Source organism: Scyliorhinus canicula, chromosome 17 (genome assembly GCF_902713615.1).
Source record: "Scyliorhinus canicula chromosome 17, sScyCan1.1, whole genome shotgun sequence".
Classification (NCBI taxonomy): Eukaryota; Metazoa; Chordata; class Chondrichthyes; order Carcharhiniformes; family Scyliorhinidae; genus Scyliorhinus; species Scyliorhinus canicula.
This window is the reverse complement of record NC_052162.1, coordinates 43,951,669-44,023,757: the sequence shown is the minus strand read 5'-3', so window position 1 is coordinate 44,023,757 and position 72,089 is coordinate 43,951,669. Positions and strand designations below refer to the sequence as shown.

The window sequence follows — 72,089 nt, the reverse complement described above, 5'->3', positions numbered from 1 at the left end:
TTATTTTCCACTTGCTAGTTTAAAATCTGGTGCATCACAGCTACTGTTCACCACGTTCATCTGCCAAAATCTCAGCAGATCACAAGGATTTGTGATAAACCACTGCGTCTATTGTGACCCCAATAGTAGCTAGGATACTGAACTGAAACCCTAATATTTTAGTTTATTTTGTCAGACTGTGTCGAAAGAATACTTCGCTCCAGAAGAATGCAGAAAGAATACTTTGCTCCAGAAGAAATTAGGATTTTACATTTTAAAACAAAACTATTGACACAATACTAAATTAGTCAACATTACACCCAAAATTAGCAATTACCCCTTAAACAGTACTACTCAATACAGTAAACATATCCTCAATTAGTATTTCTATTCGCAATTAAACAACAAGAATAAAAACATACAGCTCTCAACCCATGCTACTTCCCAATGGCACTAATACTTGATTCTCAGAATAGATTTGGCTCCTGTTAGAACTCCTGCAGACTCTGGCTGAATATCTTCAAAAATCTGTTTCAAATTGTCTGTTTCAGCATCCCCCTGGTCCTCAGACTAGTCTGCACGGTTAATATTTTTTTCTCAAACTACCCTACCATGAGAGGGAGACTTTACTTGGTCTAAAAGGTAGCCAGGTCAGAACTGAACTCAAAAGCCTTCTCAAAATGTCAGAGTGCCTTAGCTCCACCCAGCAATGACATCATCTCCTCTCCCCAAGCTGAAAACACAAACCACCCCAGGGAACACCCCCCCCCCCCCCCCCCCCCCCCCCCCCCAATAGTCAAAAACAGTGCATTAGCTCAGGCTTTTCTGATGGTCAATTGCACCTCTGGCTTCTAAAAGCTTTCTGGTCTTGCAAATCAAGATATTTTTAAAAACAGGACTACTGCAGTCAAACACTAATCCAGGTTTTTAAACCCTTCCACCTAATGTCCAACTTCTAAATTCATTCATCTCACAGCCAAAATAAAAATGAATTTTCCATTCAATCCCTTGATGCAAATTTATCTAGAAAAGTAAAAGTACTTTTGAGGGCTCACCTAAAATATCACAGGTCCCATGTTCATTAACCAAGTTATACAGCTTGCTTACTATTCTCAAAGATCAATCAAGATTTAAATTTTACTTTCTCTAGTGAAATTAACTTAGTTGCCTGAGATTTTCTTCCTCGTCTCCCAAAGGAATCGTCACAGTAATTCAGTAATAAAAATGAATCATGTAGCAAGCACAACACTGGGACAGTACGATGGCACTGTTGCCTCACAGCACTAGGGACCACATTTCTTTCTGGCCTTGGGTGACTGGATTTTCTCTGGGTGCTGCAGTTTCCTCCCATAGTTCAAAGATGTGCAGGTTAGGTGAATTGACCATGGTCAATGTGCAAGAGTTTCAGGGATAGCACGGGCAAGTGGCCCTGGTAGAGTGCTCTCTCGGAAGGCTGGTACAGACTGGACGGGCTGAATGGCCTCCTTCTGCACTGTAGAAATTCTATGAACACTATCAAAGTAATGTATTGACTGTGAATTGCTTTGGGACATCAAAATAAGGCAATATATAAACACAAAACAAAGATAAAAAATCTCATTTCTTTGAGATGGAGGTAAACAAAACTGCAGTGTGGAGATAGATGCAATTACATTAAAATAGAAATACAGGAATGATCAGCAGCAGGCAAATTTTAAGACAGTGCCACCCAGTTCCTCTCACTTTTATTGTATCGCAAATGCATCCTAAAATTAGAGTACAAAGGGGTGGGTGACAAACTAATGAAAAGAAAAATGCAAGAAAAAGATTTTTTTTTTTAAATTACAGAGCCAAGCAACTGACTGGTGCCAGTGACTGCAGACAGCCACAAAAGCAAAATATCAGGAAACAATAGGTTCAAGCAAAGTCAGAGCCCATTCCACTGGTCCTTGCAGTACCATCTGTTATAGCCAGACAAGGGATACTCTCACAGACTGGAACACAATTATACATTGAGTGAAATAATGTCAGCAGCAATAAATGGAGAAACACAGCTAGCATTTTAATTAAATACCAACCCCCTCCTTCCATTACTCGTGCACACATACACCTAGCACATGACAAAGCTGCAATGGGATAGAACATGGTATTTTCTGCTTATGCCAGAGTCTAAACCCAGCCTAGACTTTACGGAAGCCCATTGTATACTCTTTGCTTGGGCAAAAGTCCCAACTGCAGATAGCTTTTACATTCTCAATCTAATTATTGATAGACAAAAATCAACGGTATGACTCTCACATTCATGTAGCATTGAAATGGAGATTGCCAAACTGAAAGATGACGACTTTGAATAGCTTCATAAAACATTCCAATCCAGCAGTACAATTTTGTTGTTGGCGTGCTGGGGACGAATGTATATTTTAGAGGGAAAAGATGAAGCCTTGATGATGCTCTGAATACAAGGAACAACATGACCACCTTTGAGTGATTAAAGCTCAACGTGATGGGAAGCTCAACCACTTAAGTAGTCTTGCCCAATTTAAAATAAGGTTCTTCAATTTTTCCCTATTCAGATGATTCTCAAAACCACTGGTGAGCTGTTTAAATAATTTAATTATAAAAACAATCCATATATATTCTAGTGATACATGGTTAACTTCCCCGTTGACAACTTTATTGGAATAATGCTTTGCCTGCGAATAATGCTAAATGTCAACGAGTACCTGCCAAAAATCAGTCTTCAGAAGAGGGTTGAGGGAAAGAGAAAATAAGCAAGTTGAAATGTAAAGAAAAAGGCCAAAGAAAGCCCCACTCCTAGTTTATTTAATGAAGAGGGAGGGAGGACTAAATAAGGTAGTTTGAAAGTCTCAGAAAGAAGAACAGGACTGACCTTTATTTGTCACAGACATCTAGACCAAATTCCATATTAATAAGTCCCAAAAACATCAATAAAATACACAAAATACTGAAATTGGAAAGAAACTTGGGTCAGTCATTGTGAACCAGTGTATAAATGGATTACATTCCAGAATGCAATCGTCAGAGTACCCGTAAATATTTCAAGCCAAGTCAAATTCAGCTCCCCCCAGACATCATAAAACAGTCGCCCTGCTTAGGAGTCAGACAACATCCCTTTGCATTACCATAGCAACATTTCCAGAAAACAGGATGGGAGAACTCATCGCCTGATTATTGAAGACATCTCCTTTACAACACAAGCATAATTTTGGTGCAGCTGCAACAGAACACCAATGGGGAAAAGGGCAAATGTATTTAAAATGTAACTTATCAGAATAAATGAGAGTGATACTGTAGCTTCCAACCGGCACAGTTAGATTACCCATTACATAGCATGTACAAATAAGACTTGCAATCTTACAATTTTTAAAAATTAGACACTTGGGAGAACATGCTGCTCATGAAGCCCCCTTAGAGCTGCACAGTCAACCGACTGGACGCAAAACAGAAATCTCATCACTCCAGCTTCATGTTTACAGCGCCGAAAATGCGCACTTCAATTCGCCGTTTTCCAAATCTATTTGTTTGCTAATTCTGTAGTCAGAAGCTGCTAATTCTAGGTATAAACAGGGTGTGCTTTTAATATATTGCTTATTATAGAATATAGGCAATGATTAAGGAAGGATTTTAAATCTGCATCAATTTATAAGATTTCACCACTTTTTTAAACTTTACCTTGCAAAATATTTTTTAGCTGCTAGAGAACATTCTGACAGCCCTTGCTACACAGAGTAATTCTTCCAGGTAGTGCTCAGCATGGAGGAGAACTAATTTGACAGAAGTCTTTGCCCACAATTGACTGATAACACAAGACTTGATAGAATTCAGAGTCAATGTTGAGAACTTCCAGACCTGACTGTGTATCATTATACCACCAAATACAGTGGGTTACCCTGTTGATACGGACAGGACAGGCAAGGAAGGAATGGTGGCAGAGGTGGCTGGTATATTGATTGAAGGATATGACTCTGAAAATACGACTATGTCAGGTTGTTGGGGCTGCTCTCCCAATTTTGGCACAAATCCCAGATATTAATGAAGATCTCTTTATAGGGTGAAATGGGCTGGGTATGCCTTTGTAGGGTCTGAATTCAATGCCTAGGTTCAGAAGAACATAAGAACTATGAGCAGGAGTAGGCCATCTGGCCCCTCGAGCCTGCTCCGCCATTCAATGAGATCATGGCTGATCTTTTGTGGACTCAGCTCCACTTTCCGGCCCGAACACCATAACCCTTAATCCCTTTATCCTTCAAAAAACTATCTATCCTTACCTTAAAAATATTTAATGCCATGGGATATGCTGTGTTTTATTTATTATCATGCTTCATTGTTGTAATGGTTTTGTATCCATTAGAGTAGCTTGCTGGACAATTTCAAATAGGCAAAATCAGAAGGAGATCATGTGTCTATGCTGGCTGAAAGAGCCATTCTCACTTTCCAGCCCCTGGTGTGTTGCCTTGTAGGTTACAGCACTTCATGTGCACATCCCACACAGTAAACAGAACTAGGATTTCTACCCCGACCAGTCTTTTCTTTAGTGAATTCCAGACTCTCATCATCTAGGTGAAATAAATTCTAATTCCACATTGCTGTGGATCTGTAGTCACATCTAAACCAGATCATAGAATTTACAGTGCAGAAGGAGGCCATTTGGTCCATCGAGTCTGCACCAGCAAAGAGCACCCCACTTAAACCCACACCTCCACCCCATCCCCGTAACCCAATAACCCCACCTAACCCTTTTGGACACCAAGGACACTTTAGCATGGTCAATCCACCTGACCTGCACATCTTTGGACTGTGGGAGGAAACCGGAGCACCAGGAGGAACCCCACACAGAGACGGGGAGAACATGCAGACTCCGCACAGACAGTGACCCAAGCTGGGAATCGAATCTGGGACCCTGGAGCGGTGAAGCAACAGTGCAACCACTGTGCCACCCCTACCAGATTGGATAAGGACAGCAAATTTCCTTCTCTTTTGAAAAAGGCGGCAATTCTTGAACCAAATAGATTTTTACAGCAATTGATAGTTGCGTGATCATTATTGATACTAGCTTTATATTCCAGATTTATTTAGCATTAGATTGACTGGGCATGTTTAGTGTTGAGTGTGCCAAGATTTCCAAGACTCTTTCATCCTTAGTATTTTCAACATTCTGCCAGTATACGTGCCATTTTGCTTTCCTCCAACACTTTACCCCTAATCTGCATTAAATCAGTTTTTAAACTGTTGTGCATGGAAATGCTGAGCAAGCAGAAAGGCATTCACTGCCAATCTAGCAATGGGTTTGAATAAAGTTTTGCACACTTCCAATACCAGAGTTTCTTTTTCTTTACTCATAGTTGATAGGTGACCCAAGTGAATGTTGCAATTTTAAATTAGCACCTTGGGAACGAATTAATCGGCATAAGATGAATTCTACCATTGCTGTAGGATGATGAACAACAACAATGCTGCAGCTTCACCCAATGCAGTGGAAAAGAACCACCTGCGATTATTTACAATGATATCTTGGGTCAAAATGATACCTCAGATTATGGGTTAAAAACCAAAGAGACATCATTTAACCCATCTACATTACTATGTAGGCCACTCCCAAGATTAATTTCCTGCCCCCTCCAGTCTTGCTATCAATCAATATTTTTCAAATTCACTACTGAACCAGGAATTTATGCATTTTGTTTTTAGCTGGCCAACTGAGCTGCGTCGACATTAATTATGTTAGGCAACAGAGCAACAGCTTTATGCTGGAATTACAAGTTTAGATAATAATCTGTTGGCTCCAAATAAACACAATCCTAATATTAATTTATCTTGGATCATATGTCATTGTTCTCTCCACTCCTACCCAGGCCAAGATACAGCTCACTGAGCTGCACTGATTTCCCCCCCCAAAAAATAGCTAGCATCTTTTTTCTCCTTTAATTTTAAATTAATTCTGGTTTTGCTGCTTTTCCAATTAGGTATCGGATTGAGACCCACAGTGGGCTGGCAGTGAAAGGGGTGCAGGGAAAGAGTTTCAGGATTTTAACCCAGTTGTTGTGAAGGGATAATGAGGATTTTGAGGTAACAAGGATGTTCCAAGTGGAGATGTGTATACCTGGGAAAGGAACTTGCAGGTGCTGGTATTCCCAGGCAACTGCTGCTATTGTTCCTCCAGGGTGATAGAAGTCACAAGTTTGGAAGGTGTATTTGGGAACCTTGGCAAGTTGCAACAGTGATACACATTGCTGCTATATCCGCACTGGTGTTGAGAGGGGCTGCTTAATTCTGGATGGTGTTGAACTTCTTGTAATTGTTAGGAGCTGCACTCATCCAGGCAAATGGATATATCCCATCGTGCTCTTTAACCTGTTATTTATAAGTAGTGGACAGGCTTTGGTGAAGCAGTTGGGAAGTTACAAGCTACAAAATTCCTAGCCTCCTATCCACTTTTGTAGCTATCGCATTTATGTGGCTGGACCAGTTCAGTTTCTGGTGAACGGAACCCCTAGGATGTTGACAGTGGATGTTCAGCAATTGTAATGCCATTGAATGTCAAAGGGGAGTGCAGGTGAGTTAGATTCTCTTTTGTTGGAGATGGTCTTTGCCTGGCCCGAATGGTAATTGCTATTTTTCAGCCCAAGTTTGAATGTTCTCCAGGTTTGCTGCCACAGATACAGACCTGAACAGTCAGAAATGATGCCGAACGCAAATAGTCAGCGAATATCCCCACCTCTGGCCCAATGAAGAAACTGAAAATGTTTGGGCCTATGTTAGGACACCACCTTAAGGAGCTCCTGAAGTGATGCCCTGGGGAAAGATAACTGACCAACAACAACAATCCTCCTTAGTGCCAGGTAGGACTCCAGCCAGTGGAGTTTTTACACCCAGATTTCTATTGACTTATTGCTAGGGCTTCTTGATGTCATACCCAAACCAATTTGTTTCTCTTTATTCTTCAGTGGGAGGGGTCACTGGCAAGGCCAGTATTGGTTGTCCATCCCCAATTGCCCTTGAACCGAGTGGCTTGCAAGGCCATTTGAGGGCAGTTAAAGATCTAGAGTCATATGTAGGTCAAACCAGGTAACTGAATAGCTTTGTATTCCAGCATTATTAATTGAATTTAAACTCAATCAGCTGCCATGGTGAGATTTGAACCCCTGTCACCAAAGCATTAGCCTGTGTCTTTGTATAACCAAGTATCAGCATCTCCCCAAAGGCTGCCTTAAAGGTAGTAACTCTCACCTCTTGAATTCAGCTCTTCAGTATATGCTTGGGCCAAGGACATAAATGAGGTCTGAAGTTAAGTAGCCCTGTGGTACTGAGCAAGTGCTGTCTGAAAAGACACCTTCCATTGCTACTGATGATCGAAGTTGATAGTTGGCAGGAATAGATTTGTCCTGCTTTGTGGACAAGACATACATGGACAATTGGGCAGATGCCAATGTTGTAGCTATACGCACAAGCTACAACTTTGTTGGGGGCACAGCTAGATCTGGAACACTCAGTTTGACAGCTAGGACCTTAGCTAAATCCAATGCCTTCAACAGTTTCCTGATATCACACGCAGTGTCATCTGATGCTGGAACTTTCAAAAAGGTCAAGATGGATCGTTAGTTCAGCATCTCTGGCTGATAACTACAAATGCCTCATCCTTTGCTAATGTGCTGGACTCGCTTCCCCATTATTGTGAATAAGGATTTAGTTTGTGGAGTCTTTTCCTCCAGTTAACTTTTTCCAATTGTACCCCACCATTCATGACTGGATGTGACAGGACTGCAGAGCTTCAACGTGATCCATTGGATGTGGAATTGCTTAGCTTTGTCTATTGAAATGCTGTTACGACCATTTAGGAAGTATGTAATCTTGCAGTGTGGCTTCATCAGGTTGACACCTATTTTTAGACATACCTGCCATACCTCCTGGCACACTTTCCTCAGTTGATCTTCAGACTTGATGGTAATGGCAGAGTGAGGGATTTACTAGACCATAAGATTACAGATTGAGATGCAGTACTGCTGATGACCCACAATGCCTCAAACACTCAGCTGAAGTGCCAGATCTGTTCTGAATTCATCCTATTTAGCACAGTAACCGTGTTACACAATATAATGCAGCATGTCCTCAATGTGAAGACAGGACTTCCAATTCCACAGTCACTCGTACCAACAATATCATGGACAGATGCATCTGAAACAGGTAGATTGGTAAGCACAAGGTCAAGTAGGTTTTTCCTTCTTGACTTTCTCATTCCCTGCCATAGGGTCAAGCTGGCAGATATGTTCTCCATAACTTGGTTACCTCGGTCAGTGGTAATATGACCAAGTCCACTCTTGCTGATGGATATTATAGTCCTTGCTACCCTCAATGCTTTTTCCAAGTGGTGTTCAGCATGTAAGAGTGCTTTTTCCAAGTGGTAACTTGGAGGACTACCATCTCATCACTTGAGTTAAGGTGGTAAGTGGTAATCAGTAAGAGATTTCCTAGACCATGTTTGACCGAATGCAATTACTCTTCATGGGGTCGGAATCAATGTTCAGGACTCGCAATGGCACCCCCTCCCTCCTGTTAAGACGTTTAGCTGCTGTTGTATAAAGAGTCAAAGGTTCTGCTCGTTTTCTCAAACACCTTTATTTCACTTTAACAGACTCTGCACAAAACTCTTATCATCACATCACCTCACACAAAGGCCACCTGAAGTCCCTTTACATATCCGTGTCAATTATTAGATACTTAACATAAATGAGACAACTAACTGGAATGTCTCTTAACCCATTACTTAACACCCCCGACTGTATACCACTGGTGGCCCACTTGTGGTATACAGTCAGTGGGTTCGCTGGGACATACACAAGGATGGCGATGATCTGAGAGATTGGCTTTTAGGTATGATTCAATGAGATGCAAGGAGTGTTACTGTAACATACTGCTTGACTAGTATGTGCGAGAACTCTCCCAATTTTGGCACAAGCCCCCAGATGTTAACGAGGGAAGTTTAAGCAGGGTATGCCTTTATCATTTCCAGTGCCCAAGATGATATCAGGTGGTCCATCCAATTTATTCCTATTCTGTTATTATTCAAGGTTTGACACAACTAACTGGCCTGCTTAGCTATTTCAGAGGGCAGTCAAGAGTCAACCACACGCTGAACTACAAGGGATAAACAGACTCCAGTTTATTGTTGAAGCCATGTGGAGGAGCAGACAGCATCTTAACAGAGATCTTACTATTTCAGATGGGCACCAGCTAATTTTTGTATTAAAAAAAAATCACACTCAGCAACTCCTTCCTGATTTTGAAATATTTGTCTGCAAAGTGCAGCAATTTTTCTTTTAAATGCTCCCCACACAGCTATATTTTGGAAGTGCAATGAGTACAGAACAAAATGGAGCTCCAACCCTCCTCTTCATACCCTCCAAAAGCTTGTGCAGATCGCAGAAGTATTTTAAAAACAAAACCTACCAACAATTAATTACACAGAAGCCAACATTCGAGAAAGCTTTTTTTAAAAAATGTTGCTCGTCTTAACTTGGCATTCTCTTGAAGTTATAAAGTGAAGCAAACTGAAAACCTATTGTAAAGAATCTTTGTTTTTACACTCTGTAGGGGGGGTAGCATTCAAAGCTAAAGGCCATAAATTGTTTGTTGCCTCTGTTTACACAACATCAATGTGTGATCCCTCTGTTGCCATAGCATCACTATTGGTGACTGGTCAGCTTAGGATTTCTCTTAACCTTTTCAGAAACTGAATTCCTTGCTCATAAAAGTCCCATACGTCTGCCCACAACCAGTAGATATCTCGATGCCCACAGGTTAAGTAAAATTAATAAACAGCTGACAGCACTGGATATAAAAGCTATGGGTCCTAATCAAAATCCCAGAAGTAGTACTAAAGACTTGTGCGCCAGGACTAGCCATGCTGTTCCAATAAAGTTATACCTGACAAATACGAAAAATTGTCCAGGTACGACATTTCCGCAAAAAGCAGCGCAGATTCAATCTGGCCAATTGGCACTCCATCAGACTCCTCTCAATCAAGTGGTGGTTGGTTTCAATAACAGTACTATCAAGTGGCACTTACTCAGCAATACCCTACTCACCAATGTTCAGTTAGGGTACAAAAGGGCTACTTTACTCCATTACAGCCATGGTCCAAGCATGAAAACTGAACTCGCGAGATGTATGAACTAATTTGCAAAAAAATCAGCAACTATGGAGAATGTTTTATTTTTGCGTGCATGCAGATAGATAGAACAATGCCATCCTCTTTCCTTTATTGTGCTACAAGACATAAATTGTAAAACATCCAAAGATTCTAATCGTTCAGTTGGTAATTCTGGAATAATTAATTACAATTACATAATTAATTCAGAAACTTGGATAGGTGTATGAAATGCTGTATCCCACCAAGAGGTGGGAAATTATAGCTGCATAGACAATTTGTCAAACGGCCTCCTTCTCCAACTAGATTATGTAGATAGAGGAAATTAGATTCCGAATGTGAATTTTCCATGTTTCACCAACCCACTGGTACCAACACTGCAAACCAGAATGATGTTGTGTTCAATCTGCACCTTCCCCAAGTTAGTAAAACAGCAGAAGAGCTTCTACAATTGCCCGGTGCCAAAACCTGGGAAGAGGGACAAAAAAAGGTAATGGTTCTGGCCCATGATCACTATCCATAGAGTACTGCGTCGATATCAGAGTCAAGTTGCTTATCAACAAATCTGGGTAATGTGGAATTGCAATTCAGCACACACGCCAGTGCCCTTCGGAACTGAGTGAAAATTGGGCAATCATTTCAAGTTCGTACTACATAGAAAGCACGTTCACATCACCCAAGGGGCATTTCCAAAGGTGAATTGAGGAGCCATGACAGGTTCTTAAATTCTTAGGGAGCAACAGAGTCGTCATTCTACTTCCTACTCGAGTCTTTTCTTCATAATACAGCAGAAGTAAAACAATTGACATTGAGGACATTATATGGCACAAGTCATTTTCTGAGATACTGCAAATAACCAATACAGTAAACATTCACTAGCCAACAATGAACATCTCAGGCAGAGTAATAATCAGAAAGCTGAATAATACAATTGTTAACTTCAATGATCTGAAGCTTCTCCCATTACATGCTCATCTATTGCTTGAAGTGGACAACTCAACAATGACGTCCTTTTCAATATCTCGCTCCCACCTACATAATCTAGTTAGAGAAATAGCACAGCGCGTGCACCTAAGCCAATATACCCAAGTCCTCCAAGAATGAACTGGGTGATCTAAATCCAGTTACAGGGAGACCAGTGATTGTAAATAGGAGTGTTTCAGAGATAATAATGTTGGACCATTTCAGACTAGGCTCTTTGGCCCGTCCAGCCTGCTCCACATTCAACGAGATCATGGCCAATCTACTACTTCAATGAAATTTTCCTGCACCACCCACATATGTGCACCACCCACATATGCCTTGATGTACTGTAAATTACTTCTGCACTGTATATTCTATGATTCTATGTTTTTAATATCTGGAAACCTATCCATCTCCATCTTGTACATGCTGAATGACTGAGCCTCCACAACCTCTGGGGTAGAGAATTTCAAAGATTGACTGAGTGGAGAAATTCCTCATCTCAGTCCTAAATGGTTGACCACTTATTCTGAGACTGTCCTTTGGTTTCCACCCCAACCAGCCAGAAAAACATCCTTCCTTCATCCACCCTTTCGAGCTCTTAAGAATGTTGTACACTTGAATTTGATTACCTCCCATTCTTCTAAACAACAGGCCCAGTCTCCTCTATGACAATCCTGTCATCCCAGGAATCAGTCTGGTCAACCTTTGCTGTACTCCCTCGACAGCAAGTATATCCTTCCTTAGGTAAAGGGATGGGCACAGTACTTGGCCACCAGGGATGTTCAAGGAGTGCAGATATTTTGGGAGGATTGTGGGACTAGTGAATATTGCAAGGATAGGAAGGGGCAAAGTAATGAAGCTATTTGAATACAAGGCCGTGAATTTCAAAATTGCAGCATTGCTTAACAGTTAGTGAGGACAGGGTGATGGATGAACAAGGTGATGAGAGTTCTCCAATTACCTTAAGTTCATGGGGATAGATCCCCAGAGGGCAACCAGGAATCTGTTGGACTAGTCAGGCATAGAAATAACAAAGGCACCAATGAGGGCTTCAGAGCAGATGGGCTATGGTAGTGGCAGAGTCGCCGACATTGTGGAAGTGGAATAGGTAATTCTAGCAACTGCATGGATGACTGGTTGGAAGTTCATCATGAGATCAAGCATAACAGAGGTTGCAAATGTTTCAGTTCTGCCTCAGGCAATGACTTAAGAAAATTAATGGAATCGATAGTGAAGGAACAGAATTTGCAGTGGGGACTGAAGATTATGGCTTCAGTCTTACCAATATATAATGCTTTCCAGTACTTGACAAGCAATCCGATAGAGGGTAGTGGTGAGATAGAGCTGGGTTCACCTCGTCTTTTGACTACAAAGGCAACATTTTGGTCCAAACTGATGCCACTCCCATATGCCGACCTGAATCCATTAACGCTATATTCCTTTCCATCCCTACCTCATTAGGTTTTTCGCCTGTTGGCATTAACTGATCCACACGTTTGCAATCCAGCCAACTGATCCAACTGCGTGACCACAACTCCCCATCTCAATCAAAACCCATGCTGTTGGCATTAACCGATCTACACCTTAACTACCTAACTAACTGAGCACAACCCCCCCCCCCAGTCCACGCTCACTCAATTTCCAGGAATAAAGGCTGAAATTCATCCAGTGTACAACTGGTTTAGCTATCCATGTCCAGACTGACAGATCAAATTAAACTCATACCTTAACCAAAATGAAATGTAACTTCTTTTCATCACCATCGGCCACTACCTTGACCATTTTCCCCTCAAGCAAGTGCAAGGAGTTCACTTGAGCAATCAGCAGCATCTACTGCTTCCCTCCCCACCAAGCCACAACTCCATTAGTTGCCACACCACACTGAAATTCTATTACTCCAGATTCTCTTCCATCACCTCAGAGTTATTCTCTTTCATTGGATCACCCCTTACTCCAGACTCCTCCCCCACCCCCGCACCACCCAAAGAGCATCCAACTTCCCACATTCGTTCATTTTTACAGACTGCCTCTGCTCAGGAAATCTCTTCCACCCTTTCAAACCTACATCCCCCTCAACCCTTTTAAGAAACACCATCCTGTATCCTCCATCTAAACAGTGGTTAGCACAGTTGCTTCACAATACCAGGGACCCAGGTTCGATTCCCAGCTTGGGTCACTGTGTGAGAGTCTGCACGTTCTCCCAATGCCTGCATGGGTTTTCTCCAGGGCTCCACACAGTCCAAAGATGTGCAGGTTAGGTGGATTGGTCATAGTAAATTGCCCCAGTGTCCAAAAGTTCAGCTGGGTTGTGGGGATGGGGTGGAGGTGTGCGCTTAGGTAGGGTGCTCTTTCAAGGGCTGGTGCAGACTCGATAGGCCGAATAGCCTCCTTCTGCATTGTAAAAGTCTATGATCTCCCACGTCCCTACCCTCATCATTCAGTTCTACATTATCGCCACCTCTCTTTAACCCAACTGCTGGCCCTGTAGTACCAGGCTGCTTGTTCGGGTCCAGTTTCAGATGGACAGCGCGATTTCAAACATTTCGTGGCTGAACAGCGGCACGGCCAAAACTATTGTGTTCAGCTCCGGTCACAAGCTTCACGTCCTTGTCACTAAATCCACCATCCTCTCCAGCCACAGTCGCAGGCTGGACCAAAGTGCTCCCAATTCAAACATGCACAGCATACCCTCCCAACAGCTGCTGAACAACTCCAACAGCGATACCTACCGCCTGCGGGGCAAAGTTTGGGGCTGTTATTAGTCCAACAAATCAGAACTGTGAGCAGAAACGCCTACCTTATCGATGGATGCCGAAGTCATCTTGGGAGACGTTTGCAAACTAAATGCAGCACTCAGTACAGACAGGAGGAGAAGACAATGGGTCTATCTGCGGTATTAAAGGCCAGAGGAGGGTTGTGGGGTGGGGGGAGACAAGCCTGCGCCTTTAATGGGATTTGCCAGGATCCCCGCGATGTGAGAAGCCGCTGGCCGGCCGCACAGCCTCTCACTGAGAGGCGGCTTTATGGGCAGCTGCTCTGCATTGACATTGGAAACTACCCCGCCACCGCAAATGTCCCGGGGTGGATTCTGATGTCTTTTTTAAGAGTTCCGGCGTTTTCTGGGTGAATTCCGGATGATACCCGATGGTGTGGGGTTTATAATGAAAGCGCTGCTCCTCTGGCCGATCTTCCCACTGCCCAGAATGGGACAAGCCGGCTAACTGCCTCTCACCAGCTCATTTCCCCCACACCAAACCCCGTCACCGGCTGATTGCTTCTTCCCCCCACCCCTCATCCCACTTCATTTCAATTTCAATACACCCCGTCTAAACAGCGAGCGACATACTGCCCAAGGCCACAACTTCCCCTCCTCTCCTGTTTATAACCGGCACCCGGCAACATGGCGGCCGGCCGACAGGTCCGGGAACCCCTGCGCCATTTCCTGCCTTTCCCCCTCCCCCGGCATTCTGGGAGTTGTAGTCCGTCTCTTTTTACTCCTGAACAGCATCAGATGAGGAACCATTCAAAAATATTATAATGTTCATTATCTTCATTGTAATCTCATTATAATGAACTGGTTGGATGGCAAGGAAACATCATCAATTGAGGTACTGTTCATTGACATTATGTCTGCATCCATCAGGAAGGTGGTGACAACGGGCAGCACAGTGGCGCAGTGGGTTAGCCCCGCAGCCTCACGGCGCCGAGGTCCCAGGTTTGATCCCGCCTCTGGGTCACTGTCCGTATGGAGTTTACACATTCTCCCCGTATTTGCTTGGGTTTCGCCCCCACAACCCAAAAATGTGCAGGATAGGTGGATTGGCCACGCTAAATTTCCCCTTAATTGGGAAAAATGAATTGGGTACACTAAATTTTTTTTAAAAGGAAGGTGGTGACAATGTACTCATACATTTTAAGGTGCGTTGTCCCACTCCTGAGATGTTTCTGGTGTCTGTGTCCACCGAGCAAGCATCAGACCTGCTGTCTAATGAATGACTAAGTACAATCTTGCTTGGCATCAATTTGCAATGCAGTTAGCTTCAAGGTGATATGCCTGATGGTGTGACATCAGAATCAACTTATACTTCCTTAGTAAATTTGGTAATCTGATAAATAAACCAGGCATGTTGGCAGCATTCCAGGCTATAATTGACCAACCTGCCTGACTCATCGAGGGGCCTCAAGTTCTTTAGCAACTAGAACTCAACCCATGACTCCACATAACAATGGAAACAAAAATACTAATCGCTGAGCAAACAATTTGCCTGTGATTTGCAGAACAAAGGAAATAAGCCAGCCATTCAACACATTGAACCTCTTCCACTATTCAATTAGATCATGGCTGATCTGTACCTCAACCCCATACCTTTGAGACCATTACCTAAGAAACATTTCATCAATTATGTTGGTAGGGTGTGTGTTATAATTAGTTAAACTTCAACAGTATGACGTGGATATTTGAGAATGAATAAACTTTGGATCTTTCCACATTATGCCTTGGTTATTTGGAACATGTCCCTATGAGAAGAGAGGCTACCGGGTCAACTGCAACGGCCTCCACCCAATGGCTGACAAAGTGCAAGCTGATAATCAGGCTCTGACACCGACAAATGCAATGAAGTCCATTTATTTTTGGGCCTAATTAACTATTTTGGGCACTTCCTGCTGAGTCTGGACATGGGGCGCAGTGCAAGACTTGGCTTTCCATCAGTGAAGAGAGCATTGGTCTCCTCCAAAGTTCTTATGCATTTTGACGCCACCAGGCAACACCTCGCCTATGGGATTGGTTAGTGCTCTCAATCCATATGCGTGATGGCCTCGATTGACCCAACGCTTATGCCTCTAGAACACTGATGGCAGTGGAGCATATTGAAAAAGGGGGCTTGGAGGTCAACTTCTGGGTCACATGTTTTCACCAGTATGTGTATGGTTGTCACCTTTTTATTATAACGGACCACAAACTACTGCTGGGCCTGTTTCGAGAAGACAAAGTGGGGTCCCTGATTGCCTCGGCCCGCACACAAAGTTGAGCCCTTCTTTTTGCGGCCTATCATTGGCTTTTGAGTACCACCCCAGAACTTTGATTGCGCACGCGGATGCCTTGAGTCGCCTCCCGTTGCTGGAACAAGCGGTCGACCATCCCAAGGCTGAGGAAGTTGTGTCGATTATTAATTTCATGGACTCTCTGCCAGCAATGGCTATGTGCAACCGCAACTGTATGCAGGATGATCTCATTCTATCCAAAGTCCGACATTTGTTTCTGACCAGTGGCCCACATCAACAACTCCCAGTGGAGCTGAAGGTTTTTTCAACAAAGATGGAAGAGTTGATTATGGAGGATCCGTTCTTCCTCTGGGGCACCAGAGTTGTTGTTCCTGAAAAAGGGTGGTTTCTGAGACCCCTGGGGTCTCGACCTAGATGTCATTGCCCGGCCAACACCTGCAGGTTCTCCTCCCCAGCGTTCCAGCTAAAAGCATTGTTCCTGGCCCGCAATAGTCTGGCTACTCCAGTTCCGCTGCAGGGGTGCAAAGTGCTTCGGCCAAAGGGCCTGAGCCACCCACAGCCCATGGGGGCGAGAACTGGATTCTTCTCTTCCTTCAGCTCATCTTTTCCTGGTCTCAAATCCATCTCTCTACCTGTTCCCCATACCCCTTTAACCTGTTTTTAATTAGAAATATATCTATCTCTTTCTTGAAACCATCTAGTGACTCAGATTCCACCGCACTATGGGCAGCAAGTTACCAAAATTCATCACCCTCTGCAAGAAGTAGTTCCTCCTCCATAGAGTTTTTCACTCAATACTGTGTCATTTGTCACGCCCATCAAAAGCTCCCAGCGGCAGTGCTTCTACATCTATGGAAATGACCTGGCTGTCACAGAGATTTCACTGGACCGTTTGTGGGCTCTATGTTACTGGTGGTAGTGGAGGCAAATTCAAAATGGTTGGGGGTAGATTGCATGTCATCTATCACCTCCCACGCCACCGTCGACCGGTTATGTGCCTCTTTTGTATACATACACAGTTTGCCGGAGGCCCTAGTTACGGATAACGGGGCCTTGTTCACTAACGAGGAGTTCGCTGCCTTCATGAAGTTCAATGGTATTCGACTTGTCCGATCACCCCACACCGAATGGATTGACGGAACCTGTTGTCCAGACTGTCAAATAGGACCTAACAAAACAGTCTCCGGGATTGATGGACACCAAGCTGGCTCGATTTCTTTTCTCATACCGTACCACTCACCATGCAGTCACTGGAGTTGCCCTGGCCGGGTTATTGCTGGATTGTTCCCCGACATCGGTGATAAAGGTGCGTCACTCGCAAGAAATACAAGGGCGTTGTCCCACTGGGCGTCACCCACTATGCCGTTTCACGCCTGACCAGCAGATCTCAGTTTGCAACTTTGGTGAGGATCCCGGTGGCTTCCAGGGGTCATCGTTCGACAGACCGGTCCCACCTCAGAAGAGGTCCGTATGCGCGACCATCTAATGAAAAGGCGCCTTGACCACCTTTGTGCCAGTTCATCTGTTCCTCCACCATACTCTCGGTGGTCTACGCCTATGATCCAACTGACCATTGGGACATATCTTTGTGATTGATCCACCTGCTATTGCCAACTGCATTGCCTCCGCTGCCTGCTGTACTACGACTGTCTTTTTGTGTTCAAGATACCGATGTGCCAGATGTATGGTCCTCGGATTCTGATATGGATACGTAGATCCCTGAGGTCTCCAACCTAGATGTCATTGCCCGGCTAACACCTGCAGGTTCTCCACCCCAGCGTTCCAGCTGAAAGCATCGTTCGCTGGCTCGCATATACTCCGGCTACTCCAGTTCCGCCACAGGGATGCAAAGTGCCTCAGCCAAAGGGTCTGAGCCACCCACAGCCCATGGGGCCAGAGTCGGATTCTTCTGTTCCTTTGGCATCATCAGTCTACCTGACCTCTTCGACTTCCCATCGTCTTTATCGTCCTCATCTTCCCCAGAGACATTATTACAGCACGGTGATCAACTTACCTCGATGGGGAAGGAGATGTGGAAGGTGATGGAGATTAACAAGGACCTGGGAGGAAAAATGGAAGACCTGGAAAACAGGTCCAGGCGATAGCATTTGAGGATTGTGGGGCTTCCCGAAGGAGTTGAAGGACCGAGGCTGACTGAGTATTTTGCCACGATGCTGGTGAAACTATTGGGAGATGGGGAGGATCCTTCCCGATATGAACTGGATCGGGCTCATCGGTCGTGGAGGCCTGTACCAAAGGCGAGTGAGTCACCAAGGGTAGTGACTCTGTGCTTCCATAGGTACAATGTGAAGAAGGTCCTGTGCTGGGCCAAGCAGAAGCGGGTGGTGCAGTGGGCTGGAGCTGGTATACGTGTATACCAGGACTTTACGGTGGAACTGGCGAGGAGGCGGGCTGCATTCAACCGGGTGTAGAGGGCACTGTACATTAGCAAGGTGCAGTGCGGCATGAAAATGAAAATCGCTTATTGTCACGAGTAGGCTTCAACGAAGTTACTGTGAAAAGCCCCTAGTCGCCTGTCCGGGGAGGCTGGTACGGGAATCGAACCGTGCTGCTGGCCTGCTTGGTCTGCTTTAAAAGCCAGCGATTTAGCTGAGTGAGCTAAACCAGCCCCTAATATTGTATATCCAGCAAAGCTGAGGGTGACTTACAAGCTCAAGGACTTTCATTTTGGAACAGCGGAAGCAGCGGAGGAGTTTGCGAAGGCAGAAGGATTGTGGCAGAACTGAGAAATTGAGAAATGGCCAGGTGCCGATGTAACCTCATGACTGTATTTTCTTCTTTTTTGTTTCACTGTGTGCGGGTGTATGGGCTAAAGGAGCCGGTGTTGTATATATTTGGACAAGGGAAATGATGGGACTTTCACTCGAAGTGAAGGCTCTTTGGGGTGTAGGTGGATATGCGAGGTTTGTGTGCTAAAAGGGGATTTCTGGGTTTTCCTAGGGCCGGGCAAGGGGGAAAGGGACGCGGGCGGGGGCCTCCACGCTGGCCGGTTTAAGCTGGCCAGTGAATGGGGTGAGGTGGGGGGGGGTGGGGCTGCGGCCATCGGAGCCTGGCAGAACAGGGTCCGAGGGGTCTAGCCGGGGTGGAAAGTTGGGGGGAAGGAACCGAGGTTGGGGGGAGGAGTTTTACAAGAGGCAGTGGCGGGGAGGAGTTGGGGGGGGGTTTACAACTCTTGGGTATCATGTACGGTACTCTTTCAGAGGTTGGATGGCATTGAGTGTAGGGCAGGGGGGAGGGAGTGGACTCTATAGGTTAATGGTGACCATGGGCGGTCCCGGGCTCCTTTTTCGTTTTCTCCTTTGTTTTTTGTTTCCACCGTGGGAGGGTTTGTTTTATTGGATGCATATATTGACAGGTGGGCCGTTGTTTGGGGTGGTGGGAAGATGGGATCGTTGTTATTGTTAAGGGGATTGATTTTGTATTTGTTACTGTTTACTGTCTGTGGGTGGGGTGTAAAATTTGAAGTAAAATGTGAAAATGGAGAATAAAAACATTTTTAAAAAAACTAGAGAACATTAATTTACTATGCACTATCTGGCATATATCAGAACTTCAATGTACCTATATAATATTGCCACTTCTTGAAGAGAAAATTACTTAAGATCTTGACTCACTGAACTCATTAAATTATTGTATACAGTATTATTTATTACAAATTATAATATTATCAAGTTTCTCACCAGAATATAAACCATTTTATCCCCATTGCAGATGGAGCAGTAATGAATTGAATTACATGCTATTAAATCAAATGCATGACAACTCACAAAGAAAGAACAAAAGGGTTGAATATATTTAAATTACATAAGTAATATGATTTGTACCGTAAAAGTGATTGAACAAAAATGATCCTGTGTACTTAAGTATTGTTCATTCATAATATTTTGGACAGAGACGTCATTTATCCAACACAACACAGATAAATAAATCATTCATTGTTATAAACAATGCCCATTAATTCTGTCTACATAATACATGAAAGTGAACTTTCAATGACATATATGCTAATATGTTACAATTTATATTCTCATTTTATAAATTATGGAAGTTTTAAAAAACATTTTTCTCTCACTTTATCCCCACCTCTTCTGAAAGTTTTGAGTGTTTTGGGGGTTTTGTTTTAACAGCAACTCTTGAGTAGACAAGAATCACCATTCTTCATTTGTGAGCTGAGACAGTGATTGCAGTTTTGAACAGTAGGGGACACAGTATCATAGAATTTTACACTAAAAAGGAGGTCATTAAGTCTTTGATGCCCTTACTGACCATTTAAAAGTGTTGTCTCCTCATTTTAAACCTACCCTTTCACAACACTCTTTTTTAAAATAAATTTAGAGTCACATCATTGGGTTGTGGGGGTGAAACCCATGCAGACACGGGGAGAATGTGCAAACTGCACATGGACAGTGACCCAGGGCCAGGATTCAAACCTGAGTCCTCAGCATCGTAGTCCCAGTGCTAACCACTGCACCGTGCTGCCCTCGTTAACAACTCTTTAAATTTTTTCTTCTTCAAATATTTATGTATTTACTTTTTAAAAGCTAGACTGGATCTGATTCCACCACTATTTCTTGTTGGACATTCTAGATTTCCAATCACACCCCTTCACGATTGGGTGCTTTTGAAGATCTGATCTGGAAATTGACAGCACTTAGCTCTTTTTGATGTGGTTAATGTTTGTAAACATTATGGTTTCAGCACTTAGACTTACTCATCCATGGAGAAGATGAATGAAGCAAGGCTGACAGCTAGTTTTGTGGAAGTTGTCAATCATAGCCACTACTTGAAATTAATGAATGGCTTGCAGCTAAGGGGCCTGAGAGGTTTAGCACGGGTCACAACGGTTCTCTTTCCAGAAATTGACACATGGTTCTTCCAGGTAAGTGTTACTAGTGTAATTTGTTTCACTGCCCCTGTGTGGACTGCTCTCTAGCTTCCAGCTTGATATGGAGGCAGTTTTAGACAGCATTTTAGGCTGGGGCCTGGGTCAGAGGGCATGCCGATTATGGGTTTGGGCCGGGGAGGATGGATGCAAGGTTTCAGGGATGGGATTAAGGAAATGAAGGATCTGTTTCTGGGAGGGTGATTTGCGGGTTGTAGGACTTGGGTGAGAAGCTTTAGCTGGCGCGGGGTGAAAGCTTCAGGTATATGCAGGTGCAGGATTTTGCAAGGAAGGTCTTTCCGACCTTCCCGATAGTGCCTGCCTCCTCGTTGTTGGAGGCGGTGCTGTCAGTGGGGCGGTGGGGGGCTGGAGCGGTTGGCGAGGGAGGTTGTCTCGGCGATTTAAGGGAGGATTTAAAAAAAAAATTTTAGATTACCCAATTATTTTTTCCAATTAAGGGGCAATTTAGTGTGGTCAATCCAACAATTTGCTGTTATAGGTTAGGGTTCTGGAGGCGTCAGTGGGAAACATTATGGGGATCTTGCAGCGCTTTGGGGCCTTTTCTGGCTACAGGAAAGAGTGAATATTTGGTGGTTGGGACACCGGGGCGGAGAGGAGAGCTTGGTGGGTTGCTTTTCCGGCTAGCAAGAAGTTATTTTTGATATTTGGAAGTTCAAATGGCAAGGGACTGGTGGAAACTCTGGAGGTGGAACTACATGAATCTAGTAGGAAAGACCTGCAAAGGTAGGATGGTCTCCCACTATCCCTGGTGGGCCAAGTGCAATCGGTTAAGATGAATATCTTGCCGAGATTTTTAGCTTTATTTCAGTGCCTCTTGATCTTCCTGCCAAATTCTTCAGAGAGATCGACCAGCTTGTGACTGGGTTTATTTGGGCGGGTAAGGGCCCAAGGATCAGGAAGACAATACCTCAGAGGGAGAGACAAGAAAGGGGCTGGGCCTTTCCAAACTTTCAATATTACTATTGGGCGGCCAATGCTAAAAATGTGCTCGAGTGGTGCGGAGTGAAGCAGAGTCTGTGAGGGGGGGTAAGCCTGGGGGTGTTGGTAACAACTACAGTTCCGGTGGTGCCGAAGCAACATTCAACTAACCCGGTAGTAGTAGCCACGTTAACAATTTGGGGGCAATTCCGTCAACATTTTAATTGGCAAGCTCTAATCTGTGCAAACAGAGCCTGCTAGGTTGGATGTGAAGTTTAGGGGGAGGAAGGAAAAGGGGATGGAGAAGGTGGGAGATTTGTTTTTAAGAGTGCTAGCCTGTGCGAACTGAAGGAGAAATATGAGAAATATACAGGTGCTGATAGGTTCAGGTATCTCCAGGTGCATCGTTGGGTCAAAGGCACTTTCCAGCCTTCCCAGTGAAGAAACTTTCTAACTTGCTCGAAAAGATTTTATCCTGCTCAGGGTTGGAGGTGACCAATACATCGGGCATATGTCAATGGATAGTGGCACTAAAACTGCACCACTAGCACCAAAACAATAGGTACTACAGAACCTAATTTTGCAACTATGGTATTTCACTGTGTTAGAAATTTTTTCCTGTCATGCTTTACATAAAATCTACAGCATGGAAACAGGCCATTTGACCATATTCGTCTGTGTTGGCACTTATGCTCCTGTTGTCTGTAAAACTTCAGATGCTTAAACCACTTCACTTTATTACTCAAACATTTTACCCAGATGCCCTTACTTGCAAGATAAACAAAGGACAAATACAAGTTTTTGGATTCAAAAACTATAGAGGGAGTCCTTTAAGAGAATTAGCTAAAATATACTAGAAAATAAAATGATTCTTGAAAATTAAGGAATCTGCAGAAATATGATCAAGTTATAAAAATTGGCTGAATTATTGAATCCTGACCATGACTGGCTACACATGTTGCAAAAGTTGTACTGTACAAATCGATATAAGGGTACTTTCAACAAATTTGCAACAATCTTGACCTGACTAAACCAGATGTGACATAGGGAGTTTGACCGTGGGACAGGAGGCATGAGAATCATACGACATCAAAGAAAGGATAATTAACTAGAGTAATTGATTAGTGTCTAATTAACCAATCACCTGTTAAGTGACTGACACTTTCCTGAAAGAATCAAGGAGGTGTCTCAGCTGAGGATTAAAACCAATGAAAGTTAGTAAGGGGCTAAACCATAGATAAGGAGTCCCTCAAGAATGTGATCCATATGACTGACTAGGAGAAGAACTTTAGCCTTCCAAGATTTTTGATGCATTCGTGAAAATTACTTTAAAAAAAGCCTTTTGTTGAAATGACTTCTAGTTTGTAAATCTGGAGTTACTTTTATCTTGAAGCTTTTTGTTTTCTCTCTCCAGTATCACAAGGACTTTTCAATGTACTGTCAAAAGTTTTTCGATTTGGGCAGTACGGTGGTGCAGTGGGTTAGCCCTGCTACCTCACGGCGCTGAGGTCCCAGGTTCGATCCAAGCTCTGGGTCATTGTCCGTGTGGAGTTTGCACATTCTCCCCATGTTTGTGTGGGTTTCGCACCCACAATCCAAAGATATGCAGGCTAGGTGGATTGGCCACACTAAATTGCCCCTTAATTGGAAGAAATTAATTAGGTACTCTAAATTTATTTTAAAAAAGTTTTTCAATTTAATTTTGTGCAAATGTACCAAGTGAATGATTGAAAATCAAGAGTGCTTTGTACACATCTCCAACCGGACTAAGTACCTTATCCTGAGTAAGAGATGAGGATCTTTCACAAGCTTATGATTCAACCAAATTTATCATTAATCACAGGAAAACAGTCACTGTGTTATCCCCTTAAGTTATCCCAAACAATAATAATAATCTCAAGATCCTTAATACTCCCCGTGTCAATAAACTCAGTCGAGCTGCGGGTTCAATTCTGAGTCTCGATGGCTCAGTGCCTTTGTCTGCGAGGTATGGTCTCACACGCTGCTTTCTTCCATCTCTGGTTGGTCATTCAATTTTCCCTTCTACCTCTGCGCCGAGTCTTCGCTGGAGCGGGTCTGGGGTGATCAATGATTATACCCCTCTTCATGCCTTTCCAGAAAGTTCTCTGGCCCTCAGCCAATGAGGTCTCAGGGTGGGGATCACAGCACCCAATGGAGTTGCCGATTGCAACTCTGAAGCTCACCAGGAACCCACCCTTAGGGGTCTATATCTAGGTGTACTGTTCTCACATAACCTTACTCCTTATATGGTAACTGAGTGCCAGAAAGTCTAGCTTTATATGGGCAATCCAAAATAATCGATTCATATGAATAGAACCAATTATCTCCTGATGTGTTGACAGGGCAGGCCCAGGCATGTCCTGGCAGTCTGTGTTCAGTGTATTCAAATTTCAGAGTATTCGAAGATCAGGGGGGCGATGTTGTTTATATATCCCTAACTGCATACACATGTCCCGAAAGACGTGTTTGTTAGGTGAATTGGACATTCTGAACTCTCCCTCTGTGTACTCCGAACAGGAGTGTGGCGACTAAGGGATTTTCACAGTAACTTAATTACAGTGTTGATGTAAGCCTACCTATGACAATGATAAAGATTATTATTACTTGGCCAAGTTCAAATTCTCATTCGGCCTGCCTGGAGCTGATTGTGGTTTAATTTAAAATGTCTGATTCTTAATTTAGAGTGCCTAATTTTATATTGGGCCTAAAATTCAGGCCGCTGTTAATTTATCACAGTCCATTCAAGCTTCCTCCCACTGGAACTTCTTCTGCTCTATTCCCTTCTTTTTTATGTATGCAGGTCTCACCTTCAATAGATCAGTGTTATCGGTTTCATGTGACAGCCAATTTCTCATTCTGGCCAGTGTGCATGTGTTTGTTTTATCTTTCTCACTCAGTCTGTTTCTTTCTATGGCTGTATCTATCTGTGTAATTCCCATTCCCTGTATTGTACTGTGTGGTCTATGCTAATTTTTTTCTTCTGGATGAAACAAGTAGCATAAACGATAAGACAGAGCTTACAAGGTAGCGGCATATGTATAAGATCAGAGAGGTGATGTTGTTTATACCTCCCTAACTGCATACACATGTAAAGGAACTAAAATGATTTTGGCACTCCTGAGGAACATTTTTCTCTAGGGGTTTCCTTTTAATAAGCTGGGCAAATGTTCATTTTTAAACATAATTTATTCATTTTCACACTGATGCACAATCAATTGACACGAAACGTAGATAAAGTCCGAACGATAGGCTTAATACACAAGAAGTGACCCGGCAGCAGATGTACAGAAGAATGGCAGACTGCCGGGAACACAGACTCTTATACCCCGCCTCGTAGGTGGAGCTACCTACCTCTCAGCCAATCGGCTGAGAGGCACATGACATACCTGGGTCAATGGGCAGCGAGTCCTCTGCACCAATGGCAGCTCACACTTCCAGGTACCGTAATACTACCATACACACATAAATCGCAGTTTAAACAATATGCAATCAACCAGTCTGTTAATGGTGTCTACATCCTTTTCGAGGTGGTCGAACTATCAATTACAATTGATTTCCCTTCTAGCCACTTCACGGAGGAAGCTGCAGACTGTTTTTGCAAAATAATGTGTTTAATGGGGGGGAAGGGGGGGGGGGGGGGGACAACAGGAGCTATAATTTCACATATGTATCTACCATTGAATGAGGTCATCTGAATCTGACAGTCACCTACTATTTTTGTTGGGGGCTGGTTTAGCTCAGTTGGCTGGACAGCGGGTTTGTCATGCAGAGCAAGGCCAATAGCGCGGGTTCAATTCCTGTACCAGCTGAGGTTATTCATGAAGGCCCTGCCTTCTCAATCTTGCCCCTCGCCTGAGGTGTGGTGATCCTCAGGTTAAATCACCACCAGTCAGCTCTCCCCCTCAAAGGGGAAAGCAGCCTATGGTCATCTGGGACTATGACGACTTTATTTTACTTTTACAACCTTCTTATCTGCTTAGCTTTGTTTTCGACTCCAGATCAGCATCAGTTAGGGAGTATGGGTGAAAAGTTTTAGTTCGGGACAAAGGAAAAAAAGAGTAATTGCAATTTACTATAAGGAATGTATGCTGCGCCGGCTAACTGTAACTGAGTAGTCAAGCTCTGATGCTGAAGACTGCTCGAGAGTCTCTTGTCCAATCCATGATGTCATTCAAACACCTGTTTCTTCCACATTTCAATTTTCTACCTCCATTTCTAAAAGCAGTTATTCACAGAATCAGAATCACAGAATTGTCACATTGCAGAAGAAGACTATTTGGCTCAGCATATCTTCACTGGCTCTGTCTGAGCAACTTACCTAGTACCACGTCTTCTCCCTGTAACCCCGCACATTCTTCCTTTTCAGATAACAGTCTAATTTCCTTTGAATGCTTCAGTTGACACTGCCTCCTCCACACTCTCAGGCAGTGCATTCTACACCCTAACCACTTGCTGCAAGAAAAGTTTATCCTCATATCACTTTTGCCCCTTTCACTAATTACTTTAAATCTGTGCCCTCTCGATCTTGATCCTTTCACAAATGGGGGCAAATTTCTTCTTTGCTATTCTGTCCAGACCTTGCTTGACTTTGAATACCTCTTTCAAATCTCCTCTTTTCTCAACCTTCTTTTCTCTAAGGAAAGCAGTTCTAACTTGTGCAATTCGTGCCAGTATAGAATTTCACAGGCATCAGCTTACCTCGGGCAGCTTATCCAAATACTCTGTCGTCCTGTTCAAGTATCAGCAGACAATTCAACCATGTCAATTGTTATATTCTATCTTTGTCTGTTGTTCATTTTTACACCATGTTCTGAGCTCATTGGATAGTGAATAAGATTGGGAATTCTGACTGATCTTTCCATATGTAACCCAAGGATATTGAGGTTATATGCAGCTATTGTCCTGGCTGTAATCAGCTAAATCAGCAAGTACGAACCATCACAATAGGCAGTCAGAACCTTGTTTTCATCTGAAGGATGTTTTCTCTGACAATACAGCATACCCTTAGTTATCAAGATGCATTCCCAATAGGAGTTGAGTTAACTAGAGTGATAGTGAGTGGCTACGGAAGAAAAAAATTAACCAGTGAACTCCTATTCACGGTTGATAAATGCCTGTGTGTTGACATTAAGTAAGGTCATGATTCACCCCAAGTCAAATAGCTGGCAAGTACTCACTGTTTAACCTCGTACATAGAATCATAGAATTTACAGTGCAGAAGGAGGCCACTCGCCCCATCAAGCCTGCACTAGCCCTTGGAGAGCACCCTACTGAAGCCCAGGCTCCCACCCTATCCCTGTAATCCAACCTAACGTTTTGGACACTGAATGGCCAATCCATCTAACATGCAGATCTTTAGACTGTGCGAGGAAACCCACGTAGACACGGGGAGAAAGTGCAAAGTCCACACAGACAGTCACGCGAGACAGGAATTGAACCTGCGACCCTGGAGCTGTGAGGCAGCAGTGCTAACCACTGTGCCACCGTGTCGCCGCACATGAAAAGTTGTGAGTGGTGACTGGCTACACTTCCTTCATAGGAAGGCTGTGGAAGCATTGGAAAGGGTACAGAGGAGATTTACCAGAATGTTGCCTGTATGAAGGGAAGATCTTATGAGGGAAGGCTGAGGGACTTGAGGCTGTTTTCGTTAGAGAGAAGAAGGTTAAGAGTTGACTTAATTGAGGCATACAAGATGATCAGAGGATTAGATAGGGTGGACAGTGAGAGCCTTTTTCCTCGGATGGTGATGTCTAGCACGAGGGGACATAGCTTTAAATTGAGGGGAGATAGATACAGGACAGATGTCAGAGGTAGGTTCTTTACTCAGAGAGTAGTAAGGGCGTGGAATGCCCTGCCTGCAACAGTAGTGGACTTGCCAACACTAAGGGCATTCAAATGGTCATTGGATAGACATATGGACGATAAGGGAATAGTGTAGATGGGCTTGAGAGTGGTTTCACAGGTTAGCGCAATATCGAGGGCCGAAGGGCCTGTACTGTGCAGTAATGTTCTATATGTTCTAAAGTACTTAATTGGCTGTAAAGTGCTTTGGGACGTTCTGAGGTCATGAAAGATACTATATAAAGGGAACACAGAAAACTTCTTTTTATATTTCAGAAAAGGAGGAGGATCTGATTAGCAGGAGTTTAAAAATCATCCTACGTTCGTTTTAAGAAATATGAGAAGTGGACTGAATGGGACAATATTTGTAGACACAAGGGCATCATCAGCAAATTCATAGACACTTTCAGTTCCCTACATCTGAAGTAAAACAGAAAATGCTGGCAACATGTGGAGAGTTAATCAGGTCGATGAAAGGTCATCTCTACAGGAGTTGCCAAACTTGCGGAGTATTTCCAGTATTTTATGTTGTTATTTCATATTTCCAGCATCTACAGTGTTTTGCTTCCCTAAATTTGGCATTGCCAACAGCGTCCCACAATTGTAATATCCTTTCTAAATTTTTACAACTCCCCAAAAATGCGGCCAAGTCTATTATGCAATTGGAGAGAGTGTAGTTGTGCCAAATCTGATGACAAGTGAATAGACTAACTGTACCAGGTGTGTAAGATCCCTTTGACATCACTCTGACTGAAAATGGGGACCGTACAGGGGAATGGCAGAAAGAAACGTTCTTCAGTTAGCCAACTCAACCAAGGCAAACGTGTATATTCATACAGGCCCCGTGTGTATTAATCGTTACATATGTCAGCGAGGCAGGGTCCAGCTCCAACTGTAGGTAAGCGTGACTCATATCTAATTTTGTGAACGAGTGTCCGCCTGCAAGCTTCGCGTAGAGATCCTCTATGCGAGGCATTGGGTATCTGTCGAGTCGGGAAGCCGTAGTCACTGTAGGTTTATAGTCGCCGCACAAGCGAACTGTGGCATCTGGCTTCATTACAGGTACAATTGGTGCTGCCCAGTCAGCGAAACGGACGGGCCTGATGATACCCAAAGTCTCCAAACGAGTGAGCTCGCCTTCTACCTTCTCGAGCAAGGTGTAAGGCACCAGGCGTGCCCGGAAATAGCGCGGCATGGCTCCTGGTTCGGCTTGGATACGGGCTACAGCCCCTTTTATTTTCCCCAAACCGGGCTGGAATACATCTGGATATCATCCTAGCACCTCAGTCAACCCTCCAGAAACTGTTTGGAGGATGTGCTGCCACTGCAACCGCAACTGGCGCAACCAGTCCCGACCCAACAGGCTGGGCCCATGGCCGCGCACCACGATAAGTGGGAAACGCCCCTCCTGGCGTCCATAAACAACAGGGGTCATCGTAGTTCCTGCAATGTCCAATGGTTCCCCCGTGTAGGTGGCCAACCTAGCCTGTGTGTCGGTTAAGGTAAGGGTCTGTATACCCTGCTTGATGCGGTCGAATGCCCTCTGGGCAATCACGGAGACCGCTGCGCCAGTGTCCAACTCCATCTCAAGCGGGTGACCATTGACCCGTACTGTCACTTTAATGGGGGCCACACGGGGAGCTGCCACACAATGCAGCTGCAGGCAGTCATCCTCCATCTCCACGTCCTCGGGAGTAGTCGCCGCAGGTTCATCCAAATTAAAGGTACGGCCCCTGGGCTGGCCCGTTTCGGTCAGAACGACGGCACCTCTGGCGCCCCCAGAACCGGCGTCCGCGACGGGGTCGGCGCCTACAAGTCTGGCACTGACATGGCTCCTCATTCATTGGTTCTGGAGAAGGCTCCCTTCGGGGAGGAATGTCCGACGGCCACTGGCGCGATCCGGACGTCGCCTCGCCCAAGGTACCGCAGGGGTGCAGGGGGACGCTTTCGGACGGAAGGGGTTGCGCCCCAAGGCATGCACCTCCATTCCCTGTAGCTCCTGCACTCCTCGTTCTGCGCTCTCTCGGGACAATACTATTTGAATGGCCTGTTGAAAAGTCAATGTTGGCTCGGCTAACAACGTTCTCTGGGTGGCCGCATTGTTAGTACCGCAAACCAAACGGTCGCGTAACATCTCTGACAAGGTCTCACCATAGTCACAGTACTCCGCAATCCTGTGTAGCCTGGGATAGAAAGTTGGCAAGGGATTCTCCTGGGGTCCTCTCAGCGGTATTAAACGGTAACGTTGGACAATCGTGGATAGGATTGGGTTTAAATGTTGCCCCACTAAGTTCACAAGTTCATCAAACGTTTTGGTGTCCGGCGCAGCTGGGTACGCAAGGCTCCTAATCACCCCAAACGTATGCGGGCCACAGGCAATGAGTAATATGACCACCTGGCGCTCGTTTTCGGTGATGTTGTTTGCCTGGAAATAGTAACGCATCAGTTGTGCGTACTGGTTCCAGCTTTCCAGCATCAAAAACATCCAAACGTTCATACAGAGGCATGGTGTAATAGAAAACAACTTCCAACCTGTATCCAACAAAAATCCAGGGAGGTGGCTTCAGCAGTGTAGACAGCTATTCACTTTAACCCTCGTCGCCAGTTTTGTGAGGGCCACGAAGAATCCAGCACGAGTTTTCAGGATGCAAAGAAATAACATTTATTTACAATAACAGATTTATACCACAGCAGCAGCAACTTCCCTTGCTGCTCACTCCTCTCTCTCTCTGCTGGTTCCAAACTGGCCAGCTCTATTTATGCAGGGAGTCTGCTAATGATTTCTCCGCCCCCCTCATTGGGGAAGATCATACTCCCATATGATTGTGGGATTGTCATTAGTTCCCAGCCAATGGTAAGCAGGCAGGTTATAACAACTCCTTAAGGTAAATGGTTATGGAAAAGGACAAGGAGCAATTCAGGGTAGAAATAATTAACTGGGGAAAAACCAACTTCAGTGGGGTAAGAATGGATCTGGCCCAGATGATTTGAAATCAAGATTAGCAGCAAAACTGGTAACTGAACCATCGGCTGCCTTTAAATCACAGATAGTTCAAGTACAGTAAAGGTATATTTCCACAAAGGGGAAAGGGAGGGCAAACAAATCCAGAGATCCCTGGATAACAAAAACACCAAATGTTTGCTTATGTCAGATGGTTAATATAATTAACCAAGCCGAATATAGAAGATTCAGAGGGGAATTTGAAAAAGCAAATAAGAGAAGCACAGAGAAAGAGTAGGAAAAGGGAGTGGCAGCTAACAAAAAAGTAAATCCAGAAGTTTTCCTTTGGCATATAAATAGTAAAATGGTGGTAAAATGAGAAGTAGATGCGATTAGATACCAAAAAGGGGATTTACACATGGAGCCAAGGGCCTTGTCTGAGGTATTAAATGAATACTTTGCATCTGTCTTTACCAAGGAACAAGATGCTACCCAGGCTATGATGAATGAGGAGGTAGCTCAGATACATTAAGGGTTTAACATTCATAAGCAGGAGGCATTAGGTGTGCTGTTTGTAGTTTAAGTCAGTAAGGCACCAGGACGGAATGAAATGCACCCAAAGATACTGAAAGTAGAGTAAAAATTGTAAAAGCACCAGAATTTTCCAATTTTCCTTTGGCTCAGAGGTGGTCCCAGAACTGAAGAATTGTAAACATCGTACCCTTGTTCAAAAGAGACTGTAAAAATAAACCAGCAACTGCAGGTCAGTCAGTTTAACCTTGATGTGGGAAATCTATTATTTGGAACAAAATTAATAGTCACTTGGGCAAATGTGGGTTACTTAAGGAAAGCCAGCATGGATTTGTTAAAGGCAAATCACATTTAACTAACTTGCTTGAGTTTTCCAATGCGATAGAGAGGGTTGATGAGGGTAATGCTGTTGACGCGGTTTACATGCATTTTCAAAAGACATTGGCCTGAATTTTCCGGCTGATAGCTGGTAATGGGATACTCTAGTACCACCAGCGGCGCACCCTCACCTGCAGATTTCCTGATGGTGTGGGGTAGTTTCAATGGGAATCCATTAGGGGCCAGAGAATCCCACCATTATATTGATACAGTGCCACACAAAGCTCATGGAATAAAAGGGGCAGTAGCAACATGGAGACAAAATTGGCTGATTGACAAGAACCGGAGTGTAGTGGTTAATGGTTGTTTTTTGAGCTGGAGGCAGGTTTATAGTGGAGCTCCCTGGAGATTGGTGATAGGACCCCTGTCTTCATGATATATATTAATGACTTTAGATCTTGATGGAGAAGGTATAATTTCAAAATTTGCATGTAATATGAAACTTGGAAGTATTGTGAATTTCAAAAAGACAGATAGGTTTGTGGAATATGCGGACAAGAGGCAGGTGAAATTTAGTGTGGAGAAGTGTGTAGTAGTTCATTTTGGAAAAGAAAAACATGGAGAGAAAATATAGGATAGAAACCTAAAGGGAGTACAGGAACAGAGGGGCCTGGGTGTATATGTGCATAAATCATTGAATATGGCAAAACATGTTGAAAGCGTGGTTAATAAAACATACATCATTGTGGGTTTTATCAAAAGTAAGAAGGTTATGCTAAAATTGTATAAAACATTGGCTTGGCCTCAACTGGATTTACTGTGTCCAGTTCTGGGCACCATACTTTAGGAAGCTTGGGAAGGCATTAGAGAGGGTGCAGAAAGGGTTCACAAGAAAATTCCAGTGGAATTTCAGTTATGTCAAAAGATTGGAGAAGTGGAATTCTTCTCCTTGGAGAGAGAATGTTGAGGAGATTTGATTGAGGTGTTCAAAATCCAGAGGGGTCTGGACAGAGTAGATCAGGAGAATTTATTCCCATTGGTGGAAGCACAGACTTAATTGCAATTGGCAAACGAAACAATGGCAACATGAGGAAAATCTTTCCTGCCGATGGGGTGTTTAGGATTTGGGATGCCCTGTCAGAGAGTGTGATGGAGGCAGTGTCAATCGAGTCTTTCAGAAGGGAACATACAGTACAGAAGGAGGCCATTCGGCCCATCGAGTTTGCACCGACCCACTTAAGCTCTCACTTCAACCCTATCCCTGTAACCCAATAACCCCTCCTTTTTGGTCATGGACGGCAATTTATCATGGCCAATCCACCTAACCTGCACGTCTTTGGACTGTGGCAGGAAACCGGTGCGCCCGGAGGAAACCCACGCACACACAGGGAGAGCGTGCAGACTCCGCACAGACAGTGACGTAGCGGGGGAATCGAATCTGGGACCCTGACGCTGTGAAGCCACAGTGCCATCCACTTGTGCTACCGTGCTGGATCATAATCTGAAGGGGGGGGGGGGGGGGGTGGTGGAGAGGAGAACCTGCATTGTTGTGGGGAAAAGACAAAGGAGCGGCACTATACAAATTGTTCCTTCAGATGGTCAGTACTGAAAGGACGGGCCGCATGGCCTCCTTCTCTGCTCTGACCATTCTATGATTCGACGAAATACCCCGGGGAATTGGAGCACTTGGGCCCGTGGATCGGTTAGAACTATCTGCCCTAACTTTAACTCAGGTCCAAGTTTCATTTTAATCACTCAGGTCCAAGTTTCATTTTAATCTCTTGTCCTGTCTACGCGCTTCCCCCCTGAAGCTGTCAGCTCGGCTCTGTGACGGACAGCAGCGTGTGTGGTGTTTGACTATCTTTAGGCAACACGCAATCCGCCCCCCCCCCCCCCCCCGCCCGCCCGCCGCCCCGGAGAACTCCTTCCAGACGGCGCACGATCTTCCTGGAGTCTCGAAATCTTCAGAGGGCAGCGGCGTCTCGCTCGTTATTCCCCGGGAAGCACTCGCCAAGTGGGAAGCGACAGGATGTCGGAGCTGTGTTACAACCGAGGCTGCGGGCAGTGCTACCAGCCCGACAGCAACAGCCAGGGTGAGCGAGTGACAAACTTCAGCCATCTAAACAGACTCTTGTCTAGAATCCGGCCGGCTTTTCCCGCAGTTAGTGGTGTTCCCAAGATCGAGATCATTTACTTTGTTGTCGTCCAGTTTTGTGGACAACATTCGTTATTAGGCCGGGCAAGGCAGCTGGTTTAGTGCTTGGACTATTTCGGGTTGCAGCTTTCTCTGCTGCTCGCTATGCTGGTGCAGGCACCGCCTTCTTTTCCTCTATGTATAGCGCCTTCCCTCCAAGGAGGCTGGTGCAAGCACCGCCTTCTTTTCCTCTATGTATAGCGCCTTCCCTCCAAGGAGCATCACATTCCATGTTTGTCAACCTCCTCCTATTCGTTACTGACATCTTTATCCCCACTCACCCTCCGAAGGTGGCACTGTTTGATTGGGTCACCGCTCTACGCCAATGGCTCGGCAGTAAAGGCTTTAATTATCCTGTGTGGTGCTGCTCCGTGAAAATAGCAGGCTAGTTAACCCATGCTTAGGGTGCACTTAGCTCTTTGCTGAAGCGACTTCCACTGCCCGGCCCTTTCCCACAGCTGCTTCAAATGTTTAACTATTTTCCCCTTGAAGAATGTCCCGTTGAACTACTCCCCCAAGCAACGCATTGCAGACCGCCACAGCTTCCGGCGTATGACATTTCTGCTAGCTCCTCTCAATTCATTTAATGACGATTGAAAGTCACAGCCTCTCCTCACCGATTTCATATCACAGATTCCCCAGCTAGAGTTAATTCCCCCGTTCACTCTTTCAAAAGCCTTCATTATTCTAAAAGCCTTTATGCAATCTCCTCTTGCCTTCCCAAATTTATTGCTTCAAGTGCCATCTCCTATCTCGAACCTGACATTCTGATAATTTGCACTATATTATTTATAATTTTTAATTTAACTACTAAATTCTAGGTGTATTGTTACTTTGTTATTGTATTACAAGTGCATGTTTATAATATTACTGTTTTTTAATGTTTTTATCTACATGATTGGGTTTCCTCTGGGTGCTCCGGTTTCCTCCCACTGTCATAAAATGTGCAGGTTAGGTGGATTGGGCATGCTAAATTGCCCATTAGTATCCAAAGATGTGCAGGTTAGGTGGGATTACGAGGAGAGGGCGTGAGAGTGGACCTAGGTAGGGTGCTTTCAGCGGGTTGGTGCAGACTTGATGGTCTGAATGGCCTCCTTCTGCACTGTAGGATTCAATGATTTATGCCCATTTAAACCCAGGTCCTTCTGTTCCTACACACCATTTAGATTTGTATCTTATACTTTATATTTTCTCTCCATGTCTGTCCTACCAAATTTAATTACTTTATGCTTCTATGCACTAAATTTCATCTGCCACTTGTCCACCCATTCCACCAACCTATCTATGTCATTTTGAAACTGTGCTATTGAACTTTCTCTTGGTGCACAACCTTTAGTGCCTTTTCATTGACTGTACTCTGTGTCTTTGCTTTTCCTCTGAAAATGCATAGCCTTAAACTGCATCTTCCACCTGCCTGCCCATTCTGCTCGAAGATTCCAAGAGTCTCAGTTTACCAAACCCCTAACCCTATCCCTGCTCTAACTGCCCCCTCACTCCCCATTTTGCTAGTGTCAAAATATTGGTATCATACTTCTATATGCTTACACTTAGTTTATATGTGAAGTTTCCTCAGCCTTCCGGAACATGGTTTATTCCAACCGATCTCCAGCCTGGTTAAAGTCAACATTTTCCCAGCCTTCAATCCACACTGTTGGACTGAGATTGTAAATGGTTATTTGATTGGCTGGAAACCAGGGTGCATGATGTATTCAACATTGTTTTCCCAGCATTTATTTGTTTAAATCTATTTGATGGGCCAGTGCCCATTATGGAAGGCATAACCGAGTTTGGAAGAACAAATGTGAAGATAAGGTAAATTGGAAATGATTATTATGCAAAGTTTGTGACAGAACCTGTAGATTTAAGGAGGAAGAGTAAAACTGAGAAGTAAGGAGTAAAAATGCATTGCAGCAACTCACCAAGGCTCATTCAACAGCACATTCTAAACCCGCAACCTCCACCATCTGGAAGGATAAGGGTAGCAGACACATGGGAATATGACTATTTGCAAGTTCCCCTCCAAGGCACTCAACATTCTAACTTGGAAACATATAGCCATTCCTTCACTGTCACTGGGTCAAAATCCTTAAACTTCCCTTCCACATAGTACAGTGGATGTACCTAAACTCCAGGACAGCAGTGGTTCACAAAAGGAGCTCACCACCACCTTCTCAAGGGCAACTAGGGATTGGAAATAAATGCCTGCCCAGCCAGTGCAAGGATTCTCCTGTTAATCCCTGTCCAACCCTTATCTTTTCCTTTTAATTTCTGTTATTCTGCTATTTCAATTTTTGTACCTGTTCAATTAATGGGACCTATGCCTTTAACATGGACTTCACCTTTAATTTAAAAAAAAAACAGGGCACTCCAGAAGGATATGCTGTTTGGTATGACATCAATAATGACACCTCTTGATGGACTAGGCTGGTGGCCAATGTACTGTTTCAGAATGCTGGAGCTTAGCTGATAATTTATGCTGATTGGGGCTGACTATTCTGGAATGTTCGTTCCTCTGTGAGACTGTGCGTATGATCTCTTATTTTCTAATAAGAGACGGGGTCCGGTGGTAGTTTGAGATTCAGTTTATTGCAAAACTTGGTCAGTACACTTTTTCAAAATACAAACCAAAAAGACACAAGCCCAGCAGAGCAAAAGAAAGAGAACGATGGCAAGAGAATGAAGAAGCGAGAGAGCTCCACGTGCACTAGGAGCTTTTTTACCTGCACATTCTGGTATAGCCCTCCTCTCTGCCCTTAATTGGCTTACGAGTTTTGAATTGTGACTTCTGAATGGTGTTCCATACCAGCACTCACACTGGTATCTAACTTACTGACTCTGCACATTTGCAGTCTGGAACCTGAAAGTCTGGTGTAACATTTCACTTTTATCATCACCAAACTACAAATCTATAATCTGACCTTGACGAGGAACAATGCAAGCTTGTATTTCATCTCCAACCCAACTAATTCTTTATTTGACTTTCCCACAGTTACAATATTTTCAAAACTTGGTTTTAATATTTCCCCACACTGTTGTTTCCAGGTTTATGTTTTGGTTTGAACTCCGAGCTGAAGGAGGTTCTTTTAAGCTTTTCTCTCCCTGAAAGGGTAAAACTTCTCTCAAAATCGCAGTTGGAGACTTTGTTTTCTCCTCAGTAAAGCTGGAGGACGTTCTAGCGAGTCTGGAAACCAAGAGTAAAACCCAGGCTGAGAACTGGATCTGAGAGGAGACAAAGAAAAAAGGAAATCCAGACAAGGCACTAGCTGAAAGAAGGGTCAATTGTTTAAAAACTTTTTAAAAAAAAAATCTTGTATAGGGAACTCTGTTCTTATCTCAGAATGGCTCTTCGTCATTCTGGTGGAGGTGGAAAAAAGTAAGAATTACACAGGCCTGAGGCTGTTCTTTTGAGTGAAGACCCAGGGTAATAAAAGTTAAAGTGACTCCCCCAGAGGAAACCCTGCAGCCTGGGGTTTCTGACTGAATGCTTCTGCCAGAAGACGCTCGTTAGCTATCCCAACAGTGGTTCTAATCACTCGGTATCCTGGGAGGATAGCCTGCTTCTGCAACAACCACAACAGCAAGGACATTCATCTTCCATTCTATATTAATCCACTTATTATTGTACCCTCCCCCTCCCTGCGTGTGTGTCTGCCTTGTGTGTGTTTTGTTAGAGGGTGACACGATAAAAGGGGGGAGTAGTAGATTAGCTGGCCGATATTCCATTAAAATTATTGCATGTTTTATTTCTGTTTTTGTTATAAATAAACAGTTTCTTTCACTTACAAATCTGGTGCAAGTCATTGGAGCGGTCAAGGGCAAATATCTCAGAACCCTTACAGAAACATAGAAAAAATAGGAGCAGGAGGAGATCATTAGGCCCCTTAAGCCCGTTCCACCATTCATTATGATCATGGCTGATCGTCCAACTCAATATCCTAATCCTGCTGTTCCACAGTCTATAGAATCCTGGAAGATGCCCACCAATGCATCCACTATTTCTAGAACCACCTCATTCAGTACGCTGGGATGTAGATTATCAGGCCCTGGGGATTTATTAGTCTTCAGTCCCATTATTGGTTAATTCAGTTGTGTTGGAACTACAGGGTCTGTGCGGCTAGAATTTATCGCGCACAATCCCAGGGTGTTGTAACATAAATTGGGGGCTCGCCGGCGAATTTGGCCTACAGTGTGAATGAAAAGAGACATATAGTAGTGAGTGAACTGGATGGCTCTGGAAGCTGTTAAGCATTTTCTTCAGGTCGAAGACTTAACTCTGGTTTATTTAGATGGGCTTTGCAAAGACTCGCTAGTCAAAATGGTAGGGAAATGAAAATTAGCTGTACCAGTTACAGCTAAGAAGGTGAAGGTACTTGAAGTGATTGCCAAACATTTAAATTTGATGGAGGTGCGAGGAGCACAGGGGAGCCGTTGAGATAGTATAGCATCAGAGATGTCTTCTGGTGGGGCAATTGAGCTGGAGAGTTTGGTTTCAGCTAGAGCATGAAAGGTAATTAAAATGAATAGAAATAGAGATGCAGCAAAAACAGAGAAATGGAAACGCAGCAAAAACAAAAAGATAGGGGAATGAAGAGAGAGAAACAAGAAAATGAAAGAGAGAGAGAGAGAGAAGAAACTTTATACAAATTATTAGTTAATTCACTTGTGTTGGGACTCCGGGTCTGTGAGACTCGAATGGACCGCACACTATCCCAGCGATGTCCACATTCTAGGATCAAGTAAAACAAAAGTTCCAGATGCAAGATGAGAATGAGGTGGACAAGAAGATAGTTTAGTTCATTTTGATTTAATTCTTGTACTAGTAGGGAAACAATGAGATAAAGAACAAACACATCCCCTGGTGCTCTCTGTCAAGGAACCGTGCATAATTTCAATTGGTGTTTCCTTTCACACTTTTATTTCATCATGTTCACTATAAACTTCTAACTCTTTCTCCAACAGATGCTTGCTGTTATCACCCAGGCGTTCCCATCTTCCATGATGCGCTCAAGGTAGGTTCAAAAGTACAATCTATTTCGGGATATAATTAAATCCTGCTAAACAGACTAAATTGGATTGCAGCAAAATGAGTGTGATCTGAATACAGCCTCTTAATGTGACTTAGCGGCCTGTTTCTTTACTCACCCACAGTATCAAATCCCACACATGGGAACCTGAACAGTGAATGTTGACAGGATATCTTACTATAGGGCATTAGGAAAAAAAGCAAGGCTTGAATTTATACAGCATTTTCATGACCAACTGATGCCTCAAAGAGCTTTATAACCATTAAAGTACCTTTGAAGCATGTATCTAATTTTAAAGCTCTGCCACGGTGGGGCTGGGGCTGTAAAAGGCGGTGAGCCATTCCAAAGTCCATTGACTTTAGCAGACCGGAAAACCCTGCCAACAGGAGGGGCTTTAAAAGTCTGCCCCGTAGTTGTTAGACTCCTAACTCTCCTCCCGTGAAGGAAGAGACCAACACATACTCAGTTGTAAGTGAAACATTACAAACATGTAGCTCCTTTCTCTGCAACACCTTCATATTAATTGAATATAAATTCCACCAATTGTCATGGTGGGATTTGAACCCAGCTCGCCAGAGCCTGCACCTTTAGATTACTAGCCAAGTGACATTGCCACTAAAAATCAAATAATCAGTATTTCTTTATACCTTTTGAATATACCAATCAAATAAACTAATGAACTATCCCCGAAAGTGGCACTGTAGCAAGAAGAAATTTTAAAGGAACCTTAGAAAATTTTAAATTAAAATGACATTTTGGAGGTTGTTGATATGCACAAGTAATCATCTAATGAATGCCTTCCACCTGTATATCTTTCACCTTAATTCATACAATTAACAGTATTCACTGATGCAACATAGGAAACCCAACAATCGATTTATAGAAAGCAAAATCCCACAGACAACAATGTGATAATCTACTTCAGTCACTAATTTAGTTAAAGTTATAAGGCAGTGGAATGCACTGTGTATGAATAAAAGGTTTTTCCCACTGACTGCCATAATCTTTTACATTTAACCTATCTATATCCAGGAATAGTAACCCTCGCGAATATGGTCCTTCCCTATCTCTGGGGTGATAGAGCTACAGTAGCTCTATTTTTGCCTTAACTGAGATCAGCATGGACTAGGAATTGATGATTGATATCAAATGTGTCATTGTTAGATAGTTATACATTCGATTCATCATCACGAGGGTTGTGTTTCTGAAATGCCCTATTTTATGTTATGTAGGGTTAGTATTGAGAGGAACAATGGCAGTGGGCAAAACATACTAACCCACTCAGAACCAGAGCTTGGAGTATCAGCCAAATTAGTATAATGGTGGTGAGCTTCCAGCATTGAGAATGCAAGTCATTGGCAATTTACAATTTGGGGAGCTGCAAAGTTAGACTGCAGGACTCACAAGCCTACCATCTCTGAACCAAGTGGCAGAAATGAGTTTGAGCTCTTGCTCTGTGTGGTAACAAAATATGTCCATCTCAGCACTCAACTGTTATATGTTCCAAGAGGTTCAACCTACTCACAACAGGCAGTAACATTGCAGATTGCTACCACTCTGCTAACACCAAGGAAGAGCACTAGTTTAGGGTTAAGCATTTATACAGCCACCTATCACATGAGATGTTAAACCAAGATCCCGTCTGACCTTTGAGATAGATGTTAAAGATTCTTTGCACTTGACAAAGAAGAACAGGGGATTTCCCTTAGTGTTTTGAAGTAACTATCCTACAGCAGTGGTTCCCAACCTTTTCCTTTATGTGGACCACAGATCATCATCAGAAGCCTTTGTGAACCACAATGTACTCAAGCCATTTTAAACATTATAGGTGGGATTCTCCGAGCTGCCATGGCATAATTGTGCTCGTCGCAGGGGCGATCGGGTCTGATGCCTTTCCGCGATTATCCGCTGACCGGGAATCGCCGCCAGTCTCGCACGCGCGGTAGAGGCGGCGCAGTCGGGAGCCATTGAAAGAGACCCCCGCGGCGATTCTCCGCCGGCATATGGCCGAGTTTCTGCCGGCGTGGTTCACTCATCTGCGGCCGCCCTGGTGGGGGGGCGGGGACGGCCAGGCACGCGATCGGGGGCCACTGTTTGGCGGGCGCATGCGATCTGGGGGGGGGCCAATATTGTTGGGGGCCGGCTTGCTGTGTGGGTCCACCAAGTTGTGCTGGCGCTGCCACAGGCGGCCGCCGGGCGCATGCGCGAACCTGCGGTCTGAAGTTCAGGGCCCCGTATCGGCAACCGGAGCAGCATGGACTACTCCGGGGCCCTGCAAGTCCCATTCGAAACGGAGAATCACTCTGGACTTTCTCCAGGAAAGTCCACAGTGATTCGCGCACGTTTTCTCACGGGCATGGGGACAACGCCCATTTTCAGAGAATTCCACCCATTATTTCTTACCTAACCTGTGGCTGACAGGAGTCAAACTTATATATCAACGGGTATTAAAAACACAGCTATTTCTCATAGTTTCTGATGCGCACTCACAAATACATTGTGAATAATATTACACAAAGATGTTTGTGAAGCAAATTACACTGCAACTAATTGCGTAATATCAATTATGGTACATAACGAGGCACACGTAATCGTATTTTTTTTCCCCGCGGACCACAGGTTGGGAACCACTGTCCTATAGCCTAAATCACTACAAACACTTAATTGGTCATTTATTTCAGAATCAGAGAACAGCAAAACTGTTAAGGCACAGAAGAAGGCCATTTGGCCCATCACGTCTGCATTGGCTATCAAATGAGCAACTTACCAAGTTCATTCTCCTGTCTTTTCCCTGTAACGCTCCACATTCTCATTCTGCGTGTGTGCAAATTGCCATGTTTCCCGACATTACTACAATGACTGCACATCAAAAGGTACTAAGTTGACTGCAAAACCTTTTGAAACATCCACGGGTTGTAAACACATGATGTAAATATAAGTTATTTCTTTCTTCTCTCAAGTAGGAAACATGGTAGGACGAAGAAAATAGGGAATGTAACAACCTGGAGAGTATCTCCCACTTACTTTCCTTCATTATCACCTCAGTTATGTTTGGTAGTACTTGCACCTCAATGTGTGGCTTCCATTCAGCTTGACAGGAATTCAGCAACTCAGTACCTGGGGTGATGCTGATATCGTGCTGCTGTTGACATGGGTCCTTCTGGCTGTTGTCCAAACTGGCAACAGTCAGTCTTGCAACCCCGGTGCTTGTCAAATTGTGCAAGTGAAAGAAACACAGAATGACTATAATTGTTTTCTGTTTAATTAAGGGATGGTCCTGCTGCAAAAAAAGGACAATTGACTTTTCAGAATTTCTGGCAATACCGGTAAGTAGTCTCGGATGTTCTTGCTAATACGGAATTTCAGGTAGAATCAGATTGTCATGTTAGTTAAGTTACGATCCCGGTTGATGTTATAGCTGGTCAGGAAGATCCCAGAATGAAGCATAGTTGGACAGGAAGATCCCAGAATGAAGCTCTGGCTCAAATTAAACCATGAAGGAATGGTGTCTTTCCTACTGGCCAGAATGGCGGGACCCTGGGCCAGATTTTGCACTTGTATCATCATTAATCATGCGCGTTCCTCTCTGCCTCATCTGGCAGACATCCACCCGCCCTCGACTGACCGGTTCAAAGGTCCTTGCGCCATATTTTCAAAAACAGTCCAGTACACTTATATCACTGTGTCTAGCCCACCTGACTTCACCAGACCGTACGGACATCAGCAACCCAGAAGGAAAAGGTTTGCAGCTTCAAGAAGACGTCTGTTCCTTGATTCAAGCACCCTCCCACCGAGCCCATCACCTGTGAGGCACCTTTGTACCACTTGAACCTCAATCCACTGCATCTGGAATCTTCACACATCCCCTTCCAGGAAGCAATGCGTTATCCCTTTGAGCTCTCTGTGAACTTTTCATACAAGCTTGTCGGGGTGCAGCTTCCCTTCCCTTCCCTTGGTCTTCCCTCCGCCTTCCATTGTTCATATACTTCATCTGCCTCCTTGTCCCTGTTTCTGGCATTGTGAGCTCTTACCCTTACCCCTCGCTGCTCCTTGCACAGCCCTCCTTCCACATTGCCCCTCTTTTCTTTCTCAGTTAAACTAGGCCAACAAACTTCTTGAAGGAATTTCCAGTCTCGCTGAGAGGAAACTAAGGTTGCTGAAGGCTGGTATGCAGTTCGATCATTTGCTTGATTTCTCAATCGTGCTCTGATCATAGCAGTTTGCCTATTTTTTTTTCAGAATGATGAGTTAGTGCCATTGGTTTTGATGCCAAAGAATTTATGTTTACAGATAGAAAGCAATGGTATATGATAGCTTTCTCATTAATTATTCTCCTGCCAGGATAAGCAACTATTCTCTGTCGAGACTGTAAGAAATCTATTTTGATTGAAAACTTTGATTAATTGTGAACACATTGGCCCAGATTTTTGCTCCTGGGTGGGGCATACAGAGATGGAAGAATTCCTGGCTCTGCAATCTCGACCTTTAAAAATGGCTGTCCACAGGTTAGATTTCTCATTCCATTGAAGTGGAGCTCGCCATCTCTGTAATGAGTGCAAAGACGGCAAGGAGCGGAAGCAGGCTAGGCACAAGGCAGTTGAAATAAGTTTTAAAAGAAACGAATAAAACAAAAATCACCCCTTCAGCACTCATCCCGCCCCCCAACTCATGTTCACTTTTAACAATCCCAAAGAGTGCCTTGCATCTCCGAAAGGTGTCCTGAGATAATATGAATAGGCATACCCTGGCTATGCAAACAAATCTACCAAGTTGAGATCTCCTCTGACCTGTTCAAACCTGCACTCCTGGCCTACCTATGTCCCATGACAGTGGAGGCATCTGGTGATGTGAATGGCCAGCTGCCTCCGTAAACCGACCAATCCGGCTCCACTCTGCTGTGTTTGGGAGCATGACTTAGAATTTTTGCCCACTTTTGGGATTTTCATCACGGTGGAGAGCATCTTCATTGTGGCGAAAATCTGGGCCATTCTTTAGTTCCAGCCTGACTTTAAAGAGATAAGAAGCATAAAACTCAGATCAATAATCCTGAGATTGCAAGTTAAATGAAATAGTGATATGCTGGATTGATTGTTTTAATTGAATATTCTTGCTGTGGTTTAGGGATGCACCAAAGGTCAGCACTCTAATGTGAAGCCTCCAGAATCTCTGAAACCTGAGAAGGGACGTAACAAAGATCTAACCAATAACTTGAAGTCACAGTTTGACAATGAGTACATCATCAAGGCACCCAAGTCAGCAGAGTCAATGAAGAGAGAAAGACCAAGGTACCATGGGTGTTTGTCTACACAGTAGTTGGTTTAGACACCATATACAATCTAGCTAACGCTTGCTTGACTTACATTCAAATGCCAAAATTATAACAACAAGGAATAAAACAGCATTATGAATGTTCTGTGCACTGCAAAACGTACCCAAAAAATTGGGATTATTTTTTGGACTCAGTTTAGAAAAACTAATAGATTTAGCTACTTATGTCAACATTGTGAATTTGACAAATATTTGTGCTAGATTGACCATCTTGTCCTCCTGTTCAAAGATGCTTATTCAGGAAACAGAATTGGCACATTGGAAACAGTGCAGAAGGAAACATTCTTCTGAAATTAGTTAAGGCATCTTCCTGGGACAGAGCAGATAGAATTTTATCCTGTGTTTAATTTGTATTTGATACGGGAAATAATCAAAAAGACTAACAGAATGCTGACCTGTTTATTAAGAGGACTGGAATACAAGGTGTAGAAGTCATGCTTCAGCAATCCAGAGTCTTGTCCAGGCCACCCCGGGAGTACTGTGAGGGGTTCTGGGCACTACAATTTAGAAAGGATGTATTAGTGGTAGAGGGAGTGCAGTGCAGATTTACCAGATTGATATCTGGCATCCATGGGTTAAATTACAAACAAAGATAACACAAACTCTGGTTGTGCTCCCTGGAGTATAGGTTCAGGAGTGCTTTGATTGACGTTTTAATGATATTATGGGGAACAAGTAAGATAGACAGAGATAACCTATTTCTACTGTATGGTGTTTCTAGACTAGGGGGGTTTATGTAAAATTAAGAGCCAGAGATCATCAAATGCTTATTCACAGAAACACTGGTACAAGTTTGGAAGCATTCTGCCACAAATGACAATTGATGCTAAATCGATGTTTAATTTTATATCTGAGATCATTAGATTTTTGTTCCCCAATGTTAGTAAAAGATATGGGGTAGAGGCAAGTGTGTGAAGTTAGGTGCAGATTAACCATGATCTCATTGAATAGTAGAACAGACTTAAGGGGCTAAATTCCTGATCTGGGGCGGAATTCTCCGTCGCCCAGGGCCGGTGTCAATCCCGCTCCCGCCATGGCCTGAATTCTCCGCCACCCAGGCGGAAGAAAAAGAGTGCCCCCATGGCACAGGCCCGCCCACCGGTGGGCGGGCTCCCCCGCGGCGATTCTCCGGCCCATGATGGGCTGAAGTCCTGCCGCTGACAACCCTTTCCCGCCGGCGGGAATCAAAGCACGTCTCGTGCCGGCGGGATTGGCGGCGCTGGCGGGCGCCGGGGTCTTTGGGAGGAGGGGGGGCGCGGGGCAATCTGACTCCGGGGAGTGCCCCCACGGTGGCCTGGCCCGCGATCAGGGCCCACCGATCGGCGGGCGGGCCAGTGCCGTGGGGTTTGATGGAGCAGCAGAGGGTCGAGTTTGCCTCTATATCTAACTTATGCTATATCCAAACCGGATGCATTTGATAACTGACAGTGATGAGATGACATTAGGGGCTTCATTTTTAATTTTGGAGTGCATAATAGTACAATAGAGTTACTCTACTTCTAACCTATACTGCACTTGACCTGAGAGTGTTTGACAGGGCATGATAGAAGGAGGTTTACTCTGCATCTAATCTTTTTTATACTCGCCCTGAGAATGCTGTCGCTGACATTGGAGGGGTGTCCCAATTCCCCAGTGCTTTGAATAGCAGTGAGTCACCTTTTACAATTGTAGATCTGAATAGTCTGTCCAATTGATTCCATTGTTTATTGTTTTCTTTATTCTAATAGTTCTGAAGAACCAATGGTAAAACTGCCTCTGAAAGTATCTAAATCACTGCAGGAGTCCCTGGAGAAGCTCAACAAATCAACTCAGAAAATAGACACAGAGAGAGGTAAATTCTACAAAAACAAAGAACAGTTTGTATTTATAAACCTGTAAGTGAGCAAAATATCCCAAAGCATCTTACAGGAATGTTATAAAACAAAATTTGACACCAAGCTGTAAAAGGTGATGGCCAGAAGCTGGATCAAATGGGGCGATTTAAAGGAAGCAAGAGGGGAAAGAAATTTAGGGAGGGAATTCTCGCACATAGAACATAGCACTGGCTGGATTCGGAGAGACCAGAATTAGAGGAGCGAAGATAACTTGGGGGGGTTTGAGGATATTACAAAGATAGGAAGGGGTGAAGCCATGGAGGGATTTGAGAACAAGGATGTTAATGTTAAAATTAAGGCTTTGCTTAACCAGTGGTAAATAGTCTCTCAATGCTGCAGTTTAATTCTCCAGAAAACATGATCATGTTGGAGTCAGGTCAGAGTTTTGAATTCCAAAAATCTGAAACAGAAACCCAACGCACCTCAAACCTTTGCCAGAGGAGGATGAGGCGTGGGGAGGGCACTAATCCATTTGCGGGGGGGGGGGGGGGGGGGGGGGCACTAATCCATTTGCGGGATGTGGGGCTTGTTTAAATATTACATGAGGAAGCTGCATGATTTTATTTTTAAAATCGTTCGATTTTTTTTCAATAATGTCAACTGGGGTTTCCCTGGTTATCGGAATCTGGGGCAGGATTCTCCGGGAATCGGCGGAGCAGGCATAAACGGCGCAGTGGATTGGCGGGAATCGCTCCGGCGTCGGGCCGCCCCCAAAGCTGCGGAGAAGGGGCTAGGCCGCAGCTGGAGTGGTTTGCGCCCCGCCGGCCGGTGTGGAAGGCCTTTGGCGCCGCGCTAGCCGGGGCCGAAGGAACGTCAGCGGCTGCTGACATCATCCCCGCGCATGCGCAGGGGGGGTTCACCTTTGTGCCGGCCATCGCGGAGGCTGACATGAGTGCCCCCACGGCACACGCCCGCCCTATGGATCAGTGGGCCCCGATCGCGGGCCTGGCCACCGTGGACCACCCCCCGGGGCAGATCGCCCCGCCCCGCACCTCCCCTCCCCGAGGACCCCGGAGCCCACCCGCGCCACCAGGTCCTGCCGGTAAGAGACCTACTCCAATTTACGCCGGCGGGACCTGTATAGAACGGGCGGGACTTCGGCCCGTCGCAGGCCGGAGATTTCGTCGGGGGTGGGGCCGCTGTGTGCGGCCGCCGACCGGTGTGGCATGATTCCTGCCCCCGCCAAATCTATGGCACCAGCGAATTCGGCAGCCGGTGGGGGCGGGATTCATGCGCCCAGCGGTGATTCTCCGACCCAGCGGGGGGGTCGGAGAATCCCACTCCTGGTAGGTGAAGGGAGGTGAGAAAGGTTGAATTTTTAAAAAATAATAATTTTTATTCAAATTTTTCAACAACAAATTTTCTCCCAACAATAAAGTAAACAAGGTGTAGAAATAAACAGAAAGAGAAATCCACCCAGTACCATGCAATAAATTAATAACTATACAAAAAAGAAGAAAATAGCAAACACACCATCGCAAAAACAAACCCCCTCAACAAACCCGAAAACCCCCCCCCCCCCCACCCTCTAACCCTCCGCCAGAATATCGAGAAAGGGCTGCCACCTCCCTTGTACCGACCCCTTCAGGACAAACTTAACCTTCTCCAGCCTGATGAACCCAGCCATGTCATTGATCTGGGCTTTGCGTCCCTCCACTGTAAGAGAATCCTACGCCGGGCTACTGGAGACGCAAAGGCCAGGGTACCAGTCTCTCTCGCCTCCTGCACTCCCAGCTCCGATGCTACCCCAAAGGTCACGAGCCCCCAGCCCGGCACCACCCTGGACACGACCACCTTGGACAAAGTCCCCGCCACTCCTTCCAAAACCCGGACATGGCCAGAACATGTGGGTGTGGTTCGCCGGGCCTCCCGAACACCTCCCACACCTGTCCTCTCCCCCAAAGAACCGGCTCATCCTGGCCCCAGTCATGTGCGCCCTATGCAGCACCTTCAGCTGAATTAAGCTAAGCCTTGCACAAGAAGAGGACGAGTTCACCCTCCCCAGGGTATCAGCCCACGTCCCATCGTCGATCTCTTCCCCTAGCTCCTCCTCCCACTTCGCTTTTAGCTCTTCCACCGAGGCCTCCTCCTCTTCCTGCATCATCTGATAAAGTCCCGAGATCCTACCCTCACCGACCCACGTCCCCGAGAGCACCCTATCCTGCACCCCCCTAGGCGGCAGTAGCGGGAACTCCGCCACCTGCCGCTTAACAAACGCCCTAATCTGCATATACCTGAAAGCATTCCCAGGGGGGAGGCCCCACTTCCCCTCCAACTCCTCTAAAGTCGCAAACTTCCCATCGAGGAAAAGGTCCCCCATTCGCCTGATGCCTGCCCTATGTCAACTCAAAAACCCACCATCCATTCTCCCTGGTGCAAACCGGTGATTGCCCCGTTTCGGGGCACACACTGAGGCCTTCACTTCCCCCTATGCTGCCTCCACTGACCCCAAATTTTGAGGCTCGCCACCACTACCGGACTCGTAGAGTACCTTGCCGGTGGGAGCGGGGCCGTCACCAATGCCTCCAAACTCGTACCCACACAGTACGCCACCTCCAACCTCTTCCATGCGGCACCCTCCCCCTCCATCATCCACCTGCGAATCATTGCCACGTTCGCAGCCCAGTAATACCCGCACAAGGTGGGCAATGCCAAGCCGCCTACCTCCCTTCCTCACTCCAGGAATACCCTCCTCACTCTCGGGGTCTTCCGCGCCCACACGAACTCCAGAATACTCTTATTAACCTTCTTAAAAAAAGCCTTCGGAATCAATATGGGGAGGCACTGGAAAAGAAACAGAAACCTCGGGAGCACCGTCATCTTAACTGACTGGACACTACCCGCCAAAGAGAGTGGTAGCGCGTCCCACCTCCTGAACTCCTCCTCCATCTGTTCCACCAGCCTCGAAAAGTTTAGCCTGTGCAGGGTTCCCCAGTTCCTAGCTATCTGGACCCCAAGATATCTAAAGCTCCTCTCCGCCCTCTTCAACGGGACATCTCCTATCTCCCTCTCCTGGTCCCCCAGGTGCAGCACAAACAGCTCACTCTTCCCCACGTTGAGCTTGTAGCCCGTAAAATCCCCAAACTTCTGGCATCCCCCCCGCCGGATCTGCGATGTACAACAGTAAATCATCTGCGTACATCGACAACCGGTGCTCCCCCCCCCCCTCCCCCCCCCCCCACACACACACACACACACACACACACAAAATCCCCCTCCAGTTCTTCGAATCCCTCAGCGCCATGGCCAAGTGCTCAATCGCTAACACGAAGAGCAGGGGAGACAAAGGGCACCCCTGCCTCGTCCCCCGGGAAATCACCCAGCTGATGAATCCCTCACCAAACCCAAACCTCCTCAGCACTTCCCACAGGTAGCTCCACTCCACCCTGTCAAAAGCTTTCTCCGCATCCATCGATGCTACTATTTCCGCCTCCCCAGCCACCGACGCCATCATCATAAAATTGAGAAGCCGCCGTACATTGACATTCAGCTGCCTCCCCTTCACAAACCCCGTTTGGTCCTCATGGATAACCATCGGGGCCACATCTTCCACCCTCCTGGACAGTACCTTAGCCAACAACTTTGCATCCATGTTGAGGAGCGAAATCGGCCTGTAAGACCCACACTGGAGGGGTTCCTTATCCCGCTTCAGGATCAGTGAGATTATTGCTCTAGACATCGTCGGGGGCAGAGCCCCCCCTTCCCTCGCCTCATTCAGGGTCCTCACAAGCAGCGGGCCCAGCAGATCTGAAAACTTCTTATAAAACTCCACCGGGAACCCGTCAGGTCCCGGTGCTTTCCCTGTCTGCATGCTCCCCAATGCCTCCATCAGCTCCTCCAACTTGATTGGGGGCCCCAGACTCTCCACCCGTTCATCCTCTACTCTTGGGAACTCCAGCTTATCCAGAAAACGGTCCATTCCGCCCACCTCCCTAGGGAGCACCGCCCGGTACAGCCTCTCGTAAAAGGATCTGAACACCCCATTAATGTCCCTGCCACTCCGCACCAGGTTCCCTCCTGCATCTGTGACTCCCCCTATCTCTCTCGCTGCCTCCCGTTTCCGGAGCTGGTGGGTCAGCATCCGCCTTGCCTTCTCCCCATACTCCTATACCGCCCCCTGCGCCCTCCTCCACTGCGCCTCCGTCTTCTGGGTGGTCAGTATATCAAACTCCGCTTGGAGACTGCGATGCTTCCTCAAAAGCCCCTCCTCCGGACATCCGCATACATCCTGTCCACCCTTACCATTTCTCCACCAACCTCTCCCTCTCAACCCTCTCCTCCCTCTCCCTGTGCGCCCGAATAGATATCAACTTCCCTCTAACCACTGCCTTCAGCGCTTCCCAAACCACCCCAACTTGCACCTCCCCGTTATCGTTGGCTTCCAAATAGCCCTCTATACCCCTACGGACCCGCCCACATACTTCCTCCTCTGCCAGAAGCCCCACATCTAACCTCCACAGTGGGCGCTGATCTTTCCCCTCCCCAGCTCCAGGTCCACTGAATGTGGAGTATGGTCAGATATGGCTATCGCCGAATACTCCGCCCCCACCACTCTCGGGATTAGCACCCTGCTGAGAACAAAAAGGTCAATCCGGGAATAAGCCTTGTGGACATGGGAGAAAAAGGAGATCTCCCTACCCCCCGGCTTTAAAAACCTCCAAGGGTCTACCTCTCCCATCTGATCCATGAACCCCCTCAGCACCGAGGCCGCCGCCGGCCTCTTACACGTCCCAGACTTCGAACGATCCAGAGCCGGATCCAACACAGTATTAAAGTCCCCTCCCCGTCTCCAGGTCCGGGATCCGGCTCAACATTCGCCGCATGAAGCCCACATCGTCCCAGTTGGGGGCGTACACATTGACCAGATCCACCCACTCCCCCTGAAGTCTACCACTCATCATTACGTATCTACCTGCACTGTCCGCCACCACATTCGCCGCAACAAACGACAAGCTCTTGCCAACTAAGATCGCCTGCCTCGATTCTTCGCATCTAGCCCAGAGTGAAACACCTGCCCCACCCAGCCTCTTCTCAGCCTCACCTGATCCGCCACCTTAAGGTGCGTCTCCTGGAGCATAGCCACGTCCGCTCCCAGCCCCTTCAGGTGCGCCAAGACCCGGGACCACTTCACTGGTCCATTCAGCCCCCTCACGTTCCATGTGACCAGCAGAAGCTGGGGGGTCTTCCCCCTCCCTCTGCGCCGGTCAGCCATAGCTCTCCCTCAGCTCACCACGTGCCCGGAGAACCCCCCAGGCCCATTCCCCACGGTGGCCGCCCTCCCCCAACCTTCTCCTTCACCAGCCGTTCCCCTACGGCCCCTGCAGCAGCAACCTGGTACCCCCCTACTTCCCCCCGCCACCCCCCCCACCCCACCCCCCCCAAAGCTAGGGCCCCCCTAGATGTGTAACCCCTACCATTGTACTTCCGTAAGTCAGCCGGCTCCTGCTGACCCCGGCTGCTCCCGCCATCCCGACGACACCCCCCCCCCCCCCGATGCAACACAACCACCATTCCCCCCTCCCAGTGCTGGCCCCGCCCACTACTCCACCAGCGCGGGCAGAAAGCCATACCAAACCCCGCCCCCCCCCCGACCCAACACGCGGGAAAAAGACGGGCACCTGACCCAGCGGGACCGCGAAAAGCTCCCCAACCCTCCACCAGTGAAAAAACGAAAAAAGCATCCAAATAAATAAATAACAGCCCCAAAAAGCAAAAAAGCAGAACAGCAAAAAGGCAACATCAAACACAGCCAATAAAAACGAAAGTATACCAAGGAGGACAGAGCCTCCGGACTATGTACATCATTCCCAAGTCCCCCCAGTCCTCAGTTCGAGTCCAACTTCTCTGCCTGGACGAAGGCCCAGGCCTCCTCCGGAGTAGAATCAAAGTAGAGCTGGCGGTCCTTGTCAGAGACCTAGAGGCACGCCGGCTGTAGCAGGCCAAACTTCACCCCCTTCCTGTGAAGCACTCCCTTCACCCGATTGAAACCAGCCCTTCTCTTTGACACCTCCTTGCTCCAGTCCTGATAGATCCTGATCTCTTGCATTCTCCCACCTGCTGCTCCTTTCCATCTTTGCCCATCTCAGCACGCACTCACGGTCAACGAAGCGGTGAAAGCGGACCAGCACCGCCCGAGGCGGCTCGTTCGGCCTGGGCTTCCTCAACAGCACTCAATGGGCCCCCTCCAGCTCTAAGGGTCCTTGGAACGACCCCGCGCACATTAACGAGTTCAGCATCACAACCACGTAGGCCCTCAAATCCGAACCTTTCAGCCCCTCCAGGAGGTCCATAATCCGCAGGTTGTGAGAAGGATTGAATGATAAATGACGTTATAGAACAACTTGTGGGCCAAGACGAGCAAGCCCAACAACACATCACTGCCTGTCACTATCAGGCCACTCCAAGTACCATCTGACCCCCAGCCACCAATTGCTACTCCTGCCACAATTGGACCTCCCAGCATTGATTGAATGCCCCACAAGGATTATCAGAAACACTCGCACCATGAGCAGGAGCACTCCAGTGATTGGGACCACCCTCTGAATGGGACACCTTGGCCACCATCAGGCTCCCTTCCCCCATCCCGCAACCAACCTCGATCTCTCTCATTCCCCATTAAACCTATCTGCCCTCCTTGGCTGTGGCTTTGTGCTCCAGATTTTCCCACCCAACAAACCTCCAAGCTGTCAATCAGGCTGCCTGTGGGCAAGAAACCAACACAAAGAAATGTTCTGGTTTCCCGACCTCAGCCCCACATAGATTATGCATCCCAACTAAAATCCAGCCTGACGATTCAATTTCTTTTTAATATTACATTCTGAGGATGTAAAAGTCACTCGCAAGACCAGCGTTTGTTGCCCATCTTAAAGGAGGTGATGATGCCTTCTTGATCTAATGCTATCTGTGTTGTGAAGGTATTCCCACAGTGCTTTTAGGCATGGAGTTCCCAGGATTTTGATCCAGTGACAATGAGTGAATGACAACATATGCCCAAGTCAGGATGATGTGTGACTGGAGAGGAACTTGGGGTTGATGATGTTCCAATGTAACTGATTCCCTTGAGTTTTTAAGTGTGCATGTCCCTGGTTTGGAAGGTTCTGTCAGTAAGCCCTGTGCGTAAATTATCAGTGAGTCCAGTATGCTGCTGGAGAAGGGAACAAAGATTGAGGAAAGAGTTGTTGGAAGTTAAAGAATTACTAATAGCAATGCTTGATTTTGCCTTTCAGGGAGGTAGCAAAGGAAACTCAGTGTCCCTTAAAGTGTAGGAGAGAAGTCCAAGATAGAATAATCAAATGCTGGCTTTGGCCAGAGTAAGTTTGATGATCAGAAAGACTTTTTCTCCTTCAGACTTGATGTTGGTAAACAGCTTAGATCAGATTATAAAAGGTCAGGCTATGAGGATGGATGTATATTCTGAAATCTTGCTGCATTATCTTTGGGGATCAGCACTTTTAATATGATGAAACGGGTCCATGATGTTCTTTGAGTTGTGTGTATATGGTATTAAGAAGGAATGGAATTGATGGGCCAAATGGTTTTTCTCTATCCTGCTTTCTTATTTTCTTATCTCAATTCAGTAAACATACTACTAAATCAGGCCAACATACAGCATCACGCCACTGTTAAAATAAATCTCCATTGATGACAGTGGTCCACCATTTCTTAGTTACTAGGTTGATTGATATTAGAGATACCTGGGACAGGAGTTTCAATGGTGGCCTATTCAGGTTTTGAAAAAATTATTTGAGATTTTCCATTTTACAATAAATTTTACAACCCACAGCAGATGATACACAAACCCATGATAACAAAACCCCCAACTAACCATACCCACCCCATCCACCATAATAACAAAAACCCCGACTAACCATACCCACCCCATCCACCATGAGAAGAAAAACAGCCAAAATACAAACAAAACAAAATAAACTCCAAATCCCCCCAGCAACTGACGGTGACTAATTCCTTAAAGTAAGTAATGTGCGGCTGCCATCTCCAGTAGAACATTTCATCCGTCCCCCTAATGGTGTTCTTGACTTTCTCCAGGTCCAAGAATTCCATTAGGTCACCCAACCACACCGAGGCGCAGGGCAGCACAGTAGCATATGGGCAGCATGGTAGCACAGTGGTTAGCACTGTTGCTTCACAACGCCAGGGTCCCAGGTTTGATCCCTGGCTTAGGTCACTGTCTGTGCAGAGTTTGCACGTTCTCCCCGTGTCTGCGTGGGTTTCCTCCGCGTGCTCCGGTTTCCTCCCACAAGTCCCAAAAGACATGCTGTTAGGTAATTTGGACATTCAGAATTCTCTCTCCGTGTACCTGAACAGGCGCCGGAATGTGGCGACTAGGGTCTTTTCACGATAACCTCATTGCAGTGTTAATGTAAGCTTGCTTGTGACAATAAAGATTATTATTATTATTATTATTAATAAGAGTTCCACCCCAGAAGGACTCGCCTCCGGACAATCAACGAGGCAAAGGAAAGGACATCTGACTTCACTCTCGTCAGTAGCCTCGGCAAATCTGACACCCCAAAAATGGCCACCAGAGGACAACATAGAACTTCATAGAATTTACAGTGCAGAAGGAGGCCATTCGGCCCATCGAGTCTGCACCGGCTCTTGGAAAGAGCACCCTACCCAAACCCACCCTATCCCCATAAGCCAGTAACCCCACCCAACACTAAGGGCAATTTTGGATACTGAGGGCAATTTAGAATGGCCAATCCATCTAACCTGCATGTCTTTGGACTGTGGGAGGAAACCGGAGCACCTGGAGGAAGCCCACACACACACGGGGAGAACGTGCAGACTCCACACAGACAGTGACCCAAGCCGGGAATCGAACCTGGGACCCTGGAGCTGTGAAGCAATTGTGCTAACCACAATGCTACCATGCTGCCCGACATATCCAGGTTAAAGCAGTAATTGAACTAAACCTCTATTATCTCCTTTTTCAGAGGAAGAATCCAGCAGTGGCTTTAAAGTGGGCACTTCATGTAAACATGCTGGCTGCAAGAAGGTGTGTTGCTTATTCTATTCCTTATATTCAAGTAAAGAGTTTGCTTCATTTTTTTCTCCGCTTTCATGGTATTCTTTCGAAACCACTCACCCTGACTAAGACTACTGGGAGATGACCAACTTGCCAGTTCTCTGCACTGCACTTCCGTAGGTGGTGGTCTAGGTGGCAGACCAGGGAACAACTATTTCTCCACTGTTGTTCTTTTCTTGTGGCAAAATGTCTGGCATCTACAGCCTGCCCGTCCATGGGCATCACCTCTTACCACCCTTGGGCAGGTAGCATGGTGGTTATGAGAACTAACATCGAGTAGAATTTTAAGGATGGCAAGCGATTGGTGCTTGCCATCTGAGAGTAGGCATGTAATGGGCTACCAGCAACTCTCAGAAGCCCATTGCTATTTAACGCTCACTTGAGTATTGAACTTCTGTCTGCCCTTGGGAGGAAGACCCGCCTGTGAGAGCTGTCGGCCAATCAGATTGGCTGATAGCTCTCCAACCCAGCCAAGCACAGCGCTGCCAGAAGCAGTACTCTGCCTGGAAAGGTATGTCCTGGGGGTCCCTGGAGGAGTTGAGAGGGGGGATGATCGCGGCGTTGGGGTTTAGACCACGGGGGGGGGGTCTGCTGGGAAGCATGGCATTCCAAGATCCTGGATGCGAGGGTGCCCCAACTCTACAGGTGCCTTCGGATTGTGGCTCCCAATATTCCTGGTTGAGAGTAATAATTTTATTTTTCTTTATTTCCCACCCTACCTGCACCCGCTCCCACCAGCTTAAAAATTGAGGCAAGGCGGAAAAAGGCCCTGAAGGGGTCATTAAGTGGCCACTTAAGGGCTTTGATACAATGAAACCGTGGGTTTTGTGCCCAAGGCCCTGTCCACCCAAGCATGAAATTGCGCCTTGGTTTGGGTGGGTGGGTTTTGGGGAGGGGGAGGAGGAGATCCCATCCATTCAGTTTTAAGCTTGTCATTCCCACCCCACCCCCACCTCAGAACCTGCCTTGGGGGGGGCGGGGAGCGTAATATTCTGCCCATAATGGTTGTGTGACTAGACCAGTAATCCAGAGGCCCGGATGAATGCTGTAGACGAGAGAAATTAGTTCAAATCCCACCAAGGTAGCTGGGGAACTTAAATTCAATTAATTAAATAATCTAGAATTAAAATGAAAATATGGTAAAAATAATGGTGAATATGTAAATACATTGTCATAAAAACCCATATGGTTCACTGATATCCTTCATGGAAGAAAATCTGCTGACGTTATGTAATCTGGCCTACATGTGATTCCAGATCTACAGAAATGTGGTTGACTCTTAACTGTCTGAAATGGCCTAACAAGCCACTCACTCGTATTCAAGAGGCAGTTCTTCATCAAGTTCTGAGGGGATATTAGGAAAGGGCAATAATTGCTGGTCTTGCCAGCACAGCCACATCCCGTGACTAAGTAAAAGAAAAATTGCATTTATATTGTGCATTTAATGTATTAACGCATCACCAGAGTATTAGCAAACCGAGTTTGACACTGAGTCACATAAAGAGGTGTTAAGACAGTTTACTAAAGAGATAGGTTTTAAGAAACATTTTAAAGAAAGACAGGGAGGTAGCCATATTGAGAGATTTTAGGATGGAATTGCGAAACTTGGGGCCTACCTATTATGCGTCATTGAAATGCTAACAACAGGGAAGAGCCAGGACAAGGCACATTTACTTAACTTTATCATGTGCTTCACTGTGCTACTCAAGTTTCATTTTTCCTTGACAGACATTTCAAGCGCCAGAGAGCAATCTGGAGACATGCAACTTTCATCCTGGAATACCCATCTTCCATGAAGGGTAAGTTTTTAAAAGAACAATATACCATTCATCCACTTAAACCACTGAAGTTTATTAGGTTACATTGCTATGGGCATTATCAGTCCTCCAATATCTTGCCTCAATGGCTATTCTTGATGTGTAAAACAGTGGGTGGGATTCTCTACCACGTGATGCCAGCAATGCAGATTGTGATTGGGCATCCAGCTGAAATCCAGGTTCGCAATGTGTGCCAAACTGACCGCTATGTTCTGGCTCCCTCCCTGCTGGCGGCACCAGTGGGAGGATGCTAATCAATGCAAATGAGTCCTATTGACTCATTTGTATTTATTAAGTGGGCCTGGCACCAGAATGTCCAGGCTTTTGTGATTCTGTGGTCCTCTGGTCCTGGAATCATGTGGGCAGGGATTACTACAGCTATCACCAAACGTGATCCTCGCGGTGGGCCAAGGGGGAAGCTCCTTAAGGTATTTGTTTCCAAAGTTCATCCAAAGGCCACCCTCCCCCCAACAATACACAACGTGCCCCTACCGCCGCCACCAGACTGTTCCCCCACCCCCTCACACTCCACCATGTCGCTCCATGTTGTGCAGGACGCAGCAGGTCAGCACGATGTTCAAGACAGTCCTGCGGCAATATTGAAGAGCCCCACCCATGCGGTCCAGGCATCAGAAGCGCAGGTTGAAAATGCCGATGCACCGCTCAATGGCGCTCCTGGTTGTGGCATGGACATCGTTATAACAGGTGGCCCCATCAGTCTGAGGTCATTAGCCAAGACCTCAATGAGTAACCATTGCCGCCCAAGAGCCAACCCCTCAACCGAAGGATCTGGTGGTTGCACACAAACTGCACAATCAGGGAGTGGAAGCCCTTCCTATTGATGAAGGACGCCCCCTGATGAGTCTGTGTTTGTAGGCAGACATGCGTGGACCGGGGCCTGCCACTAATGGCGGCTCATCCTGCTGCCCAACATCCTGGTGTGCCTGGTCCAGACTGAATGTGATATAGTTCACTGCCCAGGCACATAGGGTATCTGTCACATCACGGATCCATCTGTATGCAGATATTTGAGAGATCCCAGGCAGGTCCTTGTTCGGCCTCTGGAAAGATCCAGAGGCATAAACGTTCAGGGTGACCATCTCCTTGATGGCCACTGGGAGCGCTTGTCCTCCTCCAAATTCCGAACTTCTAGATGGTGGCGCACAGTCTTCCTGGTTAACCAAAATCTTCGGCGGCACATGAGGACAGGTGCCGACGATATACATGTGCCCTGATGCACCACCTCCTTCGCACCTCCTCCTCGGCCTATTGGACGGCCAATACTCGAGCCTGACCAGTTTGCCCCATCTCTTCTGGGCAGTTCTCTTCTGCAGGTCCTCCCTGAGCATGCCTCCATTCTCTGTGCATCCACAACAGCAGCTGCGGCCGGGTAGATAGTGAGCATTGCTGGCTGTACTCCAAAATTCATTCTCCGCGGGGAGAGAAAAAAAGAAGACCTGTTAGCATGATAAGTATTCCCTTGCCCATCTAAATCCAACAGGCTACATGGTGGCCCTGAATTGCACTTCAGCATTACCCTCAACATGTCCCCCCCCAACCTCAGCCCCACCCCTCAGACGGTCACCCCGATATGTTGCCATCCACACTGCACCCCAGTCCCCATCAATGGGTGGCATCAGGCCTGTGATGTGGGTGCCTCTACCCTCACCACCCATCGCTGTCAACAGGGTTACCAATGGCTGTCACAACCCATGTCAGCAGTAGGCTCTGCGACCCTACCCTGATTCCCCAGTGGGACCTACTGTGGGTTTCCTCACTGGGTGGGCTATGTGTCATTCCCCCAGCAGGGTTGTGTGGTGGTGAAGTTCACCATTTGCCACCAATCACCTTCATGCTTTGAGGCTTGTGTGTGGGCAGGTCCTACAGATGGGGATGAACGAAGGAAATGTGCGTCTGCTGGGAGCTTAGCTGCAGTGTGACGTGGGTGCTGGGTGTGACACACGAGTTGTGATAACCTGACCTGGGACAGGATTAATGGGAATGGGAGCATGATGTACAGACAGGGCTTGGGGACATCCGGTGGTCCTGAGGGGTGGGCTACCTGATAGTGTCACTGGTGAAGCCTCTGCCCTGAGAGGGTCAGTGAGCCAGGGATGGTGCCAAATGCCACGATGCGTGTGTCCTATGTTTGGGGTGAGTTCTGGTATTCCCTGCATTCCCGACAGTGGGGCTGCAATTCTGATGAGTACACTGAGGAGTGGCAGCATCTGGTGGGCCACTGATTGAGATTAGCCACGCCCATCCCATTGATGGGTCAGCTGGGGTATGAGAGTTTCCAGAGGGGTGGCCAGGCTGGACTCCCAAGTGACCAGAGGTTCTTTGAACATTTACAGGACACAGTGAGCAGTTAGCAGAGTGAGCAGCCAGGGACCTTTCACTGGCATTAAAGGGATGCATTTAAAACACATATTGCAGAAATGGTGGTCTGAGCCAGGCCACTCTGACCCCGCCACAAACCCGACAATTTTGGTGAATTTTTACAAATTTGCTTACCTTCTTGCCCTCCCTCAGCAACCATGGTGCCCAGGCCCCATTTGATCTAATTTGCGCTCACATGATTTACGCCTAATAGGGGTGGAGCATCACGATAGGGTGGAGCATGCTGTGCCCAACCCGCTAAATAGATTTAAATGACAGTTTTGAATGGGCCCGCCATTGCTGGGCACAAACCTCAATTTCACCACCAGGGAGGAACCCCCAGCACGGCGCGGGTGCAAACCTCGATTTTTGCAACATTCGTGATTCTCTGCCTGATCGTGAATCACGCTTCCGATGTCGCGAAATGGACAATCCAGCCCCCATGTTGGCCTTTCCGGCAATGCTCTCATCCCATGAGAGGATTTAAAAAGTGAATAGTGCAGAGAATTAATGAGGGGAGAGGCATCAGAAAGTGAAATTTTTTTGTAAGGGTGGACCACCCGGGGCACTATCATTGTTGGGAGGAAGAATGAAACAAGGAAAACACTATAAGCAGAGAGGGAGGTAACATCAGAGGGACAATCAGTGTGATGATGGAGGGAGAGAACATGGAGCGAGTAATTGCAGGGAGGGTAGGGTGCTGCCAGCTGCTCCCATAGGCCTGCTATCAGTTGGTCACAAGACAGCATTGCTCTGTGGAATAGAGTATGTAAGTCACGGAAGAGAAATTGAAAGAGTATTTATGGATGGCGTTTTCTGGCCTGCCCACCGACGAGATCTTCCAATGGATGTTTGAATGCATTGCTGCCTCCACTGAGGGTGGAAACTGCTGCCGTGCGGCTGGAAAACCCCGGCCTATATTTCTGAATTCTTCAGTTAAAACAAGCTGCCTGTTATTTTACAGAAAAGAAACTTAGAAGAGGCTTCAGACCTTTGGAACAATAGTGTGGAGACTTTTGGGACGTTACAATGCTCCTCAAAATCTTTCAATTACTGGATGAATAACTGCGCAGGAATGAGATTGAGAGACAAAGGATAGAAATGTTTTGAAAGGATTGCAACTGTTCAATATAATGCAGGCTGTAATGTTCGACATTTTGGAGTTCTGCTTAATTTAAACCTTCAGGGCAGAGAGTAAGTCCGGAGTATCCTTTTTCTCAGGAGATTAAGTGGTCAGGTTGATTCCATGGAACTGAGAGAGGAGAGGGTTTAATGAGTAGACAAATATCATTCCTCTTTCTCTGTTTTTATTTTCTAATAGAATGAAATATTGGAGCTGCTGTAAGATAAAGACCACAGAGTTTGAAGACTTCATTGAACAGCCTGGCTGTGCCAAAGGCCAGCATCTTTGGACCAAGAAAGAAGCAGTAAGGGCCATGCGGGTTCCTGTCTGGTCTGCTGTGGATAAAATGAGACAGCTGGGTTATGGGGATAGGGTAGAAGTGTGAGCTTAAGTGGGGTGCTCTTTCCGAAGGCCGGTGCAGGTTGTATGTGGTCTGTTTCCAGATCCGCAACATTGTGGTTGACACTGAAATGCCTTCTGAAATAGCCTGGCAAGCCATGCTGTTCAAGGGCAATTTGGGTTGGGCAATAAATGCTGGCCCAGCCAGGGGCACCCACATCCCATGAATGAATAAAACAAAAATCTTGATCTAATGTCCACATGAGATAAAGGAGCTTCAAAGATGGTAATTGAGAGATAGCTTAAGCCATAGGGATATTCACCAGTTTATTACTACAGGAATTACTTCCCGGTCCCTATGATGGAGCTTAGTTGTGCATAAAAGCCTGAAAATGTCCAAAGTGATCAGCCAGAAAGTGATTAATAAGCAGACCTTTCCAGAGCCACATCCAGTGTTCAGTTCCCCGGGCAATTAAGGAGAGAGGGTGGGTTGACATATCCATCATGTCAAAGGAAGGATGTCTGATTAAGAGGACCCCAGCATGGGTTAAAAAATGTTCACCGGCATTTTCATTTCTGGGAGGTCAGCAACTACAGGATTGGAGCGGAGACATGGGGGGCAGGATTCTCTGTTAGCCAATGCCAAAATCGGGAAACGCGATTGGACAGAGAATCGCTTCCGAGGCCAAAATCGCGGCAGGCGGGCCCGGCCCGGTATTCTCCGGACCTCCGCGATTCTCCGCTCCGATGGGCCGAGTTCCCGACGGCGTGGTTCACTTGTGCTTTTAAAAATTGTGAAACCGACGTCATGGCTGCTGAGGGCGAGGCAGGGGGTACGGAAAGTGTCCAACATCGCCAAAGTGTGCTGACAGTTGTGCCGCTGGTCGGGGGCTTTTGCTAAGGTTGGGGGGGGGGGGGGGGGGAGCAGATGTGGGTTCGGGATGGATGGGCATGGAACACCATTGTGCAGCCATCAAGGCAGCCATGCAGCTGTACACACTGTTAACAGCCCACTGTGAACTTGGAGCCTCGGGTCGTATAGATGTCCCCAGACCATGTTCCTAAGTGCCCTCTGGTCCCAGCTGACCCATCAGCTGTATGGGCGCGCTCCAGCACAATCAGTGTCACCTTGTTGGGTGGAATGAGTGTGTGTGGGGAGTGTAAGGTGTTTATGCGGCTGCAACTTGTCAGCCTCCCGAGTGCCGATCACGGACCCGGCAAATCCCGCACCATTTTTCAATGGAATTGATTATGTTCCACAAGGCACCAGTGCTAGCCCCTTAATAGTAGCGAAATCGATCCAGGGCCGGCGCCAGTTTTTCTGATGTGAAAGTCCACGAATTCGGTGTTGGCATCAACACTTAGTCTCAGAAGCGGAGAATCATGCCCGGGAACTCTGCTCCCTCAGGGATTCTCGCTTGTACCTGGAGGTCCTGCTGAGGGAGCTGAGATGCTGCAGTGAGGTGTTAGTTTCCTGACAGATTCTAGGGGATTCCCCACTCGTCTTCAATCCCACTCTGATGAACCCTGGAAGAGGGCGGGGTGATGTCATGATCCTGAACAAGTGTCACTTTTAACTTCCAGAATACACTCAAACCTGCCTCCCCATGATTGGGAAAATTCATCCCCGAAGTGTCACAGACAGAATTAATATTCAAGATGCTGACTCACTGTTCAATCATGAATCACACGGCATAAAGATAATATAATTGTATTGCCTTGGCTATCTGATCGTTACTTTACTGTACCTTCAAGAATTTGAGACAAGCATTTGTGTGAATCAGAAGTGAACTTAACAGTTGGCATAAATGTGCTTTTTTACATACTAGTACTTACCATGCCAGTATCTTACTGTTTTAGGATAAGAAACTGGTTGGCTGTCGGCATGACTGGCACCAGACTGACAGTGTTGTGGTCATCACAATCTATGCAAAAACATCTAACCCAGAGCTCAGCTACATAGATGCTAACCGTACAATGGTAAGTACAACATCATTTCAACCCCAGAATTTAAAAAGCCTTAACAAATATAGACACAATAGTCAAAGTATTTTGAACAAATCAGAATTTTTATTTAATTTTTAGTGAAAACATTTAACTGTACAAGTTACATCATCGAGGAGGTTTTGGTGAATAGTGAGTGCTGCTTTAAGAAGCTTTACTCCAGTTGTTTTGGAAAATTTGTAATGCTAACATTGAGCTAATGCATGATACGTTCAAAGCCATAGAAGATAGATCTTTAGGACCTGATTTAACCCAGGACACACCAGGGAAGTAAACATATTAAAGGCTATAGTACCTGAACTGCCTAGGTACATTGAAAATGTAGTTTTGTACGAGGCTGAAATCACAGGCATTAAACGTTACAGGCGCCGGAATGTGGCGACTAGGGGCTTTTCACAGTAACTTCATGGAAGCCTACTTGTGACAATAAGCGATTTTCATTTCATTTCATTTCATTAACTCAGTTCCCCAATCCACAGAAGCTGCCTATTTCCAGCATTTCCCGTCTTTATTTTAGATTTTCGGCGTCCATAGTACACTGCTCTTGTAGTTAGATTGGTTGTGATGTAAAGTTTCAACTGATGTTGGGAAAATGTTTCACATCTCTCACTCTAGTCTACTCAGAAAGCATTTGCTGTGTGCGTATTGTGTACGTTCCCTTGGCCGCAGAAAAATACTATTCACTATACTTCGGTACATGTGCCAATAAATCAATCAACTGCAAGTTATGCATCCATATGTATTCAAAATGTCTTTGTAATGGAGTTAAAATCTTTACTATAATTGCAGTCAGAAGGAGAAATTTGATGATCACAATGTTTACGAGATTTGTTCTTTGTCTTTTCCAGTTGACTATTCACATCATATTTGAACAGGATAAAGTTTTTCACAAAGTATTAAACCTGTGGGGTGTAAGTATTTTTTCTGCGTTTTCCCCCCCAGTTTTCTCTCTTATCCCATAAAAGCGCTGACGTCCACTGGGATATGTCCTTCCAATACTTCCCCATTACCCTTCAGTGGCTATATCTATATCTGAGTTGAGAGGGCAAGTGTCAGTCAATTATAACATCTCTACTGCTACTTTACTGAGATTAGCTGTATATACAAGCCAGAGGAGGGAGTGAATGTCTATACTGGTGGATGGGGTACAAATCAAATGGTATCTTTTGTCCTGGATGGTGCCAAGCTTGAGTTTTGCTGGAACTGCTGTCAACTGCATTGCCTATGCCAATCTAGTGCCCTAACTGTGTTTTCCAGTTCTTAGATTATCTGCATCCTACTTGTGGTATTACAGTTCACACACCTTGGGTGGGATTCTCCGATCCCCCGCCGGGTCGGAGAATCGCTGGGGGCCGGCGTGAATCTCGCCCCCGCCGTCTCCCGAAGTCGCCGGCACCAGAGATTTGGCGGGGGCGGGAATCGTGCCGCGCCTTTCGCCCCCCCCCCCCCCCCCCCCCCCCGGCGATTCTCCGGTCCGCGATGGGCCGAAGTCCCGCTGCTGTCATGCCGGTCCCGCCAGCGTGAATCAAACCACCTACCTTACCGGCGGGACGAGACGGAGTGGGCGAGCTCCGGGGTCCTGAGGGCGGGGGGCGTGGGGCGATCTGGCCCCGGGGGGGTGCCCCCACGGTGGCCTGGCCTGCGAGCGGGGCCCACCGATCGGCGGGCAGGCCTGTGCCGTGGGGGCTCTCTTTTCCTTCCGCCTTCGCCATAGTCTTCACGATGGCGGAGGCGGAAGTGACCCCCTCCCCTGCGCATGCGCAGTGATGACGTCAGCCGCCGCTGACGCTCCGGTGCATGCGCGGACTACTGCCAGCCGGCGAAGTCCCTTCGGCCCCGGCTGGCATGGCGCCAAAGGCCGTTCCTGCTGGCCGGTGGGGCGCCAACTGCTCCGGCGCGGGCCTAGCCCCTCAAGGTTAATGCTTGGCCCCCAAAGGTGCGGAGCCGCACCTTTGGGGCAGCCTGACGCCGGAGTAGTTCACTACCCTGCCGGGTAGGGGAGAATCCCGCCCCTTATATTCTTTACTGGCTGCAGATTTTATCTTGGGCGTCTGCCTTTTCATTGTCCTCCTCCTACTCTGCCAATTTGCTTAACAAAAAGGGCAGCACAGTAGCATTGTTGCTTCATAGCACCAGGGTCCCTGGTTCGATTCCCGGCTTGGGTCACTGGCTGTGCAGAGTCTGCACATTCTCCCCGTGTCTGTGTGGGTTTCCTTCGGCTGCACCAGTTCCCCCCCACAAGTCCCAAAAGACGTGCTGTTAGATGAATTGGACATTCTTAAATCTCCCACAGTGTACCCAAACAGGCGACTAGGGGATTTTCATAGTAACTTCATGGCAGTGTTAATGTAAGTCTACTTGTGACACTAATAAAGATTATTATCAGCAACATAGTGGGAACCGTATTAGTTAATAAAACAATGAAAACTAAGTGAGTGCAGTCTCATCATTTAAGACTCTAGACTTTTGACCAAAAACCTGGCTGACTCCTTCGAATAGCTCTTTTGGTTCAGTGTCAAATTTTGTCCTTCCAATTACATTTCTATGAAAACCTTGTTTTTTAAAAAATGTTTAAATGAAAATTCTTGTGCTTCTGTTAATTTATTGAAGAGATTAACTCAAAATAAGCCACCATCTTTACTTCTCTTTTGAATGCCTCAATTGAACCTGCCTCCACATCAGGCGGTGCATTCCATTTTATTTGCCGTTGTTGAGTAGATTTCAGTGTCGTACAGAAACAAAGTTAATTTTGATGTCTGCAACTAAATTAGGATGTGTTTCAGTCTGTACATGTGAAATTCTAATAAAATGCCTGGACCTGTGACACACAAAGGGTTAAATGTGGAAAATAGCAAAAATGATAGCCACCTAACACCATAATTGATGCATGAAAGCTCTTCTAAATTGATTAATACTAAGTTAGGTCAGTGTTGAACTGGAACTAGCCATTAGAGGGTGCCCTTACCACATGCTATGCAATGCAAGTAAAGTTTCCTAAAATGGCAGTATTTTCACGAGAAAACAATTGGTGCATACTAGGGAAAACCTTCACTATGTCACTTGGCATCACTCTGTGGTGCAACAGGCCTGAGAGTATATTGAGCAAGACCTTCATTGGGATTGTAGCACCTGGCAAAATGAGTAATCCTGAATTAAATTAATTCCTTCCTCAGGTCGCTGACATAGAGAAAAGCTTTGTCATTATGTGCCCAACAAAAGTGGAAATCAGCCTTAAAAAACTTGACCCAGTAACCTGGGCCAAGCTTGAACTGCCACGTCACAAAACTGAAGAGAAGGAAGAGAAAGAAAAGAATGAACAAGAAGAGAAAGAGAAAGAAAGTAAAGCTTTAACCCAGGAGAAAAAGGAAACCTACGTGGGAGATGAACCGCCACCTTTAGAAGATGATGAATCTGATGACAGTTTAGGGCTTTCTGATACCGATGAGGAATTTGATTGATAATGCTTTTGATGTTGGGCAGCAGTGTTCAAGACTCCACAGTATGAGATAGACTGCTATTATGCAATTTCACTTATTTGATGAGGTCTGTTCAATTATGTTATGGACTTATATTTAAGAATTTTTGGAACCTAGTTTGCAGTGTGGGCCATGGTGTGATATAGTGAATACCTGCAGTTAAAATGCGCAACACTAAAGATTGGAAATAAATGATCAAACATTGACAATATTACCAAATTTCAGTCTGACATTGAATGGTTCTCATTTTACATTTTTTAAATAATGTAGGTGGCATTACAGTACATTACATTACAGTATGTAGTGGTAATGGACAACACAAGAACCATATTTCTTACTGTCCCAATGGTTCTGATGTAAACATAGAAAAGAGTTGTAAGCTGTAATGAGTAAGGATGTTCTATGTTTATGCACAATGGTTAATGGAACGAAATACATGAAAATACTGGAGAAACCTTAAGCATGCAGCCCAGGGAGAAGGTTGGGGGGTGGGGCCGTGGGGGGGGAGGTGGTTACAATGTATTAAAGGATCATAGATCCAGTAAACCTAGATTATAATCTCATGTTATGTTAGGCCAGTAGAACAGGAACACCTACGTAGAAGTTAATGAAAAGGCATGAATAACAGATTTATTAGAAATTATTAATGGCACAAATTGAGATTAATGGGTATGATCTTACAGCCAATACAAAGACATGGTTACAAGGAGATCAAAGCTGGGAACTAAATATTCAGGGACATGTGACTTTTGATAAGGACAACCTGGAAGGAAAGAGTGGTGGGGTAGCTTTGTTAATACAAAAAGGAATAGGTACAGTAGCAAGAAATGATCTTGGATCGGATGGTGTCAAATCTATATGGCTGGAGGTAAGAAATAACAAGCGAAAGAAAACACTGGTTGGCATTGACGATAGGATCCCTAACAGAAGCTATACTGCAGGATGGAGAATAAATAAATAAATAAGGAGATAATGAAGCCGTGTAAAAAAGGGAGGAGATTAATCATGGGTGACTTTAATGTTCAAGTGGATTGAGAAAATTATATGAGGAAGAATTCATAAGAGTGTATTTGGGACAGTTTCCTAGAACAATATGTTATTGCTCCAACCAGTGATCAGGCTATTTTAGATCTGGTAATGTGTTGTGAGGCGGAATCATAGAATTTACAGTGCAGAAGGAGGCTATTCGGCCCATCGAGTCTGCACCAGCTCTTGGATGAGCACCCTACTTAATCCCACACCTCCACCCTATCCCCGTAGCCCAGCAACCCTACCTAACCTAAGGACAATTTGCCATGGCCAATCCACCTAACCCACACATCTTTGGACTGTAGGAGGAAACCGGAGTACCTGGAGGAAACCCACAAGTCCTGAAAGACGGTGTTAGATAATTTGGACTTTCTGAATTCTCCCTCCTTGTACAAGAACAGGCGGCGGAATGTGGCAACTAGGGGCTTTTCATAGTAACTTTATTGCCGTGTTAATGCAAGCCTACTTGTGATGATAAAGATTATTATTATTATAGAGAATTGACTGATAAAAGACAGGGATGGCAACGTGTAACACGTGGAGAGCACCAGGGATTAGTGCTGGGGCTATAATTATTTACAATATATATTAATGACGTGAACAAGGAAAGAGAATGTACTATTGCCAAGATTGCAGATGACAGAAAAATAGGTGGGAAGAGAAGTGGTGAGGATGACACAAGAGTCTACAGAGGTGTATAGATGGGTTAAACGAGTGGGCAAAAACTTGCCACATGGAATACAATGCAGGAAAGTGTGAAGTTTTGCACTGGTCAGAAGAATAAAGGGCTGAATATTATTTGAATGGATAAAGACTGCAGCACAGAGGGATTTGGAGGCCCTCATACATCAATCACAAAAAGCTAGCATTCAAGTTCAGCAGGTAATAGGAAAGGGAATGGAGTATAAAAATAGGGAAGTATTGCTAAGACTATACAAGGCACTAGTTAGACCACACCTGGAATATTGTAAACAACTTTGGTCACCTTATCTAAGGAAACATATACTGGCATTGGAGGCAGTCAGAGAAGATTCACTAAATTGATCCCAGGTATGGAGGGATTTTCTTATGAAGAGAGGTTGAGTAGATTGGGCCTGTACTTATTGAAGTTTAGAAGAATGAGAAGTGACCTTATTGAGAGAGATAGGATTCTCAGGGGCTTGACAGGGTAGAAGCTGAGATTGTTTCCCCTGTAGGAGTCTCGGACCAAAGGGCATAATCTCAGTATAGAGGTCACCCAGTTAAAACCGAGATGAGGAGGAATTTCTTCCCTCAGAGGGTTGTGAATCTGTGGAGTTCTTTACCACAGAGAGCTATAGAGGCTGGGGCCGTGATTCTCCGCAACCACGATGGGTGGGAGAATAGCGGGAGGTCCGCTCCCGCACCTCCCGCTATTTTCCCACCCCACCCCAAAATGGCGTGTCCGGTTTTCCGACATGCCGCTCGGAGAAACGCGGGCCCCCGGATGGGCCGAGAGGCCTGCCGTTTCCGACCTGTTCATGACGGCGGCAACCACACCTGGTCGCTGTCGCCGTGAACATGGCGCGCCAGGTAGGTGTGGGGCCTGGGGGGGGGGGGTGGATCGGGGATCGAGCACCACGACCATGCCCGGGAGGGGACTGGCCCATGATCGGTGCCCACCGATCATCGGGCCGGCGTCTCGAGAGGACGCACTCTTTCCCCTCCGCCGCCCCGTAAGATCAAGCCGCCACGTCTTGCGGGGCGGCTGAGGGGAAAGACGGCAACCGCGCGTGCGCGGGTTTGAGCTGTCCAACCCGCGCATGCGCGGCTGACATCATTAGGCGCTGCCGCGGTGTCATTCTTGGCGCGCCGGGCCTTGAAGCCAGGGACAAGGCCCGGCCGCCGAGCTTCCCGGTACGGCCCGCCTATCCCCCCCGGGTAGAGGAGAATAGGGGGCCGGGAGAGGCTTCCGATGCCGTCGTGAACCTCTCCAGGTTTCACGACGGCGTCAGGCCTTGCGGAAAATTCCGCCCTGGGTCTTTATGTTCAAAGCTGAGATAGGCGGATGTTCAACCAGTAAGGGAATCAAGATTTTTGGGGGTAAGGCAGGAAAGTGGAGTTGAGGATCACCATATCAGATCAGTAATGATCTCATTGGTCCGAACGACCTGTTTCTGCTCCTACATCTTGCGGTCTTGTGGTTCGATCTATGCTTAAAGGACCATTAACAGGTAAGGAAGTAGAGGCTAAGATATGAATGCAATTTAAAATTTGGTTATAGGCAGGATGAACTGGAGTGTCAGGGGACAAGCTTTCACTGGCTCATTCTCGGTCTCAACTTTTCTTATGTAGCTGTATTCACAAGCAGGAATTAACTAGCAATTATATGGGTTGATGATCTGGATAATTAAAGAGTTTTACATGACTAGTGACATCACACTCAAAGGATACAAATAGCCGTTTTTCTGTCCAAAGATTCGTAAAGTGATACAGCAATGGAGGAGGCCACTTAACTTTTACAGCCTTGTGAGAAGGGGTAAAAAAGACTCCACTTCCATACCTCTCCAAGTCTGACCAGGGTGTTTTGTGAATTTGTCAGGATGAAGGTATTGGCTCAGTGTCTGTGCTTAACCATTTACGTGCTGAATGCAAAGTCTGCAGACTTTCTTGAGTTTAAGACAAAAAGGAGTTTATTTTTACTGAGTCAAAAAGACACCGGGTAAAGATATAAAAATATTTTCATGGTAAACCCGTGTCTCATCTTCACAACCCACTTGTGCACACATATATGCAGAATTACAAGATATACTGCAGGAATTGCTTCCTTGGGCAAATTAAAGTTAAGTGCAAAAAGATAAAAAAGCAGAGGGTTCACTGTTTATGAGTCCCTTGTTCATATCTGTGGCTGAGCAGAGGTTTTCCCGGCGGTTTTGAGAGTTCAATGGTGTTGAAGCCCAAGTGGACTGCAATTTCAGGAGATGTCTCTTTTTTAAAGCATAATCTGCTTTTTCCTAAAATTTGAAGATGTTTTCCACCTGAGTTTCCTTTCAATGAAAAGTTCTCTATCTTTGTGCTGTATTTTAGACTGGAATAAAGATTTATCCTTGAACGTATTAGTATTGCTGCCCATTTGGCAGGTTCTTCTAGACTGCTGTTTGCGGCTGTATTAAAAATATTTCAAAAATGGTTACTCCAGTCACATGCCTCTCTCCTCAGAATTATTTCAGAAAGTATTTGCTTAGCTGATGTCTGAACCCACTGACTTGTCCTATGGTCTATAATGTGTTAACTTCTGAATGATCTATTATCTCATCGTGATAATAAATAAATAATACATTTCCGTATTGGTAAGAAGTGAGGAAAATTAAGATTAAAAAATGAATTTGGGATAAAATAAAGAAAGGTGATAAATGTGGACTAATAAGTGCAGCTGCTTTGGTATGTGCATTAGCATAAACGTGAGAAAAACAAGTGTTTACCAATGTGACTGGGGGAAAACAATAGTGTATAGAAGAGATGATTTCAAAGTGGACAGATAAACGAATTGGCACATACATGCTAAAAACCGAGTCCACAGGGTGGGTAACATCATTTGGAATAAATTATATATCCATAGCCAGATAACTGGAGAAAGGGACACAGGAGGGGCAGTTACCATTATAGCCACACCCAGCTGTAGAAGGTAGGCTCTCTGAAAACAGGTTATTGCTAAAAGGCTGCTGTTTAAAAATTCAAACTCAAACAGAGAAGATATTCCTTCACTGAAACTGAAGACGGCTTTCCCAAATGTGGACAAATACTATGTGGCTGGTAACTATTTGCTGAATTTAGCTCATTGAATAATATGATGCTGGATGTTGTTTGAGAAAAGGGACGCTTCTCAGAGTCCAGGAAATGTACGTAGTTCGGAACAAGGGGTAACTTGGGGTTTAGGCATCAGTGTAGTTAAGGGTATTGTAGTGTATTATAGAACTTCTTGTGTGTTTTCTTTTAAGCTTATAAATATTCTTTATTAATTGGTCACAAAATGACTGGACTGTTCCTCCCTGGTTTGCATATCGTTTCTCACATATGGCAAATCCTGCCATATCAGGTGAGCCCTGAAACGGGATTTGTACCAGGCATCAAACAGTTTGCGATGTTCCTGGGTCCTCCGAACCTTGCTGGGTGTGAACCATATTAGCATATTTAAATCCATTTCAATATGCAGAATCTGTTTTAAGCCGGATACTCCCAGCTCTTGTAATTCTCTCTTGTAATTCTCCCACCCGCAGGCGTGAAGCCAGTGCAAATCACTCCTGGTCTCCACAAATGGAGACCAGATGTGATGACCACCTTGGGGAGGGGGGCAGCCTGGAGGCCATTGTAGGGTTGGGGATATGGCAGACTGCACCCTGGCACTGTCATCTTGGATAACACTGCCAGGTTGGCACTACCAAGGTGCCAAGGGCATAAAGGGAGTGGGGCCTGGGGGTCAGGGCATGAAGGGCAACCGAATGGGAGGGCTCCCATGTCCCGTGCCTGTGATCAATGTTCAGCCGGGGATGGGGGCGCGAGATCAGGCCAGCGGTCAAATTTCATCGGGAGGTGGGAGAAGCATGCCATCAATGAGGAGGGGGGGTTGGAGTCCTCTTCTCATTGGGAGGGGAGTAGGGGGGGGGCCTTTGATTTCAACTTTTGAGTTCCCAGGCGCTCCGACCCCTGTGAAGCCAGGCTTGCCAGCATGGTTAGGTCCCATCCCTCCCAATAATGGTGCAAAACACGCCCCCTTCAAAAAAATGGCAGTTTTGGAAATCTCTTTGGGAAACCTATGTGTTTCGCTGTGGAAAAACCCACTAATTTTCTGACTGAACCAAACACTTGGCCATTTTGGGGGGAAATTCCACCCATTGTGTCAAATTGAAA

General features: G+C 45.9%; 2 protein-coding genes across 2 annotated transcripts in view; one reads left to right on the top strand and one right to left on the bottom strand.

Moving 5' to 3' along the window:
- The window catches only part of LOC119951278 (ubiquitin-like protein 3), a 57,387-nt gene extending 42,898 nt beyond the window's left edge, over positions 1–14,489 (bottom strand). The window contains exon 1 of the mRNA XM_038774322.1: positions 13,887–14,489. Within this exon, the coding sequence (XP_038630250.1) occupies positions 13,887–13,910 (24 nt within the window). The 5' untranslated portion in view covers positions 13,911–14,489. The remainder of the gene's footprint in view (positions 1–13,886) is intronic.
- Positions 14,490–33,492: 19,003 nt separating this feature from the next.
- Positions 33,493–66,413, top strand: LOC119952013 (cysteine and histidine-rich domain-containing protein 1-like). Its single transcript, XM_038775476.1, has 11 exons — positions 33,493–33,680; positions 38,741–38,790; positions 42,075–42,131; positions 43,927–44,090; positions 45,861–45,964; positions 54,965–55,026; positions 56,785–56,855; positions 60,574–60,679; positions 62,575–62,694; positions 63,567–63,629; positions 65,892–66,413. Exons 1-11 carry the CDS (start codon positions 33,617–33,619, stop codon positions 66,174–66,176), a joined length of 1,146 nt encoding a protein of 381 aa, XP_038631404.1. The 5' UTR covers positions 33,493–33,616; the 3' UTR covers positions 66,177–66,413.
- The last annotated feature ends 5,676 nt before the right edge of the window (positions 66,414–72,089 follow it).

Excerpts from the sequence above, each read along its gene's own strand:
- LOC119952013 (XM_038775476.1), top strand. The coding sequence starts at position 33,617 with ATGTCGGAGCTGTGTTACAACCGAGGCTGCGGGCAGTGCTACCAGCCC. Across the intron at positions 38,791-42,074 it reads TCTTCCATGATGCGCTCAAG|GGATGGTCCTGCTGCAAAAA; the intron begins GTAGGTTCAAAA and ends TGTTTAATTAAG. Across the intron at positions 56,856-60,573 it reads ATACCCATCTTCCATGAAGG|AATGAAATATTGGAGCTGCT; the intron begins GTAAGTTTTTAA and ends ATTTTCTAATAG.